Here is a 70,627-nt window from a genome sequence, read left to right as displayed (position 1 = left end):
ATATCCTCCTTTACCAAGTTTCTCATTGAATGATTTGGTCATTTTCTTGATCTCTGAATATTTGTATCTTTTTGGAGCCAAAATTCCATGTTGGACTAGAATACTTTCGACATCTTGGTTATATTTCTGGTTAGAGCCAGCTCGCGAATGTCGTCGTTTGAGGTAGAAGCATATGACAATGGACACTATAACCGCACCGGTTACAGTAAGTAGAACCACTGCATATAGTGGTATGTAATAATGTAAACATATATATAATAAGTCAAAATGAAGAAAATGGAGTGAGAACTAAAAGTATTTTACCTACTATAATTATGCCGGTAGCAAGCTTTTGTCCTGCAATTTGGTCTTGGAAATTAAAAAAGAAACATGTAAACCTTTTAGGGTTAAATACAAAGTGCACTCCGTACTATCACCAGCGTCGCATATACCCCGTGTACTACAAAATGCGATAAAACGACCCATCAATTTAACGGTCAACCCTCAAATCTCTAACACCGTTAGTTTATGTAGCGTAGTTACATTTTTACACTTACATTTATATGATATAAATTGGCATTTTTTGACTTTATTACTTGGCCATTTTTTTTACTTTTATTACGTAACATTCTGGTGGCATCAATAAGTGGTTCTAGAAAAATATGCCTTGTAGTGTTTGGACGTTAAAAATGAAATGCATGAATTTGGAGAACTAGAACTACGGGAAACATTTTAAATCGAGAGTTTTTAGGCTGAAAGTTCGATTTTTTTTTTTCTTCTGAAATCTAAAAAGAATTCAAAAATATTATCCAAAATAAAAGAAACTCATAAATTTTGGGTGATATTATTAGACTCGGAACAGAATTGCAACATTTCATAAATTTAAAAGGAAATTATAAATAATTTTCAAAATATTTTTTTTTTCCAGAATATATGGGTGAAAGTTTTAGGTCGTGTAAAATAAAAATAGGAAGAAACATGAAAAAATGGAGAGTAAATTGAGTACAATAGAGAAAAAAAGAGGCACACTTTTTATAAACAATCATAGGGGTATTTTCGTCTGAAATTGTCCAACATCTAATGCAATGCTCGGTCAACTTTGAAAATGAACGGATTATTTAAGATAGTTTAATGGCAGGGGCCATATTATCGCATTTTATAATACATGGGTATATAAGTCACTAATGATAGTACAGGGGTGCATTTTGTATTTAACCCAACCTTATAAAGCTCCCAACTTTCAAGAAGAAAAGGAAACGGAAGAAAATCAAAACATTGTGCATACCGTGTCCAGTGTGACGATTTTCGTCGTCATTTTCAGGGGAATATGAAGGAGCTGGTGTGGACTGAGGAGGCTTACCTTCGAAATAAAGTAATTAATTCCAATGAAATATAACTTTCAATACTTAAAGATTCAATATATATATATATATATATATATATATATATATATATATATATATATATATATATATATATATATATATATATATATATAACCAAAATAGAAAATACAAAGCTACACATTCTCAAAATGGTAAATAGGAGGGCCGAGAGATTGAAATAAGGATAGGCCGAGCCTGAATTTAGTATTGAAATGCGATAAATATAAATTAAAAGTTCTTTAAAAATAAGTGCATAAGTTCCTGACCATATCTTTAATATTTATTATAAATAAAGGAAAAAATGATTTATATGACAAAATTACCCCCAACCCTTTACACTCAATTCTTTAATGTAACTCCAATTTAGTCAATTTTGACCACAAAAATCCAATATTATTTGAAAAAAATAATTCAAAAATTAATTTTTTGCCGCCGGTTTCCGATGTTGACTTTTCGATTTTTTTTTCCGGTAGGTTTTTTCCGCCGTCTGTTTTCGGCGTTGACTTTTTCAAAAAAAAAATTCCGCCGCCGGTTTCCGGCTTTGACTTTTTTTAGTGATATTTTTTTTTTCTCATAAAATTTTTATCCGTTTTTTTTACGCCCGCCGCTAAACGTTGACCGTAATTGTACTGTCGTTAACAGAAATTATACTGTCACTAACAGTACATCAACGTAATTATACTGTCGTTGACAGTATATTAACGTAATTGTACTGTCGTTGGTAGAACATTTATGTATTTGTACTGTCGTTGACAGTACAATCAGAATCCACGACAATATTATTATTTTTTTGGATTTTTTTTAAAATTTTGTTTGATTTGTTGACAAGTCAACATAATTATATTACTGTCGATGACAGTAATATAATTGGAAACACAATAATATTATTGTAAACCACATCAATATTTTTTCTTTTTTTGGGTTTTTTGTTTTGCTTGAGTTGTTGACGGATTAACGTAATAATATTACTGTCTACTATTGTAATATTACTGTAAACACAATAATATAACTGTGGTTGACGGTTATATTATTGTTGTTACAGTAATATAACTGTCAACCACAGTAATATTAATTCTTTTGGTTTTTAATTATGTTTACCTTTGTTGAACGGTCAACTTATTAAAATTACTCTATTACAAAATAATAATGACTTTTGCTGTGTTAATATTACTGTGTTAAACTGTAGTACAGTTGATATTATTGTGTTTAACAGTAATATTGTTAATATTACCGTCAACCACAACAATATTGTTGTTTAAACGGGGGGTGAAAAAATGTCAGAAAAAAAGAAAAATATCGAAAGAGTCAACGCCGGAGACCGGCAACGGAAAAATACCAGAAGAAGAAAAAAAGAAAAAAAGAAAATCGAAAAAGTCAATGCCGGAGACCGGCGGAAAAATCAGGAAGAAAAAATTAAAATAAAATAAAGTCAACACCAGAGACCGGCGGTCAACAGCGGTGACGGAAGAAATTGTCCATAAAATTGTGTTTTGGGTCAAAATTGAATAATTTGTGCAATTTGGGGTCAAATTGAGGTTATATTAAATTAAAGAATAAAATTGGAGCATATTAAAATGTGATGGCTATTATAGTCTTTTACAAACCTCTGGACAATATGTGAATTTTTTTATAAAAGAGATTTTTGTCTGGACTCTTTTACGAATAAGTACCTATTGATGGTTTATTTTTAAAGTGCCCTTAAAAATGTGACTACTACTACTTTAGGGCCGGGTAACTGTGGATCCGACAATAATATTTTTTGTACACGTATTTTTTTTATTAATATTTAGCAAAAATAGATTTTAGCCCCCCAAACTTTTGTAAATATAAAATTTGACCCCTTAATACTTTTGTTTTTGTCCATAATCTTATACATAAATCTACATATTTTTTTCACATTTATCTTTTCATTATGAAATATTATGGTTAAAACTTTTAATATTTTAAATAAAGTCTATAAATATTAACTTATTTTACCATTTTGTTATTAAGCCGATGCCCCTGAACCCACCCCCAAAAATTTAAGCTACTCGATGGTATTATTTTTGAAAAAAAACCGCGGGAGTATCTCTCTACTATTAGGAGACAAAGACAAAATAGATAAAAATAAAATATATGCATCATTGGAAGATAATACAAGAATCATTTTTTAATATACAATATCTTGACCAAGAAGATTTTTTTAATATACAATACCTTGAGGGGGCGGAGGGGGGACAAGAGGAGTGTCATCCAATAACCACCGGATGGAAAATCCCGATGCAAGAGCCGTACGCAAAATGTTTATGGACGAAGGCTCCGGAGTCTGTAAAGACCGCACCACCGTCTGACTCACCGGAACGGTAATACTGTCCGCGCAAGTGATGTTGGGTCCGGGCCCCGCCGATGTAACGTCGAACAGATTGATTCTTGTATCGGTTTCATTTTCACATTTGAATCTGTTGGGCATTTGCGCCAAGAGATCACCAGACTGAGGATTGTCAAAGCAATCGTAGTAGAGAGTGACGTTGTTTTCTTTGAATTCTGGCAAGTAATCGTAGAGGATGTTGCCGTCGAAGTCTTTGGTTATGTTGCGGGGGATTTCCGGACAAGTGTTGTCCCACAAGTCCTCCCTCACGATCGTGAGCGTGTGGGCATCGTAATCGATTTCCTGTACCCTGTACGGTGATGATGAGATTTTCAGGATCGGGACTCCGCCCTCGCAAATGAGCTCGTAGTCTGGGCGGCTGGCGCACATGGGCTTGAACCAGAAGGGTTTGCTTATGTAGCGTACGTTGCCGCAGTTCAATGACTGGGGCATGTCCCAGCATGCCTTTGGCTGCGGCATTCCATCATCTTTTTGACAGTAGAAAGCAGGGAAATAAATTGATAAGAGTATTGCTTCCAGCAAGAAGATAAGACGCTTGCCGTTTTTGGGTTTGGGTTCCATTTTTAATTAGGAGAGAGAATACTCGGAATATGTTTGATCGTAGAAAGAGAAAGTAGTACAACTCTAGTCCTAATTCATCCGTTTTTTATTCTTGAAAAGCCTACAAGTGGGAACACTTCATTTCTTTTCTTTATTTAGCTTTGAATCCTTTGATTCATTTTTAAATTATTACATTCAACATATAGAAAGGAACTGCAGTCACTAGTCAGATACTCAGAATCTAAGTAGAATCAATTTTTTTATTCATAAAAAGCCTAAAAGAATAGTATATTACTTTATCTTTACAATATTTTTTGTTAGATCTTATGGAGTATATGGTACTTAATAAATTGTTCTAGGTCGGTGCTAATTGAGAAATTGGACATTAAGAGGACAAAACAGTAAAAAAGGGACAAAAAGTAGGCAAGAATGAAAAAATGGGCAAAGTACACCAAGAGAGCTTCGAACGGCCGTCCCATAAATGAACTGTGAAATTGAACGGCCGTCCGATGGAGAGGAAGATGAAAAGCAAGCTAATTCGTAGTTTGAGACCACCGTCCCAAAGTTGTACTGTAATGCCAGACGGTCGTCCGAGCCGTTGAAGCGGAAGAATCAGGCCATGCATTTCCAGACGATTGTCCGAAAATTTACACTGAAATTCAGACGGCTGTTCGAGCTCACAAATTTACACAGTAAGAAATTTTCAACTACACAAGGAATTTCTTGCCTTCTTATCAAGTCTTGACCACTATATGTGAGAATTACTGTTGAGTGTAGATTTTACGCTCACTACGTTTACATTACATGTATTTTTTGTTTAGATTTAATTATATTTGTGCTTTAATTGATTGATGTTGTGTTTAATAAGTGAAAAACGAGAATTAGGTGTCCATGAAGGAAAAAAGATAAATAAAGAAAGGAAAAAGTTGCAAATAAGGAAATAAATTAAATTGGAAGAAGGAATCTCGCCACAGCTTTGGCAGTGTCCACCATTTCGAGCATATCTCTCTCATACGAACTCCAAATCGGCTGATTTTGGCGGCATTGGAAAGCTAATTTCAAGGGCTACAATTTTTATTCACGCAATATTCCAAAAGTCTGACTACAACATGGCGAAAATCGAAGAACAAATCCTGATGAGGGAAAGTGGCGGAAATTGATTCCTATTAGGTTTCAACTACTTCTTTACAAATCCTATTAAGAACGAAGACTCAAGCATAGTTTTTCTTATTTCATTTATTTATTTTATTTTCTTTATCATAAGAATCACGAGTAGCTAAGTCTTTATTTCTAGGATTTTATTTTGAACCCTATGTGGTATTTATGAACCCAATTCTATGATTTTATGCAAGTTTTAATTCTGATTATTTCTTGTGCTTGTTTTATTAAGTGCATGAATTTGATCACCTTATGTGCTTTTATGTTAATGTTAATCGCATGAATCGGAAGATCGGGTTAATAATTAGAACTCTGGTAGAAGAGCCTTTGTGGTATTAATATAGGAATATAGTTAATCTCTTAGGTAGCCATTATAGAGATTTGTACTTAATGTTGTGTTCTAGAATTAATTGCGTAGGAATACAGTAATTGAATATAGAGTATTAGAATCGTAATACACGCGGAAGCAGTTTAATATTAATTTAGCATTTCAGGTTACTAATTCAGGTTAATTGCTTGCATAATTGAAGGAATTGGGGGAGTAATAATCACATAGGGGGATAATAAAATCCTAGGCTTGTTTACTTTGATTAAATCTTCGTTCTAAATTGCTTCCTTGTTTTTGCCTTTTTAATTTGTTTTAACTACTTTAGTTTAATTTAGTTTATTAATCTTTTTTCGACTGTGTAGGGTGGGCTAGTAATTGGTAGAATTTAGCGTCTATGATTAGATAATTAAATATTCTCTGTGGAATCGATACTTGGACTTAAAAATCAACTTTATCACTTGTACGTTGCATGCACTTGCATGTAGCTATTACAACCAACAATTACTCATCACGAAAATTATCATCCAAGCACGGAATTTTAGAGTGATAAGCTAGGCGTGAAGAAGGGAAATCTACAAAGACTCAAGTATCATTTTTATCCTTTCTTTTATGATTTTTTTTTCTTCATAAGAACTACGAGTAGCTAAATTCTTATTGCTAGGATTTATTCGAATCCTATGTGGGATTTGTGAACTACTTTACTTTCCATGGTTTAATGTAATTTTTAATTTCAGATCATTTCTTCTACTCGATTTACTACGTACATGAATCTGGTCAGTTATGTTCTCTCTTGTTATTGTTGAATTTGACTCGAAATACCGGTTTTAATAATTAGAACTGTGGTAAAAGAATCTTCGAGTCAAATTGACATTTGTCAACATATGAATATAGTTAACATCTAAGGTGACTGTAATTGAGATTATGCTTAATGTTTTATTCTTGATTGAGTTACATATGAATATAGTAGGGGAAAATTACAGTTTATGTCCCTAAATTTTACCTCTAAAACGATTTATGTCCTCAAACTTTTTCATCCACGAAATATGTCCTCAAACTTGCCGTTTTTTAATAATTTATGTTTTGCTGTCAACTCCGTCAGTCAACTTGGACGGAAATATCACGTTTAGCACACGTGATCTCGATCTGGTTGTCCGAGATGGCTGAGACACTGAGATGATGTGGCAAAAAAAAATGAAATGGGTGACATGTGGTTCTTTCCCTCCATTTCAATTTTAAAAATTCCAATTTACCGTTAAAATCCCCAATTTCTCATTCCCCCTATTTCATTGAACTGAATGCAAAAACCCTATCTCCTAAACTCCTCATACGAAGAATCGAATTGAGGTGAAATTCCATAACAACAAGATTGCCCAACCATAATTTTGCAAATGTCAAACATTTGTGGAGCTGAAACATCACAATAGAGCAGCAATTTTCGATTTTGGTAAGTTTCTTCAAAGTTGATATCTTTGAACATCGTTTTTGGAATTTGGGTGGTGATAGTTTCGATTTTGAATCAAATTATATGTTGCAGTGTAGACTATGAGTAGAATGGGGGTTAGGGGAATGAGATTTTAATCACAAATTGAGAGTTTTCAATTGAAATAGAGAAAGAAATTAAACCACATGTCACTCCACGTTATTTTTTTAGGCCACATCATTTCGGGGTGTAAGCTAGATCGGTATTTAACAACCAGATCGATATCACGTGCGCCACACGTGATATTTCCGTCTAAGTTAACTGACGGAGTTGACGGCAGAACATAAATTGTTAAAAAGTGGCAAGTTTAAGAACATATTTCGTGGATGAAAAAGTTTGAAAACATAAATCGTTTTAGTGGTAAAGTTTAGGAACAGAAACTGTAGTTTTCCTAATATAGTAGTTCGTTCTTGAATAATAGAATCGTAATACAAGCGAAAACGAGTTATGACTAAATTAACATTTCATGTTGGTAATCCGAGTTAACAGCTTGCATAACTGAAGGGAATTGGTGAATCAAGAATCACATACGGGGAGATAAAATATATCCTAAGTTTGTTTAATATGATAAATATTATGCTTACTTGCTTTTATTTGCTATTTAATTTGCGTTATATAATTTAGCTTAATTTAGTAATAATAAGATACATCAACTCAAAATTCAATTGTGTAGGGTGGACTTCAATATAGTTGGGAGAATCTAGCGCTTAGATTTAAATTGTATTTCTCATGGGATCAATATTCTGACATTTTTGTTCACTATATTACTTGTAAGACACGTATACTTATACACTTGCGTGTAGTTATTTACCACCAACAAATAGCAATTCTGTATATTCATTTTAATATGACTGTATGAGGTAGTGGGAGTTATTTTATAACATAATCACCGCTATTCCTAAATTATTTTCTGCCGTCCAGTGGGAAGTGAGTGTATTGGCCAAGGGTCCCATATATATATATATATATATATAATTTATCATTACAATTTTATCATTTATTTTTTTTCTTTACCTATCTCTCATTTTGTCATTAATTTCTTTACGTTATTTTTTAATGAATATTCGGCCCCATGATGATATGATATCATGGCCTCGCCATTGCTACGTGTATTTGTTTTCATTGGTTTTTCTTTTATATTGAAATCTCTCTCTACAACCTTTGTCTCCATATTGTCAAAAGTCGTTCCGGCGGCGACGAATGAGATATGCGCACTTCGATTTTGGAAAAAAAAAAAAAGGAATGAAGAAAAAGGTGTCTCTGCATATCAGTTTCGATCTACAAAATCTTTCTACATATTAACAAATTATTTGTTAATTCTCTCTTCAAAACCGGAGAATGCTTTTTGGTATTTTCCGTAAACTTGAAAACGTGTTCTTGCCGTGTCTTTATTAAATAAGAAAAGACCATATATATATATGCTAGCTAATTAAAGAAGGGATTTTTATGCAAAAGTCCCCAACCAAGCATGTTTATTATTCTAGGTTTAGGGGACATATCTCTTTTACCAATAAGCCCATCCCTTTAATATTTATTATAACTAAAGGAAACATTCATGTATATCCCAATATTACCCTCAACCATTTATACCCAATTCTTAATTGTAATCCAAATTAATCAATTTTGTCCATAAAAGTTCAATTTTGACCACAAAAATTCAATTTTGACTTTTTTTTGGAGTATAATTTAATATGCTCCAATTTCATCCTTAACTTAATTTAATCTCAATTTGACCCCAAATTTCACAAATTATTAAATTTTGACCCAAAAATTTTTTTTTTTCAAAAAATATTTTTTTTTTCAAAAACTTTTTTTTTCCGCCGGATTCCGGCGTTGACCGGCGGTCAACGCCGGTCTCCGGCGTTGACTTTTTTAATTTTTTTTTTTTTTTTTTTTTTTTTTTCTTTCTTCCGGATTTTTTCGCCGGTTTCCAGCGTTGACCGGCGGTCAACGCCGGTCAACGGCGTTGACTTTTTTTTTTTTTTTTTTTTTTTTTTTTTTTTTTGCTTTTTTCTTTTTTTTTCTTTTCTTTTCTTCCGGATTTTTTCGCCGGTTTCCGGCGGTCTCTTTTTTTAGTGTTTTTTTAAGTTTTTTGTTTTGTTTTGTTTGGTTTGTTTTGTTTTTCCACGTCCGCCGCTAAACGTTAACCGTAATTGTGCTGTCACTGACAGTAAATTAACGTAATTATACTGTCAATGATAGTTAATTAACGTAATTGTACTGCCGTTGACATTACATTTATGTAATTGTGTTGCCGTTGACAGTAAATTAATGCAATATTATATTTTTTTATTTATTATTATTTTTTTCTATTTTTTTTTGATTTGTTGACAAGTCAACGTAATTATATTACTGTCGTTGACAGTAAAATAACTGTAAACACAATAATATTACTGTCAACAACATCAATATTATTATTTTTTTGTGGTGTTTGTATTAATATTACTGTCTATTATTGTAATATTACTGTAAACACAATAATATTACTGTGGTTGACGGTAATATTACTGTTTGTTATAGTAATATTCCTGTCAACCACATCAATATTATTCTTTTGTTTGGATATTTTGTTTGTTTGAGTTATTCACGGAGTAACGTAATAATATTACTGTCTACTATTGTAATATTACTGTTGCTATAGTAATATTACTGTTGCTATAGTAATATTACTGTCACTCACAGTAATATTAATTCTTTTGGTTTTTTTTATTTTGTTTACATTTGTTGAACGGACAACATAGTAATATTACTTTATTATACAATGATAATGAATTTTGTTGTGTTAATATTAATGTGCTAGAGATTAATATAGCAATATCACTGTGTTAAACTATAGTTTAGTTAATTTTACTGTGTTTAACAGTAATATAGTTAATATTACTGTCATTCACAGCAATATTGCTGTTTAAACGGAAAAAAAAGTTACAGAAAAAAAAAAAAAAAAAAAAAAAAAAAAAAAAAAAAAAAAAAAATTAAAATTAAAATTAAAAAGTCAACGCCGGAGACCGGCGTTGACCGCCGGTCAACGCCGGAATCCGGAAAAAAAATCCGGAAGGAAAAAAAAAAAAAAAAAAAAAAAAAAAAAAAAAAAAAATTTAAAAAGTCAACGCCGGAGACCGGCGTTGACCGCCGGTCAACGCCGGAATCCGGAAAAAAAATCCGGAAGAAAAAAAAAATAAAAAAATAAAAATAAAAAAAAAAATAAAAAGTCAACGCCGGAGACCGGCGTTGACCGCCGGTCAACGCCGGAATCCGGCGGAAAAAAACAGTTTTTGAAAAAAAAAAATTTTGTGAAAAAAAAAAAGTTTTGGGTCAAAATTGAATAATTTGTGAAAGTTGGGGTCAAATTGAAGTTAAAGTAAGTTAAGGATGAAATTGGAGCATATTAAAGTAAGAGGGGTTATTTTAGTCCTTTACATAAATCTGGACCATGTGTGGACTTATTGGTAAAGGAGAATATTGTCTGGATCTCTTTATGAATAAGTTCCCACTGATGGGCTTATTTGTAATATGCCCATTAAAGAATTACTAACTTTTTTAAGGAGTAAGTGAAGTGCTATTTCCCGATATTCAAATGCAAAACTTCATCAAACAGCTAGCCGCAGTTGAAATTATCAACAATGCCGTGTGGAAAATGAGGTCAATAAGATATAGTTTATGTAGTATAATATTTATTTAATATAGTTTCTTCTTTATTAAGTTCTTGATTGGGTTCTTAATGCCTACTTTGACATGTTCCACCTGGTGAAACATATATGGGGCGTGTCGTTTGATGTTGAACATATATAGTTTCGAAAAAATAATTGAATATTCTTCTATTATTTGAACATTTGTTGGATCATACAGAAGTCCAAACAAAAAACTGTTTTGCAAATAAACTTGTCTCCATGTCTTTTCTCTAAAGGGGCTCTTTGAGGAAACTCCCCATTATTTCTTTTGATGGGGAGAGACCCAAAATATTTTGCTCCATTTTAGAAAAATGTCACATCCATTTGTAGTTATTATTTTTTCCCGTTTTGCCCCCGCCCGCCACATCATCACTGCGTCACGCGATAATGGTCATAACCTTTTTTTTCTTTCTTTTTTTTCTTCATTTTTTGAACTTTTTTTTATGTATCAATTTTATTAACCGACTATGAAGCATTGTCTATTAAGGAAAATCGCCTATGAAACATAGTCGATAAAGGAAATTCTTTACAAATTTTTTTTTTTAATATAGTAGATTAAGCCTTAATCGATTATTGAACACGTACATAGTTGATTAAGGGTCCAGCCTGCGCGCATTTCTCTATCCGCGCTATCCTCCATAATTTCCCTTTCGCGATTAAGGGTTCAGCCTGCGCGATTAGGGGGAGAGTGGGTCTTGCTAATTTTCCTTACTCTAAAATACCATCCATAATATAATTTTCATCAATTCCATCAATTATACTCTAACTTTAACAATATTGCACATTAACGCCTGATTAGAACAATTAAATCACATTAACCCCCATTTTCATAATTTTTAGTTTTTTTCCAGAACATTAATATTACCAATATTATGTCCCAAACACTAATATTACTGTCCTTGACAGTAATATCATGAATATTAATTTTCCGAACAACAATATTATTGCATGAGAGAGTAATATTACGGTCGAAGACAGCAAAATTGCAGGCCAAGATGATAAACTTAATTAATACAGTAAAATTATATTACTGCCTTAGACAGTAATAATACTGTCGTAGACAGTAGTATTACTGCCTCATACAGTTAAATTACTGTCTCCGACAGTAATATTACTGTCGTAGACAATAATATAGCAGGCCTAGACAGTTTTATTAATTGAATTATTTTTTTTAAGAAAAAACAAGTTTCAAAAAAAAAAAAAAAGACAACGCTGGAGACCTGCAGTTAACAGTGCTGACGGCGGTGGCGGTCAAAATTGGTTAATTAGTGAAATTGGGTGTAAATCATGAAATTGAAGTTGAATTAGAGTTTCAAGGAGTTGGGGGAAATTTTGTTATATATAAAACAATTTTCCTTATTTGCAAATAAGTTAGAATGATGTGGATTTATTTGCAAGACAAAAAATGTGGATGTCCCTTTTCGAATTAAATGCTCTTGTCATGGGCCTATTTGCCATTTGTCTTAGTTGAATATAGGGGATTTTTTAGAATGTCTCCCCATTACTTCTTTTAATAGGGAGAGGCCCAAACAAATTTCTTCCATTTGAGAAAAGCCACCACCCATTTGCATCCACCTTTTTCCAATTTTGCCCCCGCTCACCCTATCATTATTGCATCACGCCCCCACATCATCATTGCGTCACACGCTGGTCATCAGCCTTTTTTTTTCTTCGTTTTTGTAGTTTTTTTTTAATCAGTTTTATTAATCGACTATGAAGGATAGTCGATTAAGTATATTCTTTAATTTTTTATTGTTTTTCGTTTTTTAATATTTTTTCTCTACCAGGTATATTAATCGCCTATGAAACATATCCGATTAATCTGGCTACTAAAAATAACAAATCACAATTACAAAAAAATTCAAAATCAACTATATTTTACAAAATAAAAAAATATACAAACATTAGAATTGATTTATACAATTGGAATCAATAAACAAATAATCCAAAAAATAAAATAAAAAATTGGAGTCGATTAACTTTAATCGACTACTCAACATAGTCGATTAAACCACACGTAGTCGATTAAGGGCACAACATGCGCGGATTTCTCTTTCTGCACTGTCTTTCGCCCAATCCACCAAAAAATCCTAGATATGCTCTTCATCGTCACCACGTCGCCACGACACCACACCATCACCACCCGCTTCCATATTCTAACGGTTTTTGATACAAATAAAGTAAATAACAACCCGAACAACCAATCAAAATAGAACTACCACCTTCAAAACCACCAAAACAAAGCCGTCCATATCAAAAAATATGCTGCAAAATTAGATTGAAAATCCATAACATAACGAACAAGTAGAATGAAGCAAATGTACATTGAGTGCGTATTTTTCAGCCCCCGTCGCCCTGCTGCCGCCTCCACTTGAAGCCCCAGTTGCCAACCTCCGCCCACTCCGTCTCAGCGCCGCCTTCTACCATCGCCCCATCGTCGGACCACCATCAAACACTCAGATCAGATCTTATAAAGATGGAAAAGGAAGAGAGATAAAGAGAAGAGAGTGGAAAGAGAAGGAAAGAGAAAAAAGAACGGCACAAATAACGTCAAAAATAATTAGGGTTTTGAAAGAGTATATTAGACAATTAAAAGGGTAGGTTTGGAATTATGAAAATTGGATTTGAGTGGAATATTAGCTAAAGTGGTTTTCTCTAATTATTTTTGGGAGGAGTGTTTTCTTAACTACATAATTAGATGGTTCTTGCTAATTTTCCCTATGACAATAACAACTATAATAATATGTAGGCAAAAATGCACTTTGCCCCTTTAAAAAACTCACAATTCGCACTTTCTCCCCTAAGAAATCGAAAAAGAGACTCTCCCCCTTCCAAATTGTGTCCGAGTTGCACTTTGCCCCAAAATTCGAATTTCCGGTATATATTTCACCGGATTTCAAACATCTCCGTCCACTTAAGGGGTATATGCGTTATTTTAAGGCATATATGTTTTTATTTTAAAATTTTCACCTGATTTTAAATTCCTCCATCTAAGTCATAAGGACTGAATTGCAATTTTAGAATTTTCTTAAAAACCCTAATCCCCTTCTTTCTTCCCACCACCACACCACCACCACCTCTACTACCGCTCTTCATCATTATAAAAAGTCACCATCATCTCCATGGCAGAAGAACCACCAACTAATGCATGCTCTCACCATTTTCAAGTTCTTCATAACACTAGTTTTCTTCGGCACAACCATAACCCTCATGACGCTCACCTCATTGGTGCTCAATTTTTGTATTCTCATTAATAATTTTTGTAGCTCGATGTTGAATGACCACCTCAAACAAAAGTTTCAGCTATTAGTTAAATGTATCATTTAATACTAATATCTCCAATACTTAATTGACGTCGCTCCCACCTTCTGCGTCACCAAAATCGACCAATTCTGCGACGATGCCAATCATACATAAATCACTCCAATTTTTTCGGCCACCTAAAATCCTATGTGCTATATTGGACGATGGATTGTTGGAATTTAATGTTAGTTGGTTATGGGCGACATAGTATCTAGATTTGGGTTATGTTCTTCGTGGTGGTGTAGCAGTTGCGGTGTGGTAGTGGCTCCTGGTGGCGGAATATGAGGTGGACACAAAGTTGTTTGGTGGTAGGTGTTGGTGGGGAGGTGCGACGGGAAGAAGATTACTAATCTTCTTTGGGTTAATAGCATTTCGCCACCTGAACTTTGCCCGTTTTTGCACTTTGCCACCTTAACTAGAAAAATTTGCAAGGACACACCCAAACTTACATTTTTGATGCACATAACCACTTACGGGGAATTTCCCAGCGAATCTTCTCATTTTTCGGCGCACACGCGATGCACATGCTTAATGGAAGGATTTTTTGGTAATTTCAACTCAAAAATTTTGTGGGGCCTATTTTTTTTTCTTTCTTCTCCTTCTTCTCTCTCTCTTTCTCACACTCCCACGCACATACAGTGATACAGACATTTCCAATCATCATCTTCTTCTCTTTCGCTCTCTTTTTGTACTTTTCTCAAGAATCAATCTTCGTCCGTCGCCGTCGCCGTCACCGTCGCTGCGACCTCGTTGAAAATGATGGGGATGAACCGCAGCTCATCGGAGTGGGCATTCCAGCGGTTCCTGTAGAAGGCCGCCTCCCCCGATCACAATATCACCACCGTACAACGCAACAGCGACGGCGGCAGTGGGGCCACCCCCGAATATTTCTGTAGATTTTGAGGAGTATCAGGCCTTCTTCCTTAAAAGCCGCCTCAAGTTGGCCTGATCGTTTGTCCCGGGTACAAGATTTTTTTCTTATCCAATTTTATTTTTTAAGGAAATAGAGAAAATAGTGGAATTCCATCTTTGATGATGCTGGGCTGATAATTTGTAGTTTTGTACCATATGCTTTATGTTGTGTACCTTATGGTTCTTTCCACATGTTTAATTTCCATCTTCTATATAATTTATGATATTTACTACAATATGAGTTCTCTATGAGGAGTTTCTTTTGGTAAAAGATTGATTCTTGAAAAAAAGCACAAAGAAAGAAGAGAAGAAGACGATGGTGATGCGGGAAGAATGTATGTATGTGTGTGGGTGTGCGAGAGAGAGAAGGAGAAGAAAGAGTAAAAAGAGGGCCCACAAATTTTTTGAGATGAAATGACCAAAAAACCCTTCCATTAAGCATGTGCATCGCGTGTGTGCCGGAAAATGAGAAGATTCTTCGGAATATTCCGCTTAGGTGGTTATGTGCGTAAAAAAAGTGAATTTGGGTGTGCCCTTGCAACTTTTTTTAGTCAAGATGGCAAAGTGCAAAAACGGACAAAATCCAAGTGACAACATGCTATTAACCCATTTTTTTTTCCCCAGTTAATTTGATTTTATATTTTTGTGTTTTGTTGCTTTAAATTGCAAGACTATTAAAACTTTATTAAACAATAATGAAAATATTTGTTACATGAATAACAAATACGAAAATATTTTTGGAATTATGCAAAGTTGAATATATTGCATTAAAAACTCGGTCAAAATGCACTTCAGCTCGTACACATTTCTGATTTTCGCACTTTCCCCCTTAAAAATTCAAAACCTGGATAATCCCCCTTCTAAATATTATTTTTGTGGGCATTGTGCAACAAAAATAACATTTTAGAAAAGTAATGTGCAAAAAGATAATGTTTTTAATGGGTAACGTGCAACAAAAATAACATATAATAAGGGCAATGTGCAACAAAAATACTCAAATGCCGATGATTAATCTATCGAAATTTTGCTATCAGGGCAATGTGCAACAAGAATAACATTTTGAAGGGGCACTTTCACTTTTTAGAATTTTGAGGGGGTAAAGTGCGAAAGTTAGACATTTTTAGTGGGTCATGTGCAATTTGCCCTAAAAACTATAATTTGTAAATGAAAAAGTTTAAACAGTCAAATAAAAACTTTGAGGGAAAAAAACATTTTGCACCCATCAAAAATTTCAAATGGGTGGAAAGAATGATTTGACGCATATACCCCTAAATGGATGGAGAAATTTGATTTCCAGTAAAAAATACACCGGAATTAATTTTGGGGCAAAGTGCTAATGGGAAACAATTTTGAAAGGGGGGAAGTCTCTTTTTCGGTTTCTTAGGGGGGAAAGCGCGAATTGTAAGTTTTTTAATGGGGTGCAGTGCATTTTGCCCTAAAATGAATTAGTGATATCGGTAATATCAACATTTATACAAATTTAATAATACTAACTCATTCTGAAAAATATCATATTAATTTAATTGTCATAATATGAAATTGATAATTAAATAAATGAAACAAATAAGAATTAGAGAAAATAGGCTGAAAAATAGGAGATAAAAATAACAGTAAGTTAATAACAATTAAAAAGATATTGATGTAGTGAATTAGGATTGTGCTAGCCGAAATTTGAAAGTAATTAGAAAAAAAAGGGCTGCAAAATAGGAGAATATATATAGTTATTTATAAAGTTTTTATTTACAAATATACCATTAGAGTTACTTAGGTTGCCCTAACGTTTATTTCTTTTATATATAAAGATAATTATCTGGAAAAAGAATCGGAACTTCAAAATATTATTTTGGGAAATTAAAATTGGATTGAAAATTTGATCCTAATATTTTTCAATTACAATCTAAAAAGAATTGGAAAAACTGATAATCAAAATTTTGGAATTCAGAAATGAAAAATGTTATTCCAAAGCAGAAAATTTTTGGATCATCATCAACTAAATAAAAATACCGTTCTAATTTTCATCTCGAACAAATAGTGTAATCTTACTCAATCCAACATTCACGTCATCATTCTCAATAAAGGTCTTCAATGACTATAATACCCCGAATCATTGGATACAAATATTTTCCACAGATTACATGATTTGCGTCGAAAATATCATGATATGGATGAAACAAAGTATTATTGAATTCTTTCCTTACATATATATAAGCTCAAACATAGTAGTCAATATGTGAATTTCTCGAAACAACACAATGAATTATCATATATCTATCTATATAGGACCATCAACTGAATGTTCCAGCTCAACGTATGTTGATAACGACGACGAAAATCCATTGCCTGATAGTGTAGGAGAAAAGAGGAACGGCTTTGGTGGAGTTCGTATCGATTGAATACTTCCTTCCAACATTTCAATAACCTTAGACATTTGTGGCCTATCTGATGGAACTGTCTGAATGCACCAGAATCCGATCAAAAACATTTTCCTTGCTATTTCTTCTTTATCATCGATCATGAGATTATCATTTAATTTCATGGTAACACCAAGTACCACTTGCTCGTACATTTTGTCAGGAAAATAATTCAAACTCGACTGACCAGTTGTCTCTACTTCGTCAAATTTTCTGGCTCCAGCCATTTCAAGAATCATCATTCCGTAGCTATAGACGTCTGCTTTATTAGAAGCTCCTCCAAAATTTCTAGAGAAAATTTCTGGAGCGATGTACCCGATTGTGCCTCTTGCTCCAATCATTGAGATTATACTCTGCTTCTTCTTGCACAGTTTAGCAAGCCCAAAATCCGATATTTTCGGACATAAATCTTCGTCTAAAAGAATGTTCTGAGGCTTTATGTCGAAATGAACAATCTTAGTGTTGCAGCCTGTGTGCAGATATTCCAAACCTTTTGCAACTCCAATTGCAATCTTGTACAATGTTTCCAAATCAAGAGGACACTCTTTATTGCTAATGAATTTGTCTAATGATTTATTGTGCATAAATTCATATACTAAAGCCCTCTTGTTTTTATTGAAGCAAAATCCCAAGAGATTGACAATATTGACATGGGAAGTTCTACTGATGCTAGCAACTTCATTAATGAATTCTTCCCCGTTACTATCTGTCTCGATCAAAACCTTAACAGCAACGAGGGATCCATCGGGTAAAACACCTTTGTAGACACTACCAAATCCTCCTCGACCAAGTTTATCATTAAATGATTTGGTCATTTTCTTGATTTCAGAATATTTGTATCTCTTTAGACCGAGCGAACCATGCTGAAGTAAAAGTTCTTCTATATATTTGTTGCTTACCTTCTTAGGGCTTGTTTGCGATGATCGTCTTTTCCGGTACCAGGCAACTACCATAATGACCAATATAGTGAAAGCAGCTACACCAAGTGCAACACCTAGTCATATAGACATGGCATATATGAGTTGTGAGGCAAGTTATATCAGATTCATTATTGAATATCTATGAAGGATCAAAGATTATAGGGCAAATTACGACCACCCCTGAGGTATGGCCTGATAACGAAAAAACCCCTCTTGTTTGGGTAGTTAAAGCCACCCCTCATTTGAAATATTATTACATAAAATTTATGTAATTCGATTATTTACCCAACCAAATCGTATATTCAGTTCGGTAAACGGTATGAAATGTTGGGGTACCGAAATTTCGGTTCGATTTTACTGATTTAACATCCCTAAATTTACCGTTGGAAGAGTTTTTTTGTAAGATAATACATTGTCGAGGGGGCTGGCTGTAATTATCCAAACAGGAAGGGATTTTCGTAATTTGACCATAAATCAAGGAGTGGCCGTAATTTACCCAAGATTTTATCTGTTTAGCTTAGCTTGTAAGATCAAACTTTTGTTTTACTATTTCTTATAATAATTCTGTTAGTGACATTAGTAATTAATTAAGTGACAGGAAAAAGTCATTAGTGACGACAGAAAGAAAATTGTCACTTAATATATGCATTTAGTAACAACTTTTGACATTATTAGAATTGGGGCGTCACTAATACTATTTTTTCTTGTGGTGAATACGAAAATTGTATCATGAGATGGTGATTTCATTCCGGGGAGAAATAGAAACCCTAATTTGAATTTCTAAGACTTCTCCATGATTACAATAAGAAAGAGAATAGGACTTTTGAGTGAAAAGATGAAATGACAGTTATACCTAGCTCAAACCAACAAAAAGTCATTGGAATCTCAATTTTGGGGCAATGTGCAACAAACTTTATATTAAGATATCTATACACGTTAAGAGTCAACGACCCATTAATATGTCTTCGATCGTGACATAAGTTATCAACCTAAGCATCGATGATATTAGCGGAACCAAGATTTGAAGTCCCGGAGGCCGAATGTATTAAAAAAAATCTGAGTGAGGGCCATTAATACTATGGTAAACAATTACTTTTTAATATTCTTATATAAATTAAAAGAGATTTGAGAAATATTGGAGTCATAACCGCTACATGCTGACTCCACCACTGGCTCCACTACGACTGACCAATGATGGACTAATTTCAAAACCTTTGGCCTATGGTGTGGAATGATCTTTTACTCTCTTTTTTTTATTAATGCAAATGATATTTTTTACGAAAAAAATTAGACAAAAAACTATGTGCATTACAAAAAAATACAATTTCCCCTTTTCATAAATCAAAATTCTTTCATCTAGTGACTGTACAAATAATGATTATATTGAATAACTAAGTTGAATACATATAAACTATAATCACAATCAATTCAATGAGCTGAACTAAACTAATTGTTCACAAAATAAAATTAGACACCACAGTGAGATGTTGATCAGTTTAGAACATAGTTCAATTATTTAGTTAATTATAGCTAATTTTCCCAACCAAACCGGGCCTAAGTGTTTTAATTAACTATTACAAAATCCTCAGATCCGCCAGCCTTGGATCTTACCAAAAAACCTAGAAAACATTCCAGGGCCAGAATTTTCAAATACTTCTAATCAAGAAATGATATTGATTGCATTTATCCGGTGGCACAAAATAATTAATTATAAAGAAGTTAAATCTGCAAGACTTTAATTTAACTTTAAGCGGAAACCCTAATAACATAATATTTTATAACAAAAATAGTATAAATATATATATACGTACCGATATATACTGTTGACTTAGCATGTGCGGTCCCAGGTGTCTCGGGTGAAGGCCTGGGTGGTAAGGGCACAGGTGAGGGTCTGGGTGGTAAGGGCACAGGTGAGGGCTCAGGTGAGGGCACATGAGGTGAGGGCACAGGTGAGGGCACATTAAAAGTAGACACGTGGCAAATGTCAGAAGCATAGGGTGGGCCAGGGCCAGGGCAATAGCAAGCTGTCTGATTCTTGTCAAGATCATACCCACACCGCCCCTTGATGGCAGAGCAATTACTGCACTTTTGGCTACCATTAACCTTCCACCTTATCTGAAAACCCTGTCGGAGGATTTGAACCAATCTCGTGGTATCCGTAAATCTAGAGCCGGGATAAGGAACTACCACACTATCGTTACAAATTAATCCAGGCCCATGATCTCCAAGGAGAATATAAACAAACTCAAAATTGCGACACACAACAATATCAGTTGAGTTATAAGGGGAAATAGATTCGCATCCGTACAGGAGCGTAATATTTGTGTAAACCGCCGCATAGTCGAAGATGGAGTAATCCAAGGTGGTGTTCTGCATTTCCGTGGGGCAGGATTCGTCCATTACGTCCTCCCTGGCAATAGTCATTGTCTGCGTGGTTTGTGCTATTTCCAGGACACGGTACTTCATGCTCGTGATTTCGATGTTGGTTATGTTTTTCTGGCGGTTGCATGTCAGGACAAAATTGGGATGGCCGCAGTATGGAGGATCGGAAATTTCCCGGAATGGGTACGTGATTCCGGTGATGTTTTTGCCGCAGCTGAATGTTTTGCCGCACGTCTGGTAATATTGGTCGTCGGAGATTGCACTTGAGATGTATGGGGATTGGATTATAATCAAGAATATGAGATGGAGGAATGAAAACCAGGGCATCTTTCTTTGGCTATTCTTTCTTTTAAGAGAAAAAGGAAAACGCGAGGATCGGAGAAACAATGTAGTTCGTTCGTCGATTGGTTGTATAGAAGATTATGTAAGGATGTCATTGACTATTGACTAGGTGGTACGGTAGAGTTGAGGGGAACCTTGATGAAGATAATATATAGAATATAGTTTACTTTGCTAAATGATTAATTATGGAAGTTGACAAATGTTATTCAGAAAGCGACAGAAAATCATGAAAAAGAGTTGGAGAAACTTTCCTTAGAAATTGTCCATGTGACCGTGCACTACGTGGATGAGGTATAAAGAAGGTACAAAATAATATTCACTCTATTTTGTTTTTTTTATTTGTACGGAATCGGGAAAATTACATTTTATGTCCCTAAACTCTACCACTAAAACGATTTATGTTATCTCAAAGCCGAAATTTTTGAAGGGTGAGCGTATATGTTTCAATTACAATCTAAAAAGTATTGGAAAAACTGATAATCGGAATTTCAAAATTCATAAATGAAAAATGTTATCCCAAAGCCGATTTTTTTTTTATCACAATCGACGTAAATAAAAAATACCGTTCTAATTTTCATCTCGAACAAATAGTGTCTTACTAAATTCAACAATCCCGTCATCATTCTCAATAAAGGTCTTCATTGACTATATTACCCTGAACCATTGGATAAAAATATTTTCCACAGATTACATGATTTGCGTCGAAAATATCATGATATGGATGAAACAAAGTATTATTGAATCCTTTCCTTTCATATATATAAACTCAAATATAGTAGTCAATATGTGATTTTCTCGAAACAACACAATGAATTATCATATATCTATCTATATAGGCCCATCAACTGAATGTTCCAGCTCAACGTATGTTGATAACGACGACGAAAATCCATTGCCTGATAGCGTAGGAGAAAAGAGGAATGGCTTTGGTGGAGTTCGTATGGATTGAATACTTCCTTCTAACATTTCAATAACCTTAGACATTTGTGGCCTATCTGATGGAACTGTCTGAATGCACCAAAATCCGATCAAAAACATTTTCCTTGCTATTTCTTCTTTATCATCAATCACATGATTATCATTTAATTTCATGGTAACGTCAAGTACCACTTGCTCGTAAATTTTGTCAGGAAAATAATTCAAACTCGATTGACCAGTTGTCTCTACTTCGTCAAATTTTCTCGCTCCAGCCATTTCAAGAATCATCATTCCGTAGCTATAGACGTCTGATTTATGAGAAGCTCCTCCAAAATTTCTGGAGAATATTTCTGGAGCAATGTACCCGATTGTGCCTCTTGCTCCAATCATTGATATTATACTCTGCTTCTTCTTGCACAGTTTAGCGAGCCCAAAATCCGATATTTTCGGACATAAATCTTCGTCTAAAAGAATGTTCTGAGGCTTAATGTCGAAATGAACAATCCTACTGTTACAGCCTGTGTGCAGATATTCCAAACCTTTTGCCACTCCAATTGCAATCTTGTACAATGTTTCCAAATCAATAGAACACTCTTTACTGCTGATGAATTTGTCTAATGATTTATTGGGCATAAATTCGTATACTAAAGCCCTCTTGTTTTTATCAAAGCAAAATCCCAAGAGATTGACAATATTGACATGGGAAGTTCTGCTAATGCTAGCAACTTCATTTATGAATTCTTCTCCATTGCTATCGGTCTCGATCAAAACCTTGACAGCAACAAGGGAGCCATCGGGTAAAACACCTTTGTAGACACTACCAAATCCTCCTCGACCAAGTTTATCATTGAATGATTTGGTCATTTTCTTGATTTCAGAATATTTGTATCTCTTTAGAGCGAGCGAACCATGCTGGAGTAGAAGATTTTCTATATCTTGGTTGCTTACCTGGCTAGGGCTTGTCTGCGAACGTCTTGTCTGCGAACGCCATCTTTTCAGGTACCAGACGACTATGATAATGATCAATATAGTGAAGGCAACTACACCAACTACAACACCTGGTGATATAGACATGGTATATGAGTTATGAGTCGAGTCATCTAATGATCTAAAGTTTCTTCAATTTTGGTGGGGATAATTACAGTTTACGTTCCTATACTTTACCACTAAAATGATTTTGTCCCCGAAATGTCACGCCCACAAAATTACTCCATAAACTCACCACTTTTAAACGCTTTTGGTTCGACCGTCAAGTTTCATGGTTAAGTTGGACGGATTTCTCACGTGCGGCGCACGTGGCGTCCATTTGGATGTTAGTTGTCCAGGGATAAGATCCAGTGTCTGCTTGGCCGATGAAACGTGATGTGGAGCGACACGTCAATCTGCTCCCCTATTTATATTTTAAAATTCTCAATTCTCCATATCCCCAATGAACCCGTAAATCCAACCTCTAAATTCCCTTTTCGAATCCTTCAATTGAGGTGAAATTCGGAAATAGCATAACTGTCTATGCAAGTTTTTGAATGTCTGAGGAGGGAGCAGTGTGTGGTGGACTGGGTGTTGTCCAGCCGGACAACTAACAACCAAATGGACTTCACGTGCGGTGGACGTGACAAATCCGTCCAACTTAACCATGAAACTTGACGGTCGAACCAAAATCATACAAAAGTGGTGAGTTTAGGGACTAATTTCGTGGGCATGACATTTTGGGAACCAAAATTGTTTTAGTGGTAATGTGTAGGGATGAAAACTGTAATTATCCTATTTTGGTGAGACAAATCGTCCATCGACGATCATGTTAATCACTTATCATTAAAAATAAAATATCTATATATGTTAAGAGAGCGAATCACTAATTAACCTAAGTACCAATGAAAAATAATAAAGTTTTTTTCTTTTTGCAAAAGTCTTACTTCTCATAAACAAAAAATAATATTATTCATGAGTATTGAGATATTAACGGGCGGATAAAAATAAATAAACTGTTCTTGTTTATTCATAAGAAAAATTGATAGCCTTTTCTAATTACGAAAAAATCAGACAAAAAATTATGTATTAAAAAAACAAAATACAATTTCACTTTTTCATAAATCTAAATTCTTTCATTACACAAATAAAGATTATATATTTATATTCAATAACTAAGGGTGAACACATATAATCACAAATTCACAATCAATTCAATGAGCTAAACGAAACCGATTATTCACTAAAGAAAATTGGACACCAGCTGCATGCAGTTGCAGCTGCAGTGAGAGATTGAGTTAAGAACCCAAACACCGAGGCATTTTTCTTTTATTGGATAACAATTGTATTTAATTTTTGTAAAGTTCTTGCCATTTTAAATGTCTTACGTTTTAAAATTTGATGCATTACATATAGGGAAAATATAGTTTTTGTCCCTCAAGTTTACACCGATTTCACATTTGGTCCCTTATGTTTAAAAAATTCAACATTTTTAGTCATCTTCGACAAGTTTACATAATGAAGCGCGTGCCCATCACTTCCTTAACTAACGGACTAACGGTAAATTAATGGAAAATGACCAAAAATATTAAATTATTGGAACATGAGAGACAAAATGTGTTTTTTTGTGAACATGAGACCAAATGTGAAATCGATGCAAATTTGAGAGATGAAAACTTTAATTTCCACAATATATATATATATATATTAAAAAAAATATTCTTTTTAGGTATTTTGGCATTATAGTTTTTGAATATTACTTTTGGCCCCCTAAAGTTTTAGTAAATATGTGTCTTAACCCTTAATTTTTTTTTATTTTTTCTCCACAATCATATATATATTATACTTGTATATATCATATTTAATATAAAAAATATTTAATAAAATGGTTAAACTTTTTTTTATTTTAAATAATATTTATGAATATTTACTTATTTTTGATTTTTTTTATCAATGTCTCTTGAGAAGATAATATGAGACGATGCCATTAATCTCCAAAATATTTAAGTGCAATACATTAAGATTTTTTGCCATGCTTAAAATATGATAAAACTATAATATATATGCTATTTTAATTAAAAATTATCGATATAAACTTATTTTTGCTATGTCTTGTGAACCTTTTTTTTTTTGGGGCGCTGCCCCGAACCCCGAAATTTTAGTTACCCCCTACATTTTGATCCTGGTTCCGCCCATATATATATATATATATATATATATATATATATATATATATATATATATATATATATATATATATATATATATATATATATATATATATATATATATATATATATATATATATATATATATATATATAACTTAGAACATATGAAGATAAAGTGAATATAAGATAAGTTGGTGGATTATAAATTTGAAAGATATTTATGATATTTTATATATATTTGGTGGTGAATTGAGATAACTTGCAGGTGGAAATATTACCACCACTCATAATTAATCGTAAGGAAATAAAATCTTGAAACAATACATATATATACATATATATATATATAAATATGTATATACGTACCGATAGATACTGGTGCCTTAGAATGTGAGGTCTCAGGTGAAGACGGCCCAGGTAAGGTCTCAGGTGGCAAGTTCTCCGGTGAAGACGGCCCAGGTAAAGGCACAGGTGAGGGCAGAGGTTGGGTCACATTAATATTAGACACGAGGCAAGTATCATTAACAAATGGTGGGCCAGAGCAATAGCAAGCTGTCTGATTCTTGGCAAGATCATACCCACACCGCCCCTTTGACGCGGTGCAGCCACTGCACTTTTGGCTACCATTAATCTTCCACCTTATCGGGAAACCCCGTCGGAGGGTTTGAACGAGTTCCGTGGCATTCGGAAATTCAGATCCAGGAGTCGGAACAGTAACACTGTCGTTGCAAATTCTTCCAGGGCCGCGATTTCCAGGCACGACATACGCACTGTTGCCATTCCCACAAGAAAAAGGATCGGCACTGGATATATTATTGGAAATATTTGTTAAAATCCAGCCGGGTATGCACTCGTACAAGAAAGTAATATTCGTGTAAGCAGTGGCGAACTCGAAGACGGAGTAGTCCAGGGTTGTGTTCTTCATTTCCGTGGGGCAGTTTTCCTCCATCACGTCCTCCCTGGCAATAGTCATTGTCTGTGTGGGTTGTGCTATTTCCAGGACACGGTATTTCATGCCCGATATTTCGATGTTGGTTGTATTTTTCCGAGTATTGCAATCAAGGATTAAATTGGGGTGGCCGCAGTGTTCGGGATCGGAGAATCCCCTGAAAGGGTATCCGATTCCGGTGATGTTTTTGCCGCAGCTGAATGTTTTGCCGCACGTCTGGTAATATTGGTCGTCGGAGATTGCACTTGAGATGTACGGGGATTGGATTATAATCAAGAATATGAGATGGAGGAACGAAAACCAGGGCATCTTTCTTTGGCTATTCATTTTTTTAAGAGAAAAAGGAAAACGCGAGGATCGAAGAAACAATGTATTAGTTGGTTTGTCGATTGGTTGTATAGAAGATTATGTAAGGATGTAATTGACTATTGACTAGGTGGTACGGTAGAGTTGAGGGGAACCTTGATGAAGATAATATATAGAATATAGTTTACTTTGCTAAATGATTAATTATGGAAGTTAACAAATGATATCAAGAAAGCGACAGAAAATAAATTAATAGAGTTGGAGAAACTTTCTTTAGAAATTGTCCATGTGACCGTACACTACGTGGATGAGGTATAAAAAAGGTACAAAATAATATTCCCTCTATTTTGTTTTTTTATTTGTACGGAATCGGGAAAATTACATTTTATGTCCCTAAACTTTACCACTAAAACGATTTATGTCCTCAAATATTTCAATCCACGAAATATGTCATCGAATTTGCCACTTTTGATCAATTTATTTTATGCCGTTACATCATCAGCCAACTTGGACGATGTACGTGTGGCTGACGTGACGCTATCTCGCCGTTAAATGTGACGTGAAATAACACACGGGATTGAAATGCCCTTGTTAATTAACGCTGTTAAGTTATTCGAGTGGATTTCATGCAAGATTTCTTCAATACATGGAAAATTATGCAAAACTAATTATGTTCATTAATCAGAAATTTTTAGGATCAAAAACAAAAATTGCACACAATGTGATTTAAGTCGATGCAATCAATGTAACAAATCCCATCCTCATTCTCAATCGAGGTCTTTATTGACTATATTACCCTGGACCGTTACGTTGGATACAACTAAAATATTTTTCTACTATTTACGCGATTTGCGTAGAAATGATCCTGATATCAGTCGAACATGGTATTATTGAATTCTTCTCTTACATGCATACAAACTCGAACAAAGTAGTCTATTATATCTACATCGGACTATCAACTGAATGGATGGATCGGATGTTCGGAACCAATGGTGATCCGGTTGAAGATAAGGCAAGAAGCTAAGATGTAGTCTTCTGCTTTAATTTGTTCTTAATTAGCTTCTTAATTAATGCTTTCTTTCGAGGTGTTGACCTTTGCCACCTGAGAATGGACATAGGGTAAATAGCAATTTGCTTGCACTTTGGCGCCTTAATAAAAAAAAAAGTTGAACGGTGCCCCTTGAACAGTTCATGAGGCACCTCGCAACTTTTTTTTTTCTATCAAATTATTTTCTCCTGTTTCGGCGCCGTTTCGACTGCGTCGCAGTCGCTCCGTGGCTCCCTCACGCTTATCCCACCGTTTTCTCAGCGTTCCGGTGAGACACGGTGAAAAAACCGTTCTGGTTACGGATTCTGGAATGGAGGGGGCACCGTTCCGACTGTTCCAGCGAATAAGGCTAAACTCGAGTTTTTGTGCCACTTTGCCATAAATTGCCCATTTTCCGGTCATTCTGACCAGGACTCAGAACATGTGCGCCCCACGTGAGTTTTTAAGCGCATAATAATCATTTCAAATTGACTTTAACTCCCTCCCCTTTGATTTTTATTTTTATCTTCTTCCTTCGATCACTCTTACTGCAGGAGAATAGTAGCCTAATGATCTCATTCTCTTATTTCTCAACAATTTCTCGCTCTCTGCTTCGTGAAAGAGCTATTCGGGCATTTTCACTTGCCCTGATCTTGAGAAAGAGTTAAAGGAGGAGTCGAGGCAAATGGTCCTCGGGGATTTCTCCGAAGAACTCGTGAAGAGGTTCGATAGTTGTCTTGTCATCTTGTACGATTTGCAGGGAACCTAGTAACTCTTGGAGTAAGATGGTGAAGACACGGCCCAATTTTTCGATCAATTTTCTGTTTTGAAGTCTTCAAAGATTTCAACGACTTTCTAATAGTGACCCATTTTTTAAGTCCAAATTAAATACAAGGCCAGCAGATTTAATTTCATCTTCTGGTACAAAACAACAGTCTTGTTATACATATACAATTTGGTTGTAGCTTTTCATGGCGGGATCGAAGGTCAACCAGCGGTTTCAACATCATTAGCCATGAAAATTTCAAGCAAATAATCAATAATCATAATTCATAAATTTCTAGCTTTCATGCAGACGCTAATCAACCTACAACATGTCGGTCTGGGGTACGTAAAATCCAAAAATCTTTTGAATTTTCGCAAATGAAAATGAGCTCCAGTTCTTGAAGCGGATCAAGAATAACGAACTTCAAAGCGTATCTTTGAGGTCTGAAATCGGGTTCTTGTAACAAAATACATATTAGGACACTTTGCAAGTCATGGAGTAAATTAAAAATTGGAGCTTCAAAATGCGTGCTCAATTACTGAGCCGTCGTCTTCCGAAACTGTCTGTTGACCTTAACGGTAATGTCTGGTCAACGCTCCAAAATTACGAAAAATACCCACACCTCCTATAATAAGCCCAATTGAAAGAATTTATGGTCCCGAATTCGTTTAATACAGAGGTGTTGTCGAAAGTGTTATGACACTTGAGCAAACATGCAGCGGAAATATAAAGACAAAAGAACAATACTCAGAATTAAAAATGTTCACAAGTAAAGACTTGTGAACTTGCCCTTTACAGGACGGAAAAATATATTAAAAACAGTATTCTAAGAATACAAACAGAAGAGTGCGAAAACTTCTTCCTTATGAATGAATCTTTTTCAAGATCACTCTTACAACCAAATCTAGATACTAAAAGAAAAATATTAAAAATTCTAGATTTCAAAGAATGTACTCATAAAGAGTACGTACAACAGATCCTAGAAAACACACTAAAATTCTCGAGATTAAAACTTCAGCTCTTTTTTGTTTCCACGAAATCTGTAACAATCTTGAGTCTTGAGTTTGGTATTTATAGACTTGCCAAGCTTCCACTCCTCAGCCCATGATCTGCAAGAAAACCAACCACAAGAGCACTCAAGATAATGGGTTAGTGGGTTAGTTGGGAAGTTAGAATAAAAACCCACTAAGTCACAACACTTAGCCCACTAAGTGATAACACTTGGCCCACTAAGTAATAACTAAAATTTAGTTTGAAATTAAGAGAGTTAAAAACATTTTTGTAAAATACAAAAACGTGTTTCAAACTCCCCCTTTTTAACTTTCTGATCAAAACTAAATTTTAGCTAGAACTCCCCCTGAGATATTGCTTGAACTCCCCCTGAATTTGAACATACCAAAAATAATATAGAAAAATCAATTCAAAACAAATTCAGCAAGATAGTCCAACAATACAAAAACTTAAACAAGAAATAATCAAAGTGCAGTCCTAATTAAAAGTTCAGGGGAAAAATAAAAAACAGAACAAAATCAAAGTATTGTTCATGAAAACATTTTAGAGTAGAATCTCCAAAGTCTCCTCAGTGTCAGCTGCTGCTCCTCCATCACTTGCACTGGATCCACTGCTCTCCTCTTCATCCTCATTCTTTGCCTCTTCTTCATTAACTCATTGCCTTCTGCCTCTGGTATCCAAAGGGTGAGATGTTCCTGCTTCAGCCTCATGAACTTTTTCTCCCCCTTTTTGATCAGAAAGAGCCTTCTGAATCAGCTCCACCATGGACTGATGATAGGTAATCTGTGCTAGAGAATGAGTAAGTTGCTGCAAGAGAAGATCTCTAGGAACAGACACAAGAAGGTTAGAAGTGTTGTCAACATGAGGTGCAACACCCTCAGTACCAAGGTTATTTTGACCTGATTCACTTGAGAGAAAATTATCTCCATTCCAAGGAAGATCTTGAACATGAGGAGCTCTCAGAAAATTTTGAGAAACAGTGATTATGCCTTGTGGAGTGTGGAGATATTCTGAGTCATCTTGGCCCAAATTTTGAGAGAGTAAAATGGAGTAAATGAGAGAAGGATAAGGAAGATGAGTGGAGGGTGAAATTTTCTGGGCAAGATGACCAATAGTATCAAAGAACAGTTTGCCAAAATCCACTGGTAATCCCATCCCCAATTTGTACATGAGTACAGCATGAGGTTTAGTTACCACAGAGACATTTTTGGATGGAATCCAATTCATCACTGTGAGTCTAAATAGGACAGAGTAAAAGGCAGTGAGTTGAGACACTTGGAATTTTCTTGGGTGTGCAGGCCAATTTCTTAAACGGTTCCCAGAAATAACTTTGCAAATCTCAGTAAAATCACCATAATTATCCTCATCAATTACAGTAGGAGTTTGTAAATGAGAGTTGATAATTTTGGGAGAGAAAGAATAGATGGCATTGCGCACAAACACTTTACCAAAATTTGGAGAGTTTTTCTTTAAAAATGAGGTTTGCAAGTTGGCATAAAACTCCTTCACAACCAAGGGATCATAAGAGCAGGCAATCTCAACTAGGTTAAGGATTTTTCTTTGGTGAAGAAAAGCTGTTATCCTATGCTTATCAAATTCTTCCTTAGAAATTTTCTTTTCCTCAATGAAATGACAATTCATGACTTGAGGACTCAACAGTGAATCAGACTCAAAATAGAAATTAGGACTGAAGGCATTTGTTACCTCAAAAGGGGTTGACAAGTTCTTTCCATCCAGGTCTGGTTCTTCTTCTTCTGAGGAATCATCATCTTCTGAATCTTCAAGCTCATCAGGGACATATGCTGGTTCAGGTGATGCAGCACGTGGGGCAACACCTTCTTCCTGTTGAGAAGAGTCTTCAGAGGATTCACTGTCAGAATCAGAGGAAGGCAAATTCTTGCGAAAAGCAGCTAGAGAAACCTCCCAGCTATCATCACTTTTCTCTGGATCTTCAGCCTGAGGAGGAGATGCATCTGCTTGAACTGCTGCTTCTGCTAGGGTTTCCAGATGATCTCCATGAGGTGCTGATGGAGTTTCTTCTGTGGTGGTGAAGTCTTGAGCATCCACAGATGGAATGTCTACATGCTCTGCTGATGACATTCCAGAGAAATCAGGCATTTCTTCATCCTGATAAGGGGCAGCATCCTCAGCAGCATTCTGAGGAACATTTGCTGAAACAGTAGGTGCAGCAGCATCTTCTGGAGCATGTGCAGCAACACCTTCAGAGACAGGTGCAGCAACACCTTCTGAAACAGGTGCAGCAACACCTTCTGAAACAGGTGCAGCAACACCTTCAGGAACAGAATGTTGAGAGGCTGCTGTTGCCATGCTGGGCTGCGACGTCTCCCCCTGAGTTGATGCTGGGGAAGGTGAGTTGTTGGATGAAGACTCAGAGGAGCTGGAGGACAAGGCTTGAGCCTGTGGTGCAGCAAAGGTAGGATCCCCTGCTTCGTCATCAGTTTCTTCATCTACCAGATGAAGACCTCTTCGTGGGTTTGACTGGACTGGAGTGCGGCCACCTCTGCTTCCTCTTCTTCCACCTCTGCTTCCTCTCCGGGGAGAGTTTTCTCCTCTTCGGCGTTGTGGCACCGCAGTGTTCAGATCTGGAAAAGGGTTCGTGCGCTTTGACCGGCGCGTTGGAAATCTTCCGGCGGTGGAAGAGGGACCCACAAAATCGAAGTTGTCTGGGTCAATCGGGTTCAGCTCGTCGCCGGGCTCAATGTAGCTGATAGGAACAGCTTCAAAGTTGATTGGATGAACGATGATGGCCAGATTTGGGTCTGCTGGTACAGGTGCTGCAGCATCGTTGTGGACATTATCATCGGCGGCTGGAAGAGGATTTCTAGGTGGGGATGCCATGATACAGTGGAAAAAAAAATTGCTTCTTTGTGCTTTTGATTTTTGAGTGTGAATTTTTGAGAGAAGAAGCAAGAAATTTATAAGCCCTAATTTTGCTGAAGAAGAAAGGAAAAAATTGAAGTGGAGAAGGTGAAGAAGTGGTGTCCGTTTTTCTTGGGGAGAGTGTGATTAAGGAGAATAAAATTTCCTTGGCAGTTTAAAGTAAAAACATGACACATGGCACAATAAGGAGTGGACTTAGTGGAAAATAAGGAATTAACCCATGTACCCATGACCCATATAAATAGGGATAATTCAATAAAAGAAAAAATAAACCCGTAGCACTCATGAAATATTCACAAAAAATAGAAAAACACATTTATTAATGATTAATAGTGAGAAAAATTTGCTGACAGGCATAGATACTCTTGTATATTTATATATATATATATATACATTATTATTATATATATATATATATATATATTTTTTTTTTTTTTTTTTTTTTTAAATAATATATCTATAAACTCTTATTTTCAAGTCAAACAATTCACATGGAACATGATCAAGTGTTCAGTTTGAAGGTTCCTCAGTTACTAAGATATGACTATCAAAATAGAGGAGTTTGACTTATGTGAGTGCAATTATTGTCTAAATGTTTACATGAAGCATGATCACGTTTCAAGGTGAAAGACTTCCAGTTACTGGTTTAGAAAATAATGCATCACAGTGAAGTCATTATTTAATGAAGCTAATGCTTCAGTAAATTGTGTTGCAGCTTAAGATATTTGATGAGGTGCTGCAACACATTTCAGGACATGTTTATTGAGTACACATCCCGAGAGATTTTCTGAGTTTTGAAAACCTCTCATAATCTAATGCCTTTGTAAAGATGTCAGCCAACTGATCTTCTGTAGGAATGTACTTTAAGCACACTATATTTTTCTCAACTATATCACGAATAAAATGATGTTTAATATCTATGTGTTTAGTTCGTGAGTGTTGAACAGGATTTTTTGAAATGTCAATAGCACTTGAATTATCACAATATATGGTCAGGGTATCACTGGTTAACCCATAGTCTCCCAACATTTGTTTCATCCAAATTAGTTGACCACAGCACCCTCCAGCAGTTACATATTCTGATTCAGCTGTTGAAAGAGATACACATTTTTGCTTTCTACTAAACCAAGAAACTAGATTATTCCCCAAAAAGAAACATGCACCTGATGTGCTTTTTCTGTCACTAATATCCCCAGCCCAATCAGAATCACTAAAGCCTATCAAGTTTGTATTTGTGTCTTTGAAAAACTGAATTCCTAAGTCTACTGTACCTGCAACATACCTAATAATCCTCTTCACAGCTTTAAGATGAGTGACCTTGGGATTAGCTTGATACCTGGCACACACACAAACACTAAACATAATGTCTGGCCTGCTTGCTGTTAGATACAGAAGGCTTCCAATCATGCTTCTGTAGAGAGTGCTGTCAACATCTTCTGCAACATCATCCTTGGACAGTTTTTGGCTGGATCCCATTGGAGTTTTCATGTGCTTGGCTGATTCCAACTCAAACCTTTTAACCAGATTGAGAGCATACTTCTTCTGATTAACAAACATTCCTTCACCTGTCTGTTTGATTTGGAGTCCTAAGAAGTAATTCAACTCCCCTACCATACTCATTTCAAAAGTGTGAGACATAGCATCTACAAAAGACTGCAAAAGGTTAGCACAAGTAGAGCCAAAAACAATGTCATCAACATATATCTGAACAATAATGATATGATTATTAGTTCTTCTAACAAATAGGGTTCTGTCTGCCTCCCCTCTATTGAACTGTATTTCAAGTAAGAAGTCAGTGAGTCTTTGATACCATGCTCTAGGAGCTTGTTTAAGACCATACAGTGCCTTCTTAAGCTTGAAAACATGATTAGGTTTGGCAGAATCTTCAAAACCCTTTGGCTGTTCAACATATGCTTCCTCATTTTAAACCCCATTCAGAAATGCACTTTTGATATCCATCTGATACAGTTTGATTTTAAGAAAGCAGGCTATAGCAAGAAGTAATCTAATAGATTCAATTCTAGCTACTGGAGCAAAAGTCTGATCAAAGTCTATACCCTCAATTTGAGTGTATCCTTGTGCTACTAACCTAGCCTTATTTCTAACAACTGTACCTTTTTCATCAGTTTTGTTTTTGAAGATCCACTTAGTCCCTATCACATTTACATGGCTTGGTCTGGGGACTAAGTACCAAACATCATTTCTGATGAATTGATTCAACTCTTCATGCATTGCATTTACCCAGAATTCATCCTTCAGAGCTTCTGCAATATTCCTTGGTTCCACTGAAGACACAAAACAAGTGGTTCCAGTTAGTGCACATTCAGAAGACAAATTTGCAAATCTTACCATATCTCTGTAGTTCACTCTCTCTTTTCTTCTGGTTCTTATTCCATCAAAGATATCTCCCACTACTTGAGTTGATGGGTGATTTTTCTGGATTCTGCTTGATGGTTCCTTTCTGCAGACATCAAGGGTTGGCTGCAACTCAGTCTCTGTAGGATGTGCTGAGTCAGATGTGGTGATACTTGGCTCAGCACCTTCTTCTCTTAAGACTGGACTGTTTGTGTCTGGGCTCTCTGTGGCAGAAGTGTCTTCTTCTGTTGTTTCCCTTTCAGCAATCAAGTCATCAACTTCATCTTCGGCTGTTTTACTGCGGAGATCAGCAAAGTCATCAAATACCACATTTACAGATTCAATAATGGTTCGAGTTCTTAGATTGTATACTCTATAAGCATGACTGTTATTAGAGTATCCCATAAATAAGCTCAAATCACTTTTTGAATCAAATTTAGCTAGATGATCCCTATCATTTAAAACATAGCAGACACATCCAAACACATGCATGTATTCTAGATTAGGTTTCTTACCATAAAGAATTTCATATGATGTCATCATAGATCCTAATCTTAGATACACACGGTTTGAGATGTGACAGGCTGTGTTGACAGCCTCAGCCCAAAACCTTTTAGACAGATTTTTTGCACTCATCATCACTCTAGCCATTTCCTGAATAGTTCTGTTTTTCCTTTCAGCAATGCCATTTTGCTGAGGAGTTTTTGGAGCAGAAAATTCATGCTTTATTCCCTTTTTATTACAAAATGCAAAAAATAAAGCATTCTCAAATTCTTTTCCATGATCAGATCTTATCCTACGAATAGAAACTTGAAATTGAGTTCTAACAAACCTGTACAAATTTTTGAATACTTCAAAGGTGTCTGATTTTTCTCTCAAAAAATACACCCAAGTATATCTTGAAAAATCACCAACACATACAAAGACATATTTTTTACCACCTAGACTTTCTACCTCTATAGGACCCATAAGATCCATATGTACAAGTTCAAAACAAATAGTGGTACCAACGTGTTGCAACACTTTGTGTGGTACTCTGGTTTGCTTTCCCTTCTGGCACATTCCACATATAGGAATATCCTTGATCTTGAGATCTGGTACTCCTCTTATAGCATTGTACTTGTTGAGCAGCTTCAGATTCTTGAAGTTTGTGTGTCCTAGTTTCTGGTGCCACAGCTCTACTTCACTTACTCTTGAACTCTTGCATGAGATGGTGTCTCCTGTTTGATAGCAATTATCCATTGATCTGGAACCTGTAAGTACACAATGATTTTGATTATCAAACACAGAACAACAGTATTTATCAAATTCTACACGTAGATCATCATCACACAATTGACTGATACTAATGAGATTTGACCCCAATCCTTCAACATGTAGAACATTTGAAAGTTTTGGAAGTCCCTCAATACTGAGAGTTCCACGTCCAACCACTTTGCCTTTAGCTCCTCCTCCATAGGTTACACGTCCTCCACTAAGTGTGTGGTAGTTTGATAGAAATTCCTTTGTTCCAGTCATGTGCCTAGAGCATCCACTATCAAAGTACCATGAACCTGAAATGTTAGCATTTAAAGAGGTGTATACTGCCTTGCACAAAAGTTTACCTTTGGGAGTCCATATTTTACACTCCTTTTTGGTAAATTCTACCTTTTTCTTTGAGGTGTTCTTTGGAGTGATGTGGCTTATTTTATACAACATTTTGTCATTACTGAGTTTCTCACAAAATGGACGAATGTGTCCTGGTGAGAAACAGTAATGGCAAACATAACCTCTTATTCTGGAGTCTTGAGGAGTGGCTGTGGACTTCCTACATTCTTTTCTGTTTGCACCCTTTTCTTTTACAAAGACAATCTCCTTCTTCTTAACTGGCTTCATTTGTTTTTTGTACCCTAGCCCTTCATGTTTGTAGTGTTTTTCCATTGACACAATCTCTTCGAGTTTAGTTGTGCCAGTGTTCATCCTCTTGATTGCTAGGGTTGCCTTTTTGAGTTCATCTTTCACCTTTGCCAGTTCAAGATCCTTCTTGGTGATTCCAACCTCCAAATGTGTGATTGTTTCTTTGAGGGAGGAATTTTCCTTGTTGGCTGCATCTAGGGCTTGAGTCTTCTTCTCCAAGTCAAGAGCCAGTTTTCTACACATTTCTCCCTCATCACTAGCTGCTTCAACGCTGGATTCTGCTGCATTTAAAGAAATAGAGTTTAAACATGTATAATGATCAGTATTTAACTCAGAAATTTCAGTTACTGAAAGTGTTTCAGAAAGTGTTGCAGCATCCAGAGAAACTCTTTGTGATTCTGTTTCAGAATCATTTCCAGTGATATATCTGACAGAGAGAGCTTGTTTAGTGGATTGCTGTTCCTCTGTCTGTTCAGGTTGATCTTCCTCCTCATCACTGACAGCACAAATCAGACTCATTCCTCTTCTTCTCAAGGTGTTTGCACATTCATTAGCATAATGTCCAAATCCAGAACAAGCCCTGCATTTAATGTGATCCAAGTTAGGTGGTTCAGAATTTGAACGAACAAATGAAGAATTTTTAGAAGTGTTCTGAGAAGGTGTTTGAGGAAATGTTCTCTGTGAAGTAGATCTATTTCGGGGCTGAGTTTGTCGGTTTTGTGAAGAGCCATCTGGAAATAGTTGTCTGGGCTTGATTCCACCTCGCCTGTATGCCCTATTGAATTTCTGAATTTGGAATGCAACATTGTTGAGGCATTCCTCTGCATCATCATCAAACTCCTGAGCAACATCTTCTTTCTCCAATTCTGCCTGAAGTGCATTTGAGATAGCCTTTCCTTTCTCCTTTCTTTGATCTTCAAAGTTCATTTCTCTAGACTTTAGACTTCCAATTAAGTCGTCCAGCCGTAGAGATGATGTGTCTTTGGCCTCCTCAATAGCAGTAACCGTCATGCTGAATCTTTCTGGGAGAGTTCTTAACACCTTATTCACCAGTGTCTCATTGCTTAAAGGACCACCTAGGGATTGAAATTCATTGGCTAGATCAATCAATTTCTCATTGTACTGAGAAATAGTTTCAGTTTCTTCCATTCTCAGTCTCTCAAATTTGGAAGAGAGTAATCTGAGCTTGGTTCTTCTAACACTATCTGATCCTTCACAATGTAGCTGTAGAACCTCCCATGCATCCTTTGCAGAAGTGCATACTGAGATCAATTTAAACATTGTTAAATCTACTGAGTTGAAGATTGCATTCAATGCCTTTGAGTTTTGATTGGCATTTGATAGATCATCTGCTGTCCACCGTAGCTCTGGTGTTGGAAATACATCCCCATCTGCATCTGTGATTGTTGGTGCTTTCCATCCGGTGAGAATGGATCTCCAGGCTCTCTCATCAATGGCTTTGATGTATGCCCTCATCTTGACTTTCCAGTAGGTGTAGTTTGTGCCGTCGAGTACAGGAGGTCGCATATAAGCAGTCATCTGAGTATCCATCACGAATTCGTTTCTGAAAGAGAAAAATAGGAACAAACACTTAGTATATGTCAAGTGTTGGCTCTTGATGCCAATTGAAAGAATTTATGGTCCCGAATTCGTTTAATACAGAGGTGTTGTCGAAAGTGTTATGACACTTGAGCAAACATGCAGCGGAAATATAAAGACAAAAGAACAATACTCAGAATTAAAAATGTTCACAAGTAAAGACTTGTGAACTTGCCCTTTACAGGACGGAAAAATATATTAAAAACAGTATTCTAAGAATACAAACAGAAGAGTGCGAAAACTTCTTCCTTATGAATGAATCTTTTTCAAGATCACTCTTACAACCAAATCTAGATACTAAAAGAAAAATATTAAAAATTCTAGATTTCAAAGAATGTACTCATAAAGAGTACGTACAACAGATCCTAGAAAACACACTAAAATTCTCGAGATTAAAACTTCAGCTCTTTTTTTGTTTCCACGAAATCTGTAACAATCTTGAGTCTTGAGTTTGGTATTTATAGACTTGCCAAGCTTCCACTCCTCAGCCCATGATCTGCAAGAAAACCAACCACAAGAGCACTCAAGATAATGGGTTAGTGGGTTAGTTGGGAAGTTAGAATAAAAACCCACTAAGTCACAACACTTAGCCCACTAAGTGATAACACTTGGCCCACTAAGTAATAACTAAAATTTAGTTTGAAATTAAGAGAGTTAAAAACATTTTTGTAAAATACAAAAACGTGTTTCACCAATCATTACCAACGATGTTTGTTTCGGGAAGAAGAAGTTTCATATTTCTGTGAAACCAAAATCTTCTTGATCATCCGCTTCAGTTACTTCTCTGCAATGTGGATCTCAAGCTTCTCCAGTGAGGCACTAGTTCTTTAAGGCTTAGTTTTGCCTTCGTTGTTCTGATCGTGAATACCTGGCGCAACCCCGGTTTACCCATTTTCTTCATGAAAAAGATCAACCCTAATTCCCATTTTTTAAATTTTGTTGAGGAATTTATATTCTTATGTTTTTGGAATCCTTCTCAGTTCAATTTTTTTTTCTTTTTTTTGGCTGGAAGAGAAGAATTGTTATGAATTAATTAAGGGACATTAACAATGATTAATCTTGGCAGAAATGTAGAAGAAACGGAATGTGGGACTTCAGATGAACTACTGGGAGGATTTATTTGAATTCTGAAAGATAAAATCAAAGACATGTAGGTGCTTTTGCAATTTTCTATACATAAATTAAATGGCATTTTTTGTAATTATGGAACGTTGACCAAACGGTGTTAAGGTCAATACTCGGAAAACTATCGCCAATGGCCATATTGGGATGATTTTATAAGTGCATGGGGTAAATCGATGCAATCGAGAGTAGAAGGATGTAAAGTCATTCCGACTACATAATACAAGGGGGAGAGTAGAATTTGCCCAATTTAAATTCATTAATTAAATACCTTCTTCATCCAACAATCTCTTCCACCGCGCCCAAATTTATCTCACAAGTCCGTGATCGGTAAAATGCCAACTCAATCGTCGGAAAACAAAACGGTGCCCTCGCCAGAGCAATCAAACTCCAACGGTGCCGTTCGAGATTTTCCCTTTGAGTAACGTACCACACCCTGGCCTTCTCTTCCTTATCAATTATCTTTTGTGCACCACCATCTTCACCGAGGTCAACCCATTTGGATCAAAATATCGTGAGAAGAAAAGAGCGTATCGGGTTGTTCTGCTGAAAAAAAAGGTTTTCTGTGCAATTTTCTAAAAATTTCAGTTGGGATTTTTATTATGCAATTTCCGGGGTTCCACGAAAAAGCCTAAAGCTCATATCTTGCAAATTTCCGGCCCTTCCCTTGGATTGGTTTGATGTAGAAAAGAGCTTCAAACTTAGAATGTCGGTTGGTTTTTTGCTGGAAAAAAACATGAAAGAAGGGAGTGACCTGTCCAATAAGAATTCCGCCGAAAAAAATATTTCGGAAAAAGTGTCCGGAAAAACGTATCTTTTAGTCGATTTCCAGCGAAGGGGCACCATTGGGGCATGATTTTGTTTGTGTTGTGCATGAAAATGGTGGAGAGTTTAAACGGGAATGAGTTGATTTGGGGAGAGGGCGTTTTGAAATTGCCAATGACTCTTCTGAAACTTTCATTTTGGTGTAATGAAAATTTTGGGTTAATCTGTAATTTGTAATTATCATAAATATTTTCGGATATTAAACATGGATCGAATATCTGAGCCTGATCATTTAGATTTCAATTCGATAAAAAAGAATTTGGAAAAATCGATAATCGAACTTTTCGGGATTCCTAATCCAAAATATTATTCGAAAGTCAAAATTTTCTGATAGAAATCAACGTAAATAAAAAATACCATTCCAATTTGGAGCTCTAATGAATAGTTTAATCATATTCATTCCCATTAATGTAACAATGCCATCATCATTCTCAATCTGAGGCCTTTACAGCCTATATTACCCTGTACCATGGGATACAATTAACTGTTTTCCAAGTGTTACACAATTTGTGTCGAAAATATAACAATGTATTATCCGATTCTTATCTTACATAAATACAAACTCCAACACAGTAGTCATCAATATGTGATGTTCTTCAAACAACAAATTGAATTGTCATATATCTATATAGGACCATCAACTGAATGTTCCAGCCCCACGTATGCTGATAAAGACGACGAAAGTTCATTGCCTGATATCGATGGAGAAAAGAGTAATGGCTTTGGTGGAATTTGTATGGATCGTAGACTTCCTTCTAACATCTCGACAACCTTAGACATCGATGGCCTATCCGATGGTGATGTCTGAATGCACCAAAATCCGATCAAAAACATTTTCCTTGCTACTTGATCGTCATCTTCGACCACAAGATCATCTAACTTCGTTGTAACATCAAGTATTACCTGCTCGTACATTTTATCCGAAAAGCAATTCTCGCTAGATTGAGTTGTCACGATTTCGTCAAATTTTCTCGCTCCAGCCATTTCAAGAATCATCATTCCGTAACTATAGACATCAGATTTATGAGAAGCTCCTCCAAAATTTCTTGAGAATATTTCTGGAGCGATATACCCAATTGTGCCTCGTGTCCCGGTTACTGAGAATATACTCTGCTTCTTCTTGCAAAGTTTAGCAAGCCCAAAATCAGATATCTTTGGAGAGAATTCCTCGTCTAAAAGAATGTTCTGAGGCTTAATATCGAAATGAACAATCCTAGTGTTGCACCCTGTGTGGAGATATTGTAGGCCTTTGGCAACTCCAACCGCAATCTCGTACAATTTGTCGAAACCCAGATAATTGTTGTTGATGAACTTGTCTAATGATTTATTGGGCATAAATTCATAAACTAGAGCTCTCTTGTTTCGATTATAACAGAACCCCAAGAGATTGACAATATTGACATGGGAGGTTCTACTAATGCTAGCAACTTCATTTATGAATTCTTCTCCATTGCTATCGGTCTCGATCAAAACCTTGACAGCAACAAGTGTTCCATCAGGTAATACACCTTTGTAGACACTACCATATCCTCCTCGACCAAGCTTCTCATTGAAGGATTTGGTCATTTTCTTGATCTCTGAATATTTGTATCTCTTTAGAGCCAGTGATCCATGCTGGAGTACAAACTTTTTTATATCATTGTCCCTTACTTGCTTAGGGTTTCCTAGTGATCGTCGTCTTTTAAAGTAGCAGAATACTATGATAATGGCCAATATAGTTAAGGCAATTACACCAAGTCCAGCACCTGATACATATATAGAAACTTTTAATTATAAAATTTATATGTGATATACAAAATTATTTATTGATTAATTATATACTTCAAATACTGTCGCTTTCATGAGATTAGCTTACATAAGTTTTACAAGGTGAATTTATATGTGATGTTCAAGTCAAATCCACTAAAGTCTATTTGATTTTAGTGTGAGAAATTGTCCATCAGGCACTCGTGTCCATCACCTCCACTTGACAAGTAAATATCTATATATGTTAAGAGTAATAAGATTCATTGAATATATCCATACTATCATACTCATACAATGACATCTATTATTGGAATATCGCAGTCATATGGAATGTGAATTGCACAGGGGCGGTTTGGTGGGGGGCTAACATGGAGGTGTGAATTAAGAGAAGGAAGAAAATATTTTTTACGGGCTAAAAGTATACAAAATCCAAATCATTGGGGGGTGGGGAGAGGGGGGCAAAGTCCATAAATTAATAGATAATTACCAGAACAAAAAAAAAAAAAATTTGCAGGGGCGGGAGCCCCCTAATCTCCACATGGGTCCGCCCCTGGAATTACATGCTCTAATTTGACCAAGATTTTGATTCTTGTTTATTAGAAAAACCTCGAAAAAGACAAGAAATTGATATTGCATAATTGATTGCAGTTCATTGAAGTAAAAAGAACTAGTATACGTACCCAGTGCCAGGGGTAATATTGGTATCTTAGTAGGTGAGGAGGTGTCAGTGCCGTTGGTCCCAATAATTTCAGAGATGGGACAAGTATTAGAAACATACGGCGGGACAGGGCAATAACAAGCAGTCTGATTCTTCGCAAGATTATACCCACACCGCCCCTTTGACGCCGTACAGTTATCGCACATTAATTGGCTACCGATCTTCCACCTAACCAAAAAACCCTGTCGCATAATCCGATCCAATTCCGTTATATTCTGAAGTTGTGTTTCTCCTTCAGGAGGCACAGGAGTTGGAACTATCACACTATCTCTACACATTCCAATGTCATAATTTCCGGGCACAATATGTACATCTTCGCCATTATTCCCACAAGGAACATAGTACATAAAATACTTGATTAAATTACCGCTAGGAGGTGATGGGAAGAAATTACCGCCATCCGGTGGTGGGCAGCCGTACAAGAACGTGATATTCATGTAAACATCGCCAAAGTCAAAGGTCGAGTAGTCCAAGGTTGTGTTCTTCATTTCCGTGGGGCAAGCAGCCTCCATCACGTCCTCCCTGGCAATAGTCATTGTCTGTGTTGTTTGTGCTATTTCCAGGACACGGTACTCCACGCCCATGATTTCGATGTTGGTTATGTTGTTTTTACCATCATGGCATGTGAGGACAAAATTTGGGTGGCCGCAGTGTTCAGGGTTGGAGATTCCCCTGAAAGGGTATCCGATTTCGGTGATGTTTTCGCCGCAACTAAATGTTTTGTCGCAGCTCTGGTACATGTCTTCGGGCCCACTCAATCCATTTCGGGCTTGGAGAATAATCAAGAATTTGATGGTTAATATGAGATGGAGGAACGAGAACCAGGGAATATTCGTTTTGGTATTCATTTTTTGAAGGAAAAGAAAAAGGCGAGGATCGAAGAAACAATGCAGTATAGAAGATTAAGTAAGGATGTAATTGACTGGGTGGTATGGTTGAAGGGAACCTTGATGCAGATAATATATACAATATAATGCAGTTTACTTTGTTAACTGATCAATCATGAAAGTTGACAAATGATCTCAAGAAAGCAACAGATAAATAAAGAAACTTTCTTGAGAAATTGTCTATGTGACAATAGCACACAGTACGTGGACTCGGTATAAAGAAGGTACAGAAAAATACTCCCTCTATTGTTTTTTTATTCGAGTGGATTTCGTTTTCTTGAACACATGGAAATATACATAGGCAATTTCTAATTCGTTCATTTAAAAATCGAAATGCTTTCTTAAATCAAGTCCGAACGTTGTGTGAATACACGCGCATGATTATTTGGACCGTAGGGGGTTCCGTGCAGTGAAATATAAACTAGAGGGGTTTTACACAATAAGATAAATGCATGGAGAATTGGTGCAGGATTTTTGTAACCGAAGAAAATTTTGTATGGTTTACCCGTTACCGGAACATTATATAATTTATCGCCATATACTTATTTCTCCCATGCATCTAATGCAGTAGAATCTTCTTAGACTTCCAATAAACTTCATAAAATATAATCGTTGTTTCAACATTTTATATTACAAATATAATTATTGGAAAATAATCGAAACTTCAGGAAATAATTTCGGAAATTAAAAATGGATCGAAAATCTGAGGCTCATCATATATACACCAATTCCGATTTACAAAATTTTGGAAAATCGATAATCTGAATTTTCGGAATTCAGAATCAAATATGTTATTCTAAAGCGAGCAATTTTCAGACGAAAATCGGCGGGAAATAAAAATACCATTCCAATATCCACCTCTAACGATTTTGTAATCTTACTCAATCCAATCAGTGTGACGATCTCCTCACCATTCTATATCGAGGCCTTTATTGACTATATTACCCTGGATCACGGCATATCATTGAATATTTTCCACGACATACATGATTTGCGTTGAAAATATCATGATATTAATGGAACAAAGTATTGTTGATTTCTTCTCCTACATATATATAAACCCCAACACAGTAGCCATGAATATGTGATTTTCTCAAAACAACACATTGAATTCTCATTATATCTACAAAGGGCTATTAACTGAATGTTCCGGCCCAACATATGTTGATAACGACGATGAAATTCCGTTCCCCGGTATTGTAGGAGAAAAGAGGAATGGCTTTGGTGGAATTTGTATGGATTTAAGACTTCCTTCTAACATCTCGACAACCTTAGACATCGATGGCCTATCCGATGGAGATGTCTGAATGCACCAAAATCCGATCAAAAACATTTTCCTTGCTACTTCATCGTCATCTTCGATCCCAAGATCATCTAATTTCGTTGTAACATCAAGTATTACCTGCTCGTACATTTTATCCGGAAAGTAATTCTCACTGGATTGAGTTGTCATGATTTCGTCGAATTTTCTCGCTCCAGCCATTTCAAGAATCATCATTCCGTAGCTATAGACATCAGATTTATGAGAAGCTCCTCCAAAATTTCTTGAGAATATTTCTGGAGCAATATACCCGATTGTGCCTCGTGTCCCGGTTACTGAAAATATACTCTGTTTCTTCTTGCAGAGTTTAGCAAGCCCAAAATCAGATATCTTTGGAGAGAATTCCTCGTCTAAAAGAATGTTTTGAGGCTTAATATCAAAATGAACAATCTTAGTGTTGCATCCTGTGTGGAGATATTGTAGTCCTTTGGCAACTCCAACCGCAATCTCGTACAATTTGTCCAAATCCAGGCAATTATTATTGTTGATGAACTTGTCTAAAGATTTGTTGGACATAAATTCATAGACTAGAGCTCTCTTGTTTCGATCATAACAAAATCCCAAGAGATTAACAATATTGACATGGGAAGTTCTACTGATGCTAGCAACTTCATTGATGAATTCTTCTCCATTTGTACCGGCTTCGATCAAAATCTTGACAGCAACAAGGGATCCATCGGGTAACACACCTTTGTAGACGCTACCATAGCCTCCTCGACCAAGCTTATCACTGAAAGATTTGGTAATATTCTTGATTTCGGAGTATTTGTATCTCTTTAGAGAGAGTGATCCATGCTTTAGTAGAAACTTTTCTATATCTTGGTCTCCTGGTGAACGTCGTTTTTTACGGTAACAGACGACTATGACTATGACCGATATAGTTAAGGCAGTTACACCAAGTACAAAACCTGATACATTATATAGACAGCAAACATTTGACAAGTTATATATACCACATAAGTTGTCAAATTACTATAAAGGATCCAATGCAATGTTATCTCCATAGCTTAGTTAAGATCAGAGCCTCCTCTGGCTAAGATAACATGCTTCCAATGAAACTTGTGCGACCCCGACCCCGGAAAGAGCTATATACCTTTTCCTCAAGTTTTTAAACTAATCCAATTATGTAATTTATGAGTTGAGCAACAAAAATTTTATGCTAGGAATAGGCGAATAGCGTCACACTTTTCCTAACTCGTGTTTGTGGTCTTTCCCTCGAGCTATTAGCCTTGATCTCCCACCTCAATCCTACCACATTTATTTCACATCTCACTCTCCTCCTCTCCAAGCTCAACATAATTTAAAAAAAAAAAAAAAAAAAAAAAAGAACCTCGAGTTTTTTATAAATAAATGAACTTAATTTGCCTAAACTCTACTTATTCAGTGTTGGACCTGGGATGGGGACAACTAGAGGCCAAGCAAACAGCCTACTTTTGTAAGGAGCCCCAATATTTTTTTTTCGGATATCTTTTATGTATACAAATTATTTTATAAGTTTAGATAAACAATAGATATACGTTTTAAATTTATTTTTTCATAATAAAAAAGTATTTTATTAATTATATATATACCTAAAATACTATTGCATGAAATCTAATGTGAGATTATACATAAGTTTTACATGGTGATCATTGTTCTCAAAACTAAAATTTAAATAACTAGTAATTAACTGCAGTTAAATATGAAAACACCCATTTATTTGAATTATTTCATTAATGGATCCAACATACATATTATGAATATATTTCTCAAATTAGATTTATTATCACATACTTCTCGAATGTCTATTTTATTCGAAAAAAATAAATTATAATCAGGCTAATATTATCTAATATTTTAATCAATTAATATAATATGCCAAAAAAATCAGGATCGCTACCCCAATGGCTGAACTCTGAACCCTGAGCCCACCGGTAGTGGGGGGCTAAATTTTATTTTTTTGGGGTAGGGTAGAATTAGTAGACAATTAATAATTTAAAATAAAAAAGTATTAAAATAATGACCATTTTTTTCTGCCGGGGCGGGAGCCACCCCTGGTCCGAACCCCGTATTGTTTAGGGGCACCATTTCAAATTTTGTGCCAGCCCGTCCTTGCAACTTACATTATAGAAAACATGCGCTTACCAAATCCTCTTTTGTTAATTTTGTTTTGCATGACAATAACCTCTTATAATTAATTAACAACATGAATTATTAATGACAATTTGGATTTAGGAAAAAATAAAACATGAGGGATTTTTACATAATAAAATAAACATAGGAGGGTTTGGTGCAAATTTCCTTTTAACACATGAGATCAACTTAATGCAATGTACCCATATTGATTTTAAAGTTCGGCATCTCTTGAAAACATGTCTAGTCATCATGTTCGAGTCTTCTATAAAAAAGGAAATAAATAAATAAAAGAAAGAAAGAAGTTCATGTTCAAGTCAAATCCACTAAATTAAAGTCGTCTTTCATTTTAGTGTGAGAAATTGTCCATCACTATATAGTTACAATAATATATATATATATATATATATATATATATATATATATATATATATATATTGTTTGTTTGTTAATTAAGAGTCATCGAATAAGCCATCGGGCACAAATTATCAATCAAAACCCTTATAATTGATACGCCTTATACTTATTTATTAATATTGGAAAGTCGCAGTCATAAAACGCAAATTGCATGCTCAAATTTCACCAAGATAACATTTGATTCTTGATCACTTAAAAAACCTCAGGAAATTTTTAAAAAACAAAAAATAACTGACTGCAGTTTATCTGGTGGATAAATTAATAATTAAATTATAAGGAAGTAAAAAGAACTAGTATACGTACCCACGGCCAGGGGTAATATTGGTATCTTAGGAGGTGAGGAGGTGTCATTGCTGTTGGGCAAGGGAGGTGGGGTCCCGCTAATTATAATTTCAGACAAGGGGCAAGTATCAGAAACATAACAAGCGGTCTGATTCTTCGCAAGATCATACCCACACCGCCCTTTGGACGCCGTACAATTACTACAGGTTTGACTACCAATCTTCCACCTTATCTGAAAACCCTGTCGGAGTATCCGACCTATTTCCGTTTCGTTGCGAAATTGGCTGTTTCCATCGCCACGAAACGGAACAATCACACTATACTTACAGTTTCCAGGGCCAGAATTTCCAGGGGAAACATACACACCCTCGCCATTATTATTGCCACAAGAAACAGGCAAAACATTACGTAAAAAATTGCCAGGTGGGCATCCGTACAAAAACGTGATATTCGTGTAAACAGTCGCAAAGTTGAAGATGGAGTAATCCAAGGTAGTGTTTTTCATTTCCACGGGGCAGGTTTCCTCCATCACATCCTCCCTGGCAATAGTCATTGTCTGTGCGGTTTGTGCTATTTCCAGGACACGGTACTTCATTCCCAAGATTTCGATGGTGGTTATTATTGGAGATATTAATATTAAATGATACATTTCACTAAAAGCTTAAGCTTTTGGTTGAGATGGTCATTCAACATGGTATCAGAGCCAGGCCAAATGAAAGGTCCTGAGTTCGAATCCCACAGCCACCCATTTAAAAATATTTCAAGTGCAAGGCTTCAAATGTAATTCGCCTGCACTTGAGGGGGCGTATTGGAGATATTAATATTAAATGATACATTTCACTAAAAGCTTAAGCTTTTGGTTGAGATGGTCATTCAACAGTTATGTTGTTTTTCTCGTATTCGCAGGTGAGGGCTAAATTGGGATGTCCACAGTATGGTGGATCGAAAAATCTCCTGAAAGGGTTGTGGACGCATAAAATTAATTAATTGGTTAATTAAATTAGCCAATTAAATTGTGTCTGAATTAAATTATAATTTATCTTACAAAATAAGTTATGGAGATAATTATCAAATAATTATTGGCCAATAAGATTATTTCTTCTCTTTCAAGTTATAAGAGATAAATATCAATTTAAAGAGAGCCAATCAAATCGCGCCACGTCATCAAGTAGACTTTAAGTAGGACTCTTATTCTACCACTATAAATAGGGATCCTCTCTACACAATTCAAAGCACAACTCAAAGAAGAAGAAAAACTGTAGGAGAAAATTCTTTCTACAATATTCAAGTCGTTCTTCATCAAATTCAAGGCGTTCTTCATCAAATCGAAGGAGTTCATCAAATCGAAGGTGTTCTTCATCAAATCAAGGCGTTAAAGCGTTTAATTCGAGATTACGGTGCTAAACCCTCGAATTAACGTTATTAACATCAAATCAAGATCGAAGGAAGATTGAAGGGCCAAATCCATCAAGAACTCCAAGATCTTCAAGTCAAAATCCGTCAAAGTTCAGCGTTCGATCCGAGATTCAAGTCGCAAGACTCTCGGAAGACGTTATTCAAATCCAAATCAAATCCGGAGAAGATCAAGTCAACGACCCGTCTTCGAAGTTCAAAGTCAAACACATATTGTTCTTGAGAGAATAATCAGAGGATTAAATTAGAGTTTGTAACCCGCAATATTTATTTTTAATTCAATAAAATTATCTTTGTGCAAGTTTTTCTTGTTTGTCTAAATCGCAGATAAGAATTTGTTGTTACAAATTTTGGCACGCCCGGTGGGACATCTCTACCTCTCATCTTTTCTCTCTTTCGAAGATCCTCGAAGTGTTGCAGTGACTGCTCTACGTTCACAATGAAGATTGCTACTTCGGATTCATCAAGTGTGGGCTTAGGTACAAGGAGTATGGCTAAGAAGCTGCAAGCATCCTCCGAGACTAACTCGACGCCTCAAACCATTCAGAAAGGCTTACCACCTCTTGTCAACACAAGCGCAAACGTGGAAGGTTCAAAACGAGAGATTTCACAGCCCATGCCTCGTTCAACATCAAGCTACTCAGAGGTGGCATCCATCATGACAACAAACGCTACAACAATGGAGGAGCAAATTGCAAGTTTGACAAAGGCCATTGAGGGACTCGCAAAGCATGTTCAACAACGAGATTCTCAAATTGCCGAGTTGATCAACAAGATGGACAAAACCGATGCTAGTCAAGCTGTGGAGAATCAGATAGAAGTTCAAGACGAAGTCGAGACATCCACAAAGCAACAACCAGTTGAAAACGAGAAGGCTCCAGCTCAAGAACTTCAAGTTTCTCCAGAAGGGATGATTCATGTAGATCAAGTGATAACGCTGATCAGTGGAACCATCAAAGACAAGTTGGAAGGAAGCTCGGAGTCTCCATCAACCTATGTCAAGCCATACACGCAAAGGACTGATGATCTAAGGATGCCAATGGGCTATATACCTCCAAAGTTTCAACAATTTGACGGCAAAGGCAACCCCAAGCAACATGTGGCACACTTCGTCGAGACTTGCAATGATGCCGGGACGTACGGAGATCACCTCGTCAAGCAATTCGTCCGATCGCTCAAAGACAATGCGTTTGATTGGTACATTGATTTGGGGGCAAACTCCATCGATAGTTGGAAGCACTTAGAGGAAGAATTTCTCAACCGCTTTTACAGCACTCGAAGAACAGTCAGCATGATTGAGCTCACCAATTCCCGCCAGTGGATGAAGGAACCTGTCATCGACTACATCAACCGTTGGAGAAATTTGAGTCTTAATTGCAAGGATCGACTGTCTGAGACATCAGCTATTGAACTGTGCATCCAAGGAATGCAATGGGGACTCCGATATATCCTTCAAGTAATTCAACCTAAAAGTTTTGAAGAGTTGGCCACTCGAGCACATGATATGGAGTTGAGCATACTTGCAAATCAAATTGAAGAACCACCATTCCAAAAGCCGTACCAGCTCAATGAAGAACATATTGAAGAAGAACAAGAAGATCATGAGGATGGGGACAAGTCTTTTGAGGAACCAACACCCTATGCAATATGACAAGTCAAATCAAATGAAGCACTCCTTGACACGAGTTTAAAAGGTCTACAAGTCCAAATCAAGTGAAACACTCCTTGACACGAGTTTAAAAGGTCTACATGTCCAAATCAAATGAAGCACTCCTTGACACGATAAAAGGTCTACAAGTCCAAATCAAGTGAAACACTCCTTGACACGAGTTTAAAAGGTCTACATGTCCAAATCAAATGAAACACTCATTGACACGAGTTTAAAAGGTCTACATGTCCAAACCAAATGAAGTACTCCTTGACACGAGTTTAAAAGGTCTACATGTCCAAATCAAGTGAAATACTCATTAACACGAGTTTAAAATGTCTATAAGTTCAAATCAAATCAAAGCTCCTTGATACGAGCATAAACTATCTATATATCCAAATCAAATCAAGGCTCCTTGACACGAGCATAAACTATCTATATATCCCAATCAAGTCAAGGCTCCTTGATACGAGCATAAACTATCTATATATCCAAGTCAAGTCAAGGCTCCTTGATACGAGCATAAACTATCTACATATCCAAGTCAAATCAAGGCTCCTTGATACGAGCATAAACTATCTACATATCCAAATCAAGTCAAGGCTCCTTGATACGAGCATAAACTATCTACATATCCAAATCAAGTCAAGGCTCCTCGATACGAGCATAAACTATCTATATATCCAAATCAAGTCAAGGCTCCTCGATACGAGCATAAACTATCTATATATCGAAATCAAGTCAAGGCTCCTTGATACGAGCATAAACTATCTACAAATTCAAATCAAATGCTCCTTCAGCACGAGCTTAAACTGCAAATGTTTCTCCTTGTCCACATGAGTATAAACTGTGCACGACATCCCTCAAAAGGATATATTTTGAACTACGTTATGACTTGATCCCTTTATAGGGTACGTAGGCAACTTAGAATCTCTCTAAGTTCAGTCATGATTTTAAAGATATATGCGCTTTGCTAGATCAAGCTGCAATTGAAGTTGAGCAATTATCGAGACTCATTCACTCCAAGATGCATTGTCCGTGAACAAGCCTCGAGAGGGCATTTGTGGACGCATAAAATTAATTAATTGGTTAATTAAATTAGCCAATTAAATTGTGTCTGAATTAAATTATAATTTATCTTACAAAATAAGTTATGGAGATAATTATCAAATAATTATTGGCCAATAAGATTATTTCTTCTCTTCCAAGTTATAAGAGATAAATATCAATTTAAAGAGAGCCAATCAAATCGCGCCACGTCATCAAGTAGACTTTAAGTAGGACTCTTATTCTACCACTATAAATAGGGATCCTCTCTACACAATTCAAAGCACAACTCAAAGAAGAAGAAAAACTGTAGGAGAAAATTCTTTCTACAATATTCAAGTCGTTCTTCATCAAATTCAAGGCGTTCTTCATCAAATCGAAGGAGTTCATCAAATCGAAGGTGTTCTTCATCAAATCAAGGCGTTAAAGCGTTTAATTCGAGATTACGGTGCTAAACCCTCGAATTAACGTTATTAACATCAAATCAAGATCGAAGGAAGATTGAAGGGCCAAATCCATCAAGAACTCTAAGATCTTCAAGTCAAAATCCGTCAAAGTTCAGCGTTCGATCCGAGATTCAAGTCGCAAGACCCTCGGAAGACGTTATTCAAATCCAAATCAAATCCGGAGAAGATCAAGTCAACGACCCGTCTCCGAAATTCAAAGTCAAACACATATTGTTCTTGAGAGAATAATCAGAGGATTAAATTAGAGTTTGTAACCCGCAATATTTATTTTTAATTCAATAAAATTATCTTTGTGCAAGTTTTTCTTGTTTGTCTAAATCGCAGATAAGAATTTATTGTTACAAGGGTATCCGATTCCGGCGATAGTTTCACCGCAGTTGAATGTTTTACCGCATGTTTGGTAATATTGGTCGTCGGAGATTGTACTTGATATATAAGGCGATTGGATTATAATCAAGAATACGAGATGGAGGAATGAGAACCAGGGAATATTTCTTTTGGTATTCATTTTCTGAAGTGAAAAAAAAAAGAAAAACATGAGCTGAGGAGGAGAAATAAAGTAGTTCGTTTGGTCGGTATCGTAGAGGAGAATCTTGATGAAGAATATAATGCTTAGAATATTGGTTTACTTTGCTAACTGATCAATCATGGAAGTTGACAAACGATCTCGAGAAAGGGACAAAAAACTAAAGAAAAAGAGTTGGAAAAACTTTCTCCAATTCGATCATTGAAAATTTGAATCTCATCTAAAATCAAGTCGTGACGTTGTGTGAATACACTCGTGAATTTCGACTGTTACAAATTTGCAACTCGTTATTTAAAGAGTAACTGGAATATTCCTCCAACTTATAAATTTTAGAAGACAATTCAAAATAATAAATGACTCTAGAAATATTTAGAAGATTTCCCAAATACTATTAGTATATTTAGAAGGAAATATGAGTTCAAATTTGATTTCCATTGGTCGAAAACTATATAACTTCTTCTAGAAAACTCCAAATGATGCTCTATTTGAAGCGTTGGAGACTAGACAACAAGGATATTCAATCATATCATCCTCTAACTCTTCCGGAATATTTACATAAATTTATTTGAAGAGTTTGAATATCAGAAGTTAATATATATGACTGATGAGATACCATTCGAAAATTATTTTACTCAATACAACTTCTACATAACATGAACTCAATTATAGAATATAACAATTGCAAACAATTTAATATCATCTTTCCGGAATTAGCATTTCTGGAAAAACTCCAATTTTTGTTAAGTAAAAAATTTATTCCAATACCAAGAGTTACATGATTTGCGTAGAAAATATCATGAAAAAGAGTACACGTATACACATATAAACTCCAACATAGTGTTGAATGTTTGATTTACCTGACACAACCACATTGGATTATATATCTATATAGATCGGGTCATCAACAGAATGTTCCAATCCAACATATGATGATAACGACGACGAAATTCCGTTGCCAGATAGCGTAGGGGAAAATAGGAATGGCTTTGGTGGAATTTGTATGGATTGTAGACTTCCTTCTAACATTTCAACAACCTTAGTCATTGATGGCCTATCCAATGGACTTGTCTGAATGCACCAAAATCCGATCAAAAACATTTTCCTTGTTGTTGTTTTTTCATCAGCTTTGATCACCAGATCGTTTAACTTCACGGTAGCATCAAGTATGACATGCTCGTAGATTTTATCCGGAAAGTAATTCTCACTCGACTTACCAGTTTTCTCAATTTCGTCAAATTTTCTTGCTCCAGCCATTTCAAGAATCATCATTCCGTAACTATAGACATCAGATTTATCAGAAGCTGTTCCAAAATTTCAGGAGAATATTTCTGGAGCGATATACCCGATGGTACCACATGTCCCGAATAGCGAAACTACACTTTGCTTCTTCTTGCATAGTTTAGCAAGTCCAAAATCAGAGATTTTCGGACAGAAGTCTTCGTCTAAAAGAATATTTTGAAGTTTAATGTCGAAATGAACAATCTTAGTGTTGCAACCGGTGTGGAGATACTGCAGGCCTTTGGCTACTCCAACTGCAATCTCGTACAGTTTGTCCAAATCCAAACAATTATTGTTGTTGATGAACTTGTCTAAAGATTTATTAGGCATAAACTCGTAGACTAAAGCTCTCTTCTTATTTCGACCATGACAAAATCCCAAGAGATTGACAATATTGACATGGGAGGTTTTGCTAATGCTAGCAACTTTATTAATGAATTCCTCTCCGTTACTATCTGTCTTGATCAAAACCTTGACAGCAACGAAGGAGCCATCGGGTAATACGCCTTTGTAGACACTACCATATCCTCAGGGGCGTACCGACGCCTAAGGCTGGGTGGCCCCCGCCCCCCCAAGATTTTTTTTTAAGCTGTTTTTTTTTTTTTTTTTCTTTTTTTTTTTGGTATTTATGTATTAGTTTATACACTTTCGCCCCCCCAAACTTTTAATTTTGTACATTTTAGTCCCTAAAAACAAAAAAAAAATTCTCTCTTAATTTACCCCTATATTTTCGCCCCCCCAAGAAAACACCCCTGGGTCCGCCCCTGCATATCCTCCTTTACCAAGCATTTCGCTGAAGGATTTGGTTATTTTCTTGATTTCGGAATATTTATATCTCTTTAAAGATAGTGATCCATTCTGAAATAGAAACTTTTCTATATATTTGTTGCTTTCTTTGTTAGAGATTCCTGGTGAACGTCGTCTTCGAACGTAGCAGAGTACTACGATAATGGCTAGCATAATTGAACCAATTACACCAAGTACAACACCTAGAGCTGGACATATAGACAAAGTTGGAGATAAAGCTATACCAGATTCATTATCAAATATCTATGAAGGGATCAAAATTCCAAGTGATACCTCTAAACTTTAATTTTTGTAAGATAACACATTTAATTTCAAATGAAACTTAGGGCATGTTTGTTTCTATTTCCAAAGTGAATTTCCAGTTTTATACTATACATAAAACTGGGATTATGTTTGTTTGAGACTTTTCACTTAGAAATTCCTACATTTTCTAAAATAATTTCCAATAGAAATACACTATTCATACTTTTCCCACTTTTCAAACCTATAATAATACCTACAAACCTATTTCTCTCTCCTCCATTTTTTCTCCCATCTCAACAATAATAATAATATTGATATTATTAATAATAATAATAATATTAATAATAATAATAATAATAATATTAATAATAATAATAATAATAATAATAATAATAATAATAATAATAATAATAATAATAATCATAATAATCATAATAATAATCATAATAATAATCATAATAATAATAATAATAATAATAATAATAATAATAATAATAATAATAATAATAATAATAATAATAATAATAATAATAATAATAATAATAATAATAATAATAATAATAATAATAATAATAATAATAATAATAATAATAATAATAATAATAATAATAATAATAATAATGATAATAATAATAATAATAATAATAATAATAACAATAATAATAATAATAACAATAATAATAATAATAATAATAATAATAATAATAATAATAATAATAATAATAATAATAAGAATAATAATAATAATAATAATAATAATAATAATAATAATAATAATAATAATAATAATAATAATAATAATAATAATAATAATATTATTATTATTATTATTATTATTATTATTATTATTATTATTATTATTATTATTATTATTATTATTATTATTATTATTATTATTATTATTATTATTATTATTATTATTATTATTATTATTATTATTATTATTATTATTATTATTATTATTATTATTATTATTATTATTATTATGATACCCACTATCATTATTATATTATACTTTTGCACGTACTTTCGTAAAGAAAACACAACACAACCAAACATATTCTCATTTCTAAACCTATATAAAACTAAAAATACCTTTTCATCCAAACATATTCTCATTTTCTACACAAAAACTAAAAACACTTTTTCATCCAAACATATTCTCATTTTCTACACAAAAACCAATAATCTACTTTTTCCATCAGAAATTTTGAAAACTAGAAAATCCCATTAAAAACATAACCAAACATCCCCTTAGCTTCTGAAATTTCTTACTATTACCTCCTCTTACTCTACAAATTTGGAAGCATTTTTTTCATTCCAATTTTCAAAAAAAAAATAATTCTTTGTTTTGGGACACAGGCAATATTGGAATTAATTTTTCACTTCAAAAAAATTGAAATTTATCTCAAAATGTTGATTCCCATATGATCATCCAATTTTCAACCTACGTACAACACTAATGATCCTAACATCTAACGGGGTCGCAAAATTTCAAAACGATTACGCGTGTATACCTGGAATCATCTTTTATTTGAGACTCATATTTTTCCTAGACAATTTAATATTGGAATCTCGCAGCTATATATATAAACTAAAAACGCGAATTGCATGCTCAAATTTTCACCAAGATTCACTTGCTAGCTGGTACGGATGTTGAGTCTTGACATCCTTAGAAAACATTCAAGAGGGCCAGATTTTTCCAGTAATTTAAATTATGAAATGATTTTTATTGCAGTTTATCTAGTGGGGAAACAAATAATTCAATTTAAAAAAAAAAAAAAAAAAATAGAACGCTATAGTATATATACGTACCAAGGGAAACTGCAGGTGTTTTGGTAACAGGTGGGATCCAATGTGGTGATGTTTTCACAATTGGGCCCCCAGTATCGCAAGTATAAGAAGCATACGGTGGGGCAGGGCAATAGCAAGTTGTCTGATTCTTGGCAAAATCATACCCACACCGCCCCTCGGACAAAGTACAATCACTGCAGTTTTTGCTATCTATCTTCCACTTTATCTCAAAACCCTGTCGGAGAATCTGAACCAATCCCGTTCCATTCGGTAATCGAGTTTCTCCATTACCCGGTAAAGGAAACGGAACCACCACACTGTGGTTACACTTTCCGGGGCCATAAATTCCAGGCAAAAGAAACGCATCATCGCCATTATTATTCCCACAAGAAACAGGCACGGAATCCTTGAAATTCCAGCCAGGTGGGCACCCGTACAAGAAAGTGATATTCGAGTAATCAGTAGCAAAGTCAAAGGTCGAGTAATCCAAGGTTGTGTTCTTCATTTCCGTTGGGCAAGCTTCCTCCATTACGTCCTCCCTGGAAATAGTCATTGTCTGTGATAGAAAAGTTATTGTAGAAATGTTCTTTCATTGATGATCATAGTCAGAGATGATACGAATCTTATATACAATTACAAGGAAGTGTAAATATGGATATATTCTATTACAATAGCAGATTTTCAGCAAATCTTTAATCATGAAAATATGCTTTCCAAACTTGGTGAGAATTGATTCAATCACAGCTTGTTGATTGACTCAATCCTTGCTATCAACTTGATTTCCTGCTATTTCCTTAATACGCCCCTTCAAGCTCATCGTGGAATGACAAACGTTGAGCTTGGATCGGAGATGACTGAATCTGGTTGACACCAAAGCCTTCGTCAGCCCATCAGCAAGTTTTTCCTTGCTCGAAATAAATCGAATATCTAGTGTCTTTTGCTGCACTTTTTCACGAACAAAGTGATAATCTATTTCCACATGTTTCGTACGTGCATGGAAAACCAGATTTGCAGTAAGATAGGTGGCTCCAATATTATCGCACCAGAGAATTGGTTTTCGGGAAAGAGAAATGCCGAGCTCACGCATTAGTGACTGGAGCCAAAGGGATTCGGCTGTGGCATATGCAACTGCCCTGTACTCAGCTTTGGTACTTGATCGAGCCACCGTTGGTTGTTTTTTCGAACTCCAAGAGATTAGATTATCCCCAAAATAAATGCAAAAACCGGAGGTGGACTTTCGATCATTTGGACATCCTGCCCAATCAGCATCGGAGTAAATTGATAATTGAGTGGAAGAGCTAGGCCGGATAAGAAGACCATAGTGTATAGTGAGCTTCAAGTATCGTAAAATCCGTTTTTCGTTAGCAGTTCCAAATTCCTTTATCTTTCTGATTCTTCGATAAACGTATTGGGGCATAAATGACTATCTCTTATCACATGTGATATAGAATACACATCCAAATTAAGCAAAGAATTCCTCCGTAGGCCTGTGCATAAATTGACAAACCTTGTTCACCGCAAAGGAAATATCAGGACGCGTCAATGAAAGGTATTGTAATCCACCAACAACGCTCCTGTAATTTGAAGGATCTTCATACGGGGCGCCGGAGAAGAGTGATAATTTATGCGTAGAAGACATTGGTGATGAGACTGGTTTTGCTTCAAGCATTTTTGTACGGCGAAGCAAATTGTAGATATATTGGCTTTGTGAAAGAAAAAGTCCTTCTTTAACATGGTGAGCTTCAACACCAAGAAAGAAATTTAAGCTTCCCAAGTCTTTCACAACAAATTCAATCTTGAGATCTGAGATAAGGTGTGAAATAGCTTGTGCACCTGAACCAGTAATTAAAATATCATCTACATAGACCAACACAAACAAAGTAGTCAAACCTTTCCGCCATATAGAGATGCATCCGATGTGCAAATAACGAAGCCAAGAGATAACAGGTGCTCTTGCAGCCGTTGATACCAAGCCCGTGGAGCTTGCTTCAATCCATATAGTGCTTTGTGGAGCCGATATATATGATTGGGGAAATTAGGATGCACATAGCCAAGGGGTTGATGCATATAAACCTCTTCAGATAAATTCTCATGGAGAAATGCATTTTGGATGTCTATCTGATGAATTGGCCACCGTTGAGAGACAACATAACTTAACACCAGGCGAATTGTTGTCGGTTTGACGACAGGACTAAAAGTATCATCGAAATCAATGCCTTGTTGTTGATGATAACCTTTTGCTACTAACCGAGCTTTCCGTCGTTCCAAGGAACCATCTGACTTGTATTTGGACTTGAAAATCCATTTTGAGCCGACTATATTTATTCCCGGTTTTGCTGGAACTAAAGACCATGTACCATTTTTCATTAGAGCTGTAAATTCCTCATCCATGGCTGCCCGCCATTCACCATGTTTATAAGCTTCAGAATAACAAGACGGTGAAGCAGGAATGTTGTTTGTAACGAGGAAAGATTGTGGCATTGGGTAGCGGACGGTGCCATCACTAAATGCCTTGGGTTTCACAATATTATTTTTAGAACGAGTTCTCATTTGATGAGTGGGAGGATCGGGAGTTGCTTCGACGGCATCTGCTAAAGACGGGACTTCATTTGATAGATGTGTGGCTGGTATAGATGGATTTGAATGTTCGTCGGGCGGGACTTGGGGAGATGGTGAGACAGATGATGAATGAGCTGGGGGGGGTTGGAGTTATAGTGTGAGGTGGATGAGAATTGGCATGCTGAACGAGAGGGAATGGGAGGTTGACCGTGGGACTGGTTCGTTGTTGTGGAGAAGTATTGTTTTGTGAGTTCGCAAATGGAAATGAAGTTTCGTAAAAAACAACATGTCGAGATACAAATATTTTGCCGATAGTTGTATCAAGACACTTGAACCCGCGATGTGAGTTACTAAAACCTAAGAATACGCACCTTTTCGATCGAAAATCAAACACTAGGCCAAAATGGTCGACTGGCGACGAAATTTGGCGACGAAAATGTGCATTTGGCGACGATTTTTTACGTTTTGCGACGAATTTGTTTCGTCGCCAAATCCTACAAAAAACGTCGCCAAACGACCCGTCGCAAGGTCTGCGACGAAAAGATATTTCGACGCAACGTTTGGCGACGAATCGCATAAATCGTCGCAAAATTCGTATTTTCTGGAAAAAAATGTTTTTTTTATATTCGCGACGGATCCTATACTTTCGTCGCTTACCAGTTGCGACGAACAAATAATAAGTCGCAACCCTTTGCGACGAATTAGGTTTTTCGTCGCTATATTAAGCGACGTTTTGTGACGGTTTCGTCGCTACGTTTGCGAAAAAGTTTGCGACTGATAACTGTTTTCGTCGCAAGTCCCACGATTTATTTGCGACGATTTGTTTTATTTATTCGTCGCTAGGTTTTGTTTTTTTTTTAATATAATTTCTGGTTTATTTATTTTTCCAATTAAGAAATTCAACCTGTATTTTGCAGTTGTACAAAAAAAAAATACACTTATATCGAAAATATTAAAACCATTGATACGGATTAAGATCGTGTCAAGGTAGCACAAAACATAAATTAAAAAAGTACATAAAAACTTAAAAGCATATAATGTAGTGTTTCAAACTTTAATTCAAAAACCAAACAAAATTCATCCCTTTTTATACTCCACCATCATTGGAAGGAGTCGATGTCGAGGCTTGTAGTCCAAAACGACCGACTAAGGTGTTCACAATTTCTCGGGTTTCTTTCAATTCCGCTTCCAATCTTTCCATTTTTTCATCTTTAAGTTGCATTTGCTCTTTCATTGAATTCATTTCCATTTGCACTTCCGGCGGAATTGAAGAAAATCTCGACTTTGAACTCTTTGTGGTGGTTGCAATCTTAATTCCAAGCCCTTTGCTTTTTCCGAGCACTTTTTCTATCGCAATTGAGTTGGCCGTGCTTTCGTCACTTCCATCACGAATTGTCTCATCGTACACTCGTTCCAAATCAGCCTGAAAATGATTAAATACACTTGTTTAGCAAAAATTTCGACAGCATAACAACTAATAAATGAACATCCCCAAAAAAACCATCCATGTATACAACAACTTAACATTATTTAAAACAAATATTCATATCCACATATCTCAACTACGTACTAATTTAACATATCAAATAATTAAATATGATAAACATGCGACAACAATAAACATAAATAATTAACATACAACCAATTGAAGACTAAAATTGCATTACACTTACCGAAATGCGAAGTTGTTCAGGAGTTGCTATCCCATTATACGGTTCTTCTGTATCTCCTTCCTCACTAATAGTTGGCCCGGTTTCCCTCAGTACATCAATGCCCATATATGCTTTCTTATACGTATCAAACACCGTAGGATTTTTGCCCAATTTTTTAAACTATACTAAAATATTATAAAGTAAGTATCTATTTTAAACTTAAATAAATTAAACTTATAGATCAAATTACTTACATGATTGTGGGACCAACTATTGATACTTGTTCGACCCCAATGGTGGTCTGTCGAGACTTTCTTTCGCGAATCCTTGCATTTGGTTGATTTGGACTATGAACAATAACAATTATTCTATATTTCTCACTGTATCATAATCCTCAAACAATTTTTTTTTTAATATCATCAATCTGATATTTGCCTATCGAGTGCCCTAATTTCATCAATCTGATATTTGCTTGAAATCAATTTTATTAGAATTTTAAATCAAATGAAAAAAAATTAGGGCAACAAAGTTACCTTTTTGTGGTTGTTGATTGAGGGTTAGGTAGAGACGAGGAAAGTAAGGCTAGCTACAGATCAACGAGGCCGTAGGGAGAAGGGAGGTGGCGGCGCCGCCGTATAGAGCTCGCCGGATGTTGGGCGGAGAGCTGGGCAGAGAGTTGCGGCGGACGGCGGACGAGCAAGACGAAGGGGGGGCCGACGGCGGCGGCGGACGTGGAGGTGGAGGCGCCGGCGGAGAGGAAGGCGCCGGCGGAGGGAGTGGCACCGGCAGATGGCAGACGGAGGGGGAGGCGCCGACGGAGAGAGTGAAAGAGAGAAAGAAACTGGTTAGAGAAAATTGGGGAAATCGAATTAGGGTCTGTACTCTAATTAAAATCTTTGCGACGATTTATAACAAATCGTAGCGAACTCAACTTTAACGAATCTCTTAGCGACGATTTTCACCGCTTTCGTCGCACACAACAAAATTAAAAATAGCCTAGCGACGTTTCCTAAGGAAACGTCGCTAGATAAAAACAATTTTTTTTCCAATAATTATTTTGGCGACGATTAATACACTATAGTCGCAAATAATAATTATAATTTTTTAAACAAATTTTTTTACTAGCGACGTTTAGTACACTTTCGTCGCGAAGAATAAACTTTATTTAATAATTCCACTTTGGTACGCTACGTTTTTCCAAATTCGTCGCAAATCCAATAAAATATTTTTTTTTGATAATTGCACTAGCGACGTATACGTCATATTCGTCGCGAAGGTAAAAAAATAAATTGCAAAAAAAAAATTCGTGCGTCGTTTATATAAATACGTCGCTAAGAGAGGACATTTGCGACGTTTTTAGAAATATAGTCGCCAATTTGCGACGATTAATATTTTCGTCGCGAGATTTCCACCGAAATCTTGTTTTTCGACAATTGGCGACGTTTTTTAATATAATTCGTCGCAAGCTTGCGACTATATCTAAATCGTCGCCAAAAAAAACGTCGCCAGTGAGCTGTTTTGGCCTAGTGAAATTTGTGGCGGTTAAAAGGGCGGAGATAAGGGAAACACGTACAACCAAAATTTTTTAAAGTTGAATAATCAGGTGTACGTTTACAGAGTTTTTCAAAAGGTGAGATTCCAAGAGGGGCTGTAGGCAGACGATTAATGAGATATGTAGCCATAAGAAAGGCGTCATCCCAAAAATCGCGAGGAACATTACTTTGAGAAAAAAGTGACAGGCCGGTTTCAACTACGTGTTGGTGTTTGCGTTCAACGGAGCCATTTTGTTGAGATGTATGGGGACAGGTAATCCGATGTTGGATACCAATTTGAGAAAAATATTTGTGAAGATTTCGATACTCCCCTCCCCAATCGGTTTGTACACATTTTATTTTGCAATTAAATTGGCGTTCCACAAGTTTCTGGAAAGAAAGAAATATTTGAAGGGTATTTGATTTGGTTGGAACAGGATATACCCATGTAAACTTGCTGTAATGGTTAACAAAAGAGATAATATTTATTTCCATGAGTAGATAAAAGAGGAGATGGTCCCAAACATCAGAAAAAATTAACTCAAGAGGTGAGTTTGAAATGACTGAGAATTAAAAATGGAAGACGGTGACTTTTTCCTTGTTGGCAGGCAGAACACACACCTGCGATTTTATTGGACGAAACGGGTAGAGAAAATTGAGAAATTAGATGGCGGACAATTTGGTAAGAGGGATGACCCAGACGACGGTGCCACACATCAAGAGGAACACGCTGAGTTAAAAAAGTTTGACGGGATCTGGTGGAAGGTAGAGTTGGAGGAAATGAGTATAACCCGTCTTTAGTTTTGCCGTGCAGAAGAAGTTTCCTCGTTGCCTCGTCCTTCACCAAAAAAAATTTGGAGTGAAACTCAAGAAATACATTATTATCACGAGTAAATTGACTCACAGAAATTAATTTTTTTTAAATTTGTGGCACATGCAATAATTGATTTAAACGGAAAGATTTGGTTGGAGTATAGAGAGTGGCACAGCCAATATCTGTGATAGGTAAACCTGCCCCGTCGCCAACATGAATCTGATCGTTTCCAAAGTAAGGCTCAGAGTTCACCGAGAGATTGTTGAAGTCATTTGTGAGGTGGTTGGTGGAGCCGGTATCGGGGTACCAATTAGTATCCACTTTGGAGGATGGTGTTGTGAGGTATGCTGCCATATTAGGAGGACCACCTTGATAAGCATGATCAAAACGGTAGTGGCATTGAATTGCCGTATGACCATTCTTTCCACACACTTGACAAGAGGGTCTCGAAGTGAACGAGTGCTGTGTTGAGCCTCCTCTGCCACGATTGCCACGACCCCGTGCTCTGTAGTTGAAATTGTTGGAATAGTATTGTGATGGTCGTTGTTGTGATTGGGATTTTACACCACGGGAGCGGCTGTCATTACGCGTAGCCACATTAACCGAGCCGACGATTGTGTCGATAGAAGATTGTTGTTGTTCGATCCGTATTTCAAAGGCGAGAAGATGGTTAAACATCTCTTCAGACGACATTTTATCAATCTGAGTGGAAATTGAAGTGACAATAGCATCATACGAAGAATCAAGACCTCCTAGGAGATAGGCAGTGAACTCATGACTTTGGAGAGGCTGGCCAATGGCAGCCAGGTTGTCTGAGTAAGACTTCATCTTTTGAAAATAATCGGAAATGGACAAGTTACCTTTCTTTGTACAAGCCAAAAGTTGCCGAGTTTGAATGAGTCGTGCTGAAGAGTGCGAAGCAAACATTTTTTCGAGTGCAACCCAAACTTCTCTAGCAGTAGAGATGCCTACCATTTGGGCCAATATGCCTTCAGAGATAGAGGAAACTAAAGTGCTCAGGACAATTTGGTCTTGATCAAACCATGTATTGTACTGAGGGTTGGGAATTGTGTGAGGGGCAGTGGCAGATGAAGTGGCTGCGGGATTGGGAATAGTGGGTGGAGGACTGATTGTTGTGCCATCGACGAAACCAAATAAACGTTGGCCACGGAGGTATGGGACGATTTGTGTCTTCCATAAAAGATAATTATCTTTTGTAAGTTTAATTGTAACAAGGCTATGAATGCCAACTGGGTTAATTGAGGTAGAGGTTGGTGAAGCCATATTCCTTTGGATCGGAAAAAAAATGAAAGGACAGTGGTCACTTATTAGGCTCTCATACCATGATAGAAAAGTTATTGTAGAAATGTTCTTTCATTGATGATCATAGTGAGAGATGATACGAATCTTATATACAATTACAAGGAAGTGTAAATATGGATATATTCTATTACAATAGCAGATTTTCAGCAAATCTTTAATCATGAAAATATGCTTTCCAAACTTGGTGAGAATTGATTCAATCACAGATTGTTGATTGACTCAATCCTTGCTATCAACTTGATTTCCTGCTATTTCCTTAATAGTCTGAGTGGTTTGTTCTATTTCCAGGACACGGTACTTCACACTCGTGATGTTGATGTTGGTTATGTTGTTTTTCTGGTAATCGCACGTGAGGACAAAACTGGGGTTTCCACAGTATGATGGATCGTAAAATCCCCGGAAAGGGTACCCGATTCCGATGATGGTGTTGCCGCAGTTGAACGTTTTGCCGCATGTCCGGTATAGTTCACCGTCGGTGCTATTTGTTCCGTTGAGGGCTTGTGATATAATTGCGAGTTTTAGGATGAATAGAAGATGGAGGAAATAAAACCAGAAACTTCTTTTGTTAGTATTCATGTTTTGGAAAAAAATAATGTGCGAAGAAACAATGTACAGTTGGTTGGTTGTACAGAAGATTAAGGGTGTAACTAACTACATGGTACGTTTGAGGGGAACCTTTATCACGAAGATACATCATGCAATATAGTTTTTAACTGGTTAATTGATCGATCATTGAAGTTGACAAATTACTCAAGAAAGCGACATATAAATAAACAAAAGAAAAAAAAATCTGGTATTCTTGTTGACATAATAGAGTTGGAGAAACTTTCTTAAGTGTAATTATCCATCTGACGGGAAGTTAGATGTTACACCAAGTTATTTAGATAGGGAGTCTTCTAATTGTAGATGAGGTTAAATAACTACCTACTGAGCACAAATACACGTAGGTGTGTGTGCGGGTATGTGTAGATCTATCACAGTTACCCGATATAAATAATCAGTGTGACCGTACAGTCCGTGGACTAGGTATAAAGAAGGGATGGGAGAGGGGGTAAGGTGGGAAAATTCTTCTCCAATGTTATTTTTCTTCGCATGTACGAACTACGAAATTCCATTAGTAATTAATGTTGTTATTTTATAGAACACGGTATCGTGCAAGTTTTCCTTAACACATGAAGATTTACGTATGACTAACATAATTTATTCATTTGAAAGTCAAAGTTGTTTCTAAAACTAAGTCCAGTTGTTGAGTGAAATATACGCGCGAAACGGATTGGACGATAGGGGATTTCGTGGAATACAAAAAATAGAGTGTTTTACACAATGACTTAGTGCATTTCAGTTAGTTAGATTATCTCCAACCGTTTTTCAAACTAGTTTCACGGCCTTTCAGAATTTTATCTTAATATATATTCATTCCTAATAAGTCTGATACATTCAAAATATAAATTTACAACTCAGTTATTTAAAGAGTTTGGAACATCCATCAAAATTAAAAAAAAAATTAGGAGAAAATTCAAACTAATAAATGACGCTAGAAATATTTAGAAGACTTTTCAAATACTACTTGCTAGAATGTGTTAAGATGCAGAAAAAAAAATGATGCATTCAAACTAATTAATCTCCATTGGGTCTGCTACACTTGGACGAAAAATATATTGCTTCTTCTAGAAAGTTCCAAATGATGCACCGTTTGAAGCATTGGGAACTAGACATAGAAGGCTTTCCAACCATATCATGATATCAGTGGAAGATGGTATTATTTAATTCTCCTCATACATACATTTAAACTCGAACATGGTATTAATATGTGACGTTCTCTAAACAACACATTGAATTGGATATCTATATAGGAACATTCGTTGAAAGTCCCTCCCCGTCGTATGTTGATAACGAAGACAAAATTCCATTGTCTGATACAGTAGGAGAAAAGAGGAACGGCTTTGGTGGAATTTGTATGGATTTAAGACTTCCTTCTAACATCTCGATAACCTTAGACATCGATGGCCTATCCAATGGTGATGTCTGAATACACCAAAATCCAATCAAAAACATTTTCCTTGATGTTTCTTCTTCCTCTTTGATCACGAGATCACCTAATTTCATATTAGCATCGAGTATCACTAGCTCGTACATTTTGTCAGGAAAATAGTTATCACTCATTTGATCAGTTGTCTCGATTTCGTCAAATTTTCTCGCTCCAGCCATTTCAAGAACCATCATTCCATAGCTATACACATCAGATTTATGAGAAGCTCTTCCGAAATTCCTGGAGAATATTTCTGGAGCGATGTACCCGATTGTGCCTCTTGCTCCAAGCATTGATATTATACTTTGCTTCTTCTTGAACAGTTTAGCAAGCCCAAAATCGGATATCTTGGGATAGAAGTCCTCGTCTAAAAGAATGTTCTGAGGCTTAATGTCGAAATGAACAATACTAGTATTGCACCCGGTGTGCAGATATTCCAAACCTTTGGCAACTCCAATTGCAATCTTGTACAATTTGTCCAAATCCAAGGGACAATTTGTACTATCAACTGATCCATTACTATTGATCAAGAACTTGTCCAATGATTTGTTGGGCATAAATTCATAGACTATAGCTCTCTTGTTTCGAGTATTACAAAACCCCAAAAGATTGACAATATTGACATGGGAGGTTCTGCTAATGCTAGCAACTTCATTTATGAATTCTTCTCCATTGCTATCGGTCTCGACCAAAACCTTGACAGCAACAAGGGATCCATCGGGTAATACACCTTTGTAGACACTACCATATCCTCCTCGACCAAGCTTCTCATTGAAGGATTTGGTCATTTTCTTGATCTCGGAATATTTGTATCGCTTTAGAGCTAGTGATCCATGCTGGAGTTCAAACTTTTCCATATCTTTGTTGCTTACCTTTTGGCTTCCGAGTGAACGTCGTCTTCTAAGGTAGCAGAATACTATGATAATGGCCAACATAGTTAAGGTAGTTACACTAAGTACAGTACCTGCAAATAGACAGGGTATGGTATAGGAGACAAGTTATATAAGCAGCTACATTGTCAAATTACTGTGACGGATCAAACTCCTTTACCTTAGTTTCAAATGAAACTTGTGCAGCTGTAACTTCTCACTAGTTACATCTACTTCAAAAAGTTTAAAATCTCCATTGAGTTTAAGGCATGCCTAAATTACAAAATCTCTTTTTTATTTGTAAAACTACTAATGATAGTTCAAATTCTGTAAGATCTAAAAATTGGACTCATACGTATAAATCTTGTTGTTTAAAGTTATATAAGATGACCCTTTTAATGGAAACGAAATTGAATGTCAAAATTAGAAAAATAATAAATAACAGTGCACCATTTAGAAATTGGCAATATTTAATTTATACTATCTAAAAAATTACAATTTACCCCCTAGGAGAACAATCCTTATTACAATTAGCAATTAGACTTCCGATAGTAGAAACGCAAAATTTGAATATTCAAAGGAATATTTTTGAAATTTAATAGATTGTTTTATTATTGAAGTCATAAGGGGTAAATGTAATTATACAAACTAGATGGGTGTTTCTGTAACTTGGCATAACCTCATGGGGGTGTTCGTAATTTACCCATGATAGAATAATCATAATGATCTCTTGATTTGCCTCGATCTAATATTGGAATCGGGAATTTAGATGCTACATTTGGTTATTTACATTGAGCAGATTTGAACCGTTGATTTACACATAATCAGACACATCCAACACCCCATTGGAATCTAGCAGTCATAATTAAAACGCGAATTGCATGCTCAAATAATCACTAAGATCTTGAGTCTTATTTACTAATTAAAAAAAACCTAGAAAACATTCTAGGGCTAGATTATTCTATTACTCTAAAAATAGGAAAAGATATTGAATATTGCAGTTGTGACAATGTAATAGTTAAATGTACCCAGGAAGTTAAAAAGAATAGTATACATACGTACCCAGGATAATTAGTATAGCTGGTGAAGTATCATTGCCTTTAGGCAAGGGAGGTGAGGTCCCATCAGACAATGGGCAAGTATTAGAAATATACGGCGTATCGGAATCAATGCAATAGCAAGCTGTCTTATTCGTCGCATTATTATACCCACACCGCCCCTTGGACGCTGTACAATTACTGCACATCTGGCTGCCAATCTTCCACCTCACCAGAAAACCCTGCCGCATAATCCGATCCAATTCCGTTATATTCGGAAGTTGTGTTGCTCCTTCAGGAGGCACAGGCGCTGGAACTATCACACTATCTCTACATAATCCACGGGGTTGATTTCCAGGCGTAATATATACCTCTTCGCCATTATTCCCACAAGGAACAGAGGAATTAGAATCCTTGACCAAATTACCGCCACCATGTGGCGGGCATCCGTACAAAAACGTGACATTCAGGTAAACAGCGGCAAAGTCAAAGATCGAGTAGTCCAAAGTTGTGTTCTTCATTTCCGTGGGGCAGGCTTCCTCCATTATATCCTCCCTGGCAATAGTCATTGTCTGTGTGGATTGTGCTATTTCCAGGACACGGTACTCCACGCCCATGATTTCGATGTTGGTTATGTTGTTTTTCTGGTAATTGCACGTGAGGACAAAGTTTGGGTGGCTGCAGTGTGGGGGGTCGTCGAACCCACGGAAAGGATATCCGATTCCAGTGATTGTGCTGCCGCAGTTGAATGAGTTGGCGCACGCGCTGCTTGATCCATTGAGGGCTCGCGATGTAATTGCGAGTTTTAGAATAAATAGAAGATGAAAGATATTAAACCAGGAATTTCTTTTGATAATAATTTTTTAAAGTATTTTTAAAAAAAAATACTTTAAAAAACTTAAAAGAAAAAACTTTTAAAAATAGTTTTTTTTTAAAGTGGAAAGTATATTTAAATTTTTTTCTTAATACTTAAATATATATATATATATATATATATATATATATATATATATATATATATATATATATATATATATATATATATATATAGAGAGAGAGAGAGAGAGAGAGAGAGAGATATACATACAGATAGATATATATATAAATATATAAACATACAGATATATATAGATATATATATATACATACATATATATATATATATATATATATATATATATATATATAGAGAGAGAGAGAGAGAGAGAGAGAGAGAGAGAGAGAGAGAAATTAATATTTCTTTTTTTTTTTCCTTTTTAAAAAAACCAGTTCAAACGGTTAGAACCGTGTCGGTTCCCGGTTCCAAAAATGAGGAACCGGAACGAACCGGTTTTTTCGGTTTCGGTTCGGTTCTAAAACCGTTGACCCCGGTTCGGTTCCGGTTCCAGTTCCGGTTCTAACCGAACCGATGGTCAGGATGGGAGATGGGGTAAGATGGGAAAATTCTTCCTCTATTTTATTTTTCTTTGCACGAAATTCCCTTAGTAATTAGTGCAAGTTTTCCTTAACTCGTGATAATTTACGTAAGACTAACATAATTTATTCATTTGAAACTCAAAGTTCTTTCTAAAATTAAGTCCATTTGTTGTGTGAAATACACGCGCGAAACGGATTGGACGATAGGGGATTTTGTGGAATAAAAAAGTAGAGAGTGTTTGACACAATAAATTAGTGCATTTCAGTTAGTTAGATTATCTCCAACAATTTTTCAAACTAGTTTCACAACCTTTCACAAATTTATCTTAATATATATTCACTCCTAATAAGTCTGATATATTCAAAATATTAATTTAAAAGTCAGTTATTTAAAGAGTTTGGAACATCCATCCAAATTAAAAAATTCAGGAGATAATTCAAAATAATTAATGACTCTAGAAATATTTAGAAGACTTTTCAAATACTACTTGCTAGAACTGTTAAGATCAGTGTTCTAAAAATCGGCCGAGGCGGTCCAAAACTTTACGATTTTAGTGTAAAGGTTTGAAAAATCGGTTTTCTGCCTGTGAGGCGGTTTTAGGCGGTCTGAGGCGGTCTGAGGCGGTCAAACCTTTAAGGCGGGTCAAACTCCGTGGCAAAAATTGGTTAAAAATCGGTTTTTTTTTTAATTCAAAATAAAAGT

The 70,627-nt window shown here is 35.8% G+C and overlaps 10 protein-coding genes and 2 pseudogenes across 10 annotated transcripts in view; 1 reads left to right on the top strand and 11 right to left on the bottom strand.

Moving 5' to 3' along the window:
- Positions 1-4,293, bottom strand: part of LOC148766216 (LEAF RUST 10 DISEASE-RESISTANCE LOCUS RECEPTOR-LIKE PROTEIN KINASE-like 2.5) — a 5,383-nt gene extending 1,090 nt beyond the window's left edge. Inside the window, exons 1-3 of the mRNA XM_088826820.1 lie at positions 3,561-4,293; positions 1,265-1,339; positions 1-218 (exon numbers count right to left, since the gene is read on the bottom strand). The exon at positions 1-218 is cut by the window's left edge and continues 1,090 nt beyond it. Of these exons, the coding sequence (XP_088682946.1) occupies positions 1-218; positions 1,265-1,339; positions 3,561-4,293 (1,026 nt within the window). The remainder of the gene's footprint in view (positions 219-1,264; positions 1,340-3,560) is intronic.
- A 13,062-nt stretch (positions 4,294-17,355) lies between these two features.
- On the bottom strand, positions 17,356-21,126 carry LOC105961276 (LEAF RUST 10 DISEASE-RESISTANCE LOCUS RECEPTOR-LIKE PROTEIN KINASE-like 2.2). The gene is made up of 2 exons (XM_088826819.1): positions 20,264-21,126; positions 17,356-18,526 (listed from the first exon to the last, which is right to left on the bottom strand). Exons 1-2 carry the CDS (start codon positions 20,916-20,918, stop codon positions 17,394-17,396), a joined length of 1,788 nt encoding a protein of 595 aa, XP_088682945.1. The 5' UTR covers positions 20,919-21,126; the 3' UTR covers positions 17,356-17,393.
- Positions 21,127-22,004: 878 nt separating this feature from the next.
- On the bottom strand, positions 22,005-23,555 carry LOC148766215 (PR5-like receptor kinase pseudogene; annotated as a pseudogene).
- LOC148766214 (LEAF RUST 10 DISEASE-RESISTANCE LOCUS RECEPTOR-LIKE PROTEIN KINASE-like 1.3) lies at positions 23,408-26,609 on the bottom strand. Its single transcript, XM_088826817.1, has 2 exons — positions 25,597-26,609; positions 23,408-23,484 (listed from the first exon to the last, which is right to left on the bottom strand). The coding sequence occupies exons 1-2, from the start codon at positions 26,504-26,506 to the stop codon at positions 23,408-23,410; spliced, it is 987 nt and encodes a 328-aa protein (XP_088682943.1). The 5' UTR covers positions 26,507-26,609.
- Positions 26,610-28,921: 2,312 nt separating this feature from the next.
- On the bottom strand, positions 28,922-32,199 carry LOC105972113 (uncharacterized). Its single transcript, XM_088826486.1, has one exon. It carries the CDS (start codon positions 32,146-32,148, stop codon positions 29,944-29,946), a length of 2,205 nt encoding a protein of 734 aa, XP_088682612.1. The 5' UTR covers positions 32,149-32,199; the 3' UTR covers positions 28,922-29,943.
- Positions 32,200-40,392: 8,193 nt separating this feature from the next.
- LOC105961278 (LEAF RUST 10 DISEASE-RESISTANCE LOCUS RECEPTOR-LIKE PROTEIN KINASE-like 2.3) lies at positions 40,393-43,432 on the bottom strand. The gene is made up of 2 exons (XM_012985514.2): positions 42,414-43,432; positions 40,393-41,732 (listed from the first exon to the last, which is right to left on the bottom strand). The coding sequence occupies exons 1-2, from the start codon at positions 43,297-43,299 to the stop codon at positions 40,612-40,614; spliced, it is 2,007 nt and encodes a 668-aa protein (XP_012840968.2). The 5' UTR covers positions 43,300-43,432; the 3' UTR covers positions 40,393-40,611.
- Positions 43,433-44,461: 1,029 nt separating this feature from the next.
- Positions 44,462-57,321, bottom strand: LOC148766211 (LEAF RUST 10 DISEASE-RESISTANCE LOCUS RECEPTOR-LIKE PROTEIN KINASE-like 2.4). Its single transcript, XM_088826815.1, has 5 exons — positions 56,773-57,321; positions 52,394-52,637; positions 48,358-48,434; positions 47,492-48,089; positions 44,462-45,567 (listed from the first exon to the last, which is right to left on the bottom strand). Exons 1-5 carry the CDS (start codon positions 57,244-57,246, stop codon positions 44,462-44,464), a joined length of 2,499 nt encoding a protein of 832 aa, XP_088682941.1. The 5' UTR covers positions 57,247-57,321.
- Positions 49,245-50,597, top strand: LOC148766213 (uncharacterized). Its single transcript, XM_088826489.1, has one exon. It carries the CDS (start codon positions 49,323-49,325, stop codon positions 50,532-50,534), a length of 1,212 nt encoding a protein of 403 aa, XP_088682615.1. The 5' UTR covers positions 49,245-49,322; the 3' UTR covers positions 50,535-50,597.
- LOC148766212 (PR5-like receptor kinase) lies at positions 53,292-54,816 on the bottom strand (annotated as a pseudogene).
- A 2,992-nt stretch (positions 57,322-60,313) lies between the features above and the next one.
- LOC148766210 (uncharacterized) lies at positions 60,314-61,247 on the bottom strand. The gene is made up of 3 exons (XM_088826491.1): positions 61,159-61,247; positions 60,926-61,084; positions 60,314-60,675 (listed from the first exon to the last, which is right to left on the bottom strand). The coding sequence occupies exons 2-3, from the start codon at positions 61,028-61,030 to the stop codon at positions 60,340-60,342; spliced, it is 441 nt and encodes a 146-aa protein (XP_088682617.1). The 5' UTR covers positions 61,031-61,084; positions 61,159-61,247; the 3' UTR covers positions 60,314-60,339.
- A 5,171-nt stretch (positions 61,248-66,418) lies between these two features.
- Positions 66,419-67,459, bottom strand: LOC105961311 (LEAF RUST 10 DISEASE-RESISTANCE LOCUS RECEPTOR-LIKE PROTEIN KINASE-like 2.3). The gene has a single exon (XM_012985545.2). It carries the CDS (start codon positions 67,457-67,459, stop codon positions 66,419-66,421), a length of 1,041 nt encoding a protein of 346 aa, XP_012840999.2.
- Positions 67,460-68,435: 976 nt separating this feature from the next.
- Positions 68,436-69,189, bottom strand: LOC105961282 (LEAF RUST 10 DISEASE-RESISTANCE LOCUS RECEPTOR-LIKE PROTEIN KINASE-like 2.7). The gene is made up of 2 exons (XM_012985518.2): positions 68,534-69,189; positions 68,436-68,440 (listed from the first exon to the last, which is right to left on the bottom strand). The coding sequence occupies exons 1-2, from the start codon at positions 69,123-69,125 to the stop codon at positions 68,436-68,438; spliced, it is 597 nt and encodes a 198-aa protein (XP_012840972.2). The 5' UTR covers positions 69,126-69,189.
- Positions 69,190-70,627: the final 1,438 nt, after the last annotated feature.

Source organism: Erythranthe guttata, chromosome 12, assembly GCF_056151865.1.
Source record: "Erythranthe guttata isolate IM_541 chromosome 12, IM_541, whole genome shotgun sequence".
Lineage (NCBI taxonomy): Eukaryota > Viridiplantae > Streptophyta > Magnoliopsida > Lamiales > Phrymaceae > Erythranthe > Erythranthe guttata.
Note: the sequence above shows the minus strand (reverse complement) of the source record. Positions and strands in the feature narration are given on the sequence as shown.

What these genes read in the sequence shown, in the direction of transcription:
- LOC105961311 (XM_012985545.2), bottom strand. Translation starts at nt 67,459, where the DNA reads ATGGAAAAGTTTGAACTCCAGCATGGATCACTAGCTCTAAAGCGATAC.
- LOC148766213 (XM_088826489.1), top strand. Translation starts at nt 49,323, where the DNA reads ATGAAGATTGCTACTTCGGATTCATCAAGTGTGGGCTTAGGTACAAGG.
- LOC148766210 (XM_088826491.1), bottom strand. Translation starts at nt 61,030, where the DNA reads ATGGGCATTGATGTACTGAGGGAAACCGGGCCAACTATTAGTGAGGAA. An exon ending in CTGAACAACTTCGCATTTCG is followed by an intron (nt 60,676 to 60,925) that starts GTAAGTGTAATG and finishes AATCATTTTCAG; the next exon opens with GCTGATTTGGAACGAGTGTA.
- LOC105961278 (XM_012985514.2), bottom strand. Translation starts at nt 43,299, where the DNA reads ATGAATACCAAAACGAATATTCCCTGGTTCTCGTTCCTCCATCTCATA. An exon ending in AATATTACCCCTGGCACTGG is followed by an intron (nt 41,733 to 42,413) that starts GTACGTATACTA and finishes TATATGTATCAG; the next exon opens with GTGCTGGACTTGGTGTAATT.
- LOC148766211 (XM_088826815.1), bottom strand. Translation starts at nt 57,246, where the DNA reads ATGACTATTTCCAGGGAGGACGTAATGGAGGAAGCTTGCCCAACGGAA. An exon ending in GCGATACTGGGGGCCCAATT is followed by an intron (nt 52,638 to 56,772) that starts GTGAAAACATCA and finishes TTCTTCATCAAG; the next exon opens with ATTCTCCTCTACGATACCGA. An exon ending in CCTGCGAATACGAGAAAAAC is followed by an intron (nt 48,090 to 48,357) that starts AACATAACTGTT and finishes ATATCTCCAATA; the next exon opens with ATAACCACCATCGAAATCTT.
- LOC105972113 (XM_088826486.1), bottom strand. Translation starts at nt 32,148, where the DNA reads ATGGCATCCCCACCTAGAAATCCTCTTCCAGCCGCCGATGATAATGTC.
- LOC148766214 (XM_088826817.1), bottom strand. Translation starts at nt 26,506, where the DNA reads ATGAATAGCCAAAGAAAGATGCCCTGGTTTTCGTTCCTCCATCTCATA. An exon ending in TAAGGCACCAGTATCTATCG is followed by an intron (nt 23,485 to 25,596) that starts GTACGTATATAC and finishes AAATATAAATAG; the next exon opens with GGGAGCAGATTGACGTGTCG.
- LOC105961282 (XM_012985518.2), bottom strand. Translation starts at nt 69,125, where the DNA reads ATGGGCGTGGAGTACCGTGTCCTGGAAATAGCACAATCCACACAGACA.
- LOC105961276 (XM_088826819.1), bottom strand. Translation starts at nt 20,918, where the DNA reads ATGAAGTACCGTGTCCTGGAAATAGCACAAACCACGCAGACAATGACT. An exon ending in TAAGTCAACAGTATATATCG is followed by an intron (nt 18,527 to 20,263) that starts GTACGTATATAT and finishes CTATATGACTAG; the next exon opens with GTGTTGCACTTGGTGTAGCT.